Genomic DNA, 72089 nt, shown 5'->3' with positions numbered 1-72089 from the left:
TCTCAAACCATGAACTCCTCCCTCCTGTCTGGGTAAGATCATCTCCACTGAGACAGATGTGGTAAGTTCTGTTGTTGTTTTTAAAGGAAAGTCAAAGGCAGGCTATCACTGTTAGATCACAGACACGGTCTGCAGGCTCCCTGCTCCACCCCCCAACACGGTTTCCTGCTGCAGAGGAACTAGGGAGCCATGACAGAAAAACCTGAGCTTGTGGATGAGAGGGAGAGAGAACAAGGGAACAAGAGAGAGGGAAGGGAGTGATAGAAAGGTAGGAGACAGAAGGGAAAAGGAGGAAGTGGAAGGAGGGTAGGAGGAGAGAGAGAGAGAGAGAGAGAAGAAAAGGAAGGGAAGTGGGGAGGGAGAAGAGAGACAGAAGAATAGAAGAGAGAAGGAAGAAAAGACAGAGAAAGAGGGGAGAGAGAAGGAGGGAGGGAAGGAGAGGGAGACAGAAACAGATGGAGCAGGGAAGGGGAGAGAGAGAAAGAGGAGGGGAGAGAGAGACAGAGAAGGAGGAAGAGTCAGAGAAAGGGGAGAGAGAGGAGGGAAGGAAGGAGAAGAGGGAGAGAGAGACAGATGGAGAGGGGAGGGGGAGAGTGAAGGAGGAGGGGATAGAGGAGAGAAAGGGAGAGAGAAAAAGAGAGAGGAAGAGAGAGAGAAAGAGGAGAGATAAAGCAGGGGGGGAAAGTGAGAAAAAGAAGGAGAGAAGGAGGAAGGGAAGGAGAGGGAGACAGAAACAAATGGAGCAGGGAAGGGGAGAGAGAGGAGGAGGGGAAAGGGAAGATGGGATAGAGAGGGAGGAAGAGAGAAAAAGAGAAGGGGAGAGAGAGACAGAGAAGGAGGAAGAGTCAGAGAAAGGGGAGAGAGAGGAGAGAAGGAAGGAGAAGAGGGAGAGAGAGACAGATGGAGAGGGGAGGGGGAGAGAGAAGGAGGAGGGGAGAGAGGAGAGAGAGGGAGAGAGAAAAAGAGAGAGGAAGAGAGAGAGAAAGAGGAGAGACAAAGCAGGGGGGAAAGTGAGAAAAAGGAGAGAGAAGGAGGAAGGGAAGGAGAGGAGGGAGGGAGGGAGGGAGAGAGAGAGAGAGAGAGAGAGAGAGAGAGAGAGAGAGAGAGAGAGAGAGAGAGAGAGAGAGAGAGAGAGAGAGAGAAGGAGATCTTTAACCACCTCCCAGTCCCTCCTGCTTCCTGTGTTTTGAGCATCTCCTGGTTTGTTCTCTAGTGTGTCCCTTCTCTCCTTCCATGTATATAGCATGGATTGGGTGAGGCCGTGGAGGCCCAGTAACCAGATCACCTGCAGTCTTTCAGCTGAATCTTCAGGGCTTCAGTTTTTTCAGAGGGGAGGTTGACACGACAATGAAGTTTGAAATTTCTTGGTGGGTTTTAACCTTCCTGGTGGCCTAGTCAATAGTTCAGCCCCCTCCCTCCTAGCACAACCGCCCTGTCCCCTCTCCTCTCCAGCAGAAAAAAAAAGGACAGTAATTTCTTGGGTCACAGTTATCTCTCAGCCTGTTGAACAGAGTGGCCCCATGGAGCCCTGACCCACTTGTCTTACCTCAAATAGAGGTTTAAATTAGGAACTTTAATCTGTAAGAGGCTTATAGCCCGTTATGTGGCCAGCCGCTCCTGGGCTCCCACGTGGGAGGCATCATGGCCTCATCTGGGTCTTTCTCTACTGCTTTTGGGTTTGGGAGGATCTCGGGGGTGGGAGCAGGTGCCATCGCAGGCTAAGTGTCAGAGAATGGGGTTTATGGAAGCCGGGCCTGGGATAGTGGGGGGAAATCGCATCCTTGTGGGGTTTTGCTCCTTCAGTGTCGGGAGCTGCAGGAACAAGAGATGGATGACGAGCCACCTCCGGCATCTCTGTAGCTGGCTGGTGGCCAGGAGAGGTGGGCACGTTCCTGGGAGGAGGCTACAGTTGGGATAAGGACAGAATAGAGAGCTAACTCGGCTTTGGGGTCTTCCCACCGACCCCTGGGCTTCTCCCAAGGGGCATCTAACTTCTTTATTAGTCTTGCACAACCCCTGCTAATTCAACAGCAAAATTTTTGCCAACTCTACTCAAAATCCTGGATTTAGGATCAGGAATTCAGAGACAAAAACAAACTGTTCTGGGGGCAGCTGAGTGGCTCAGTGAATGGAGAGCCAGGCCCAGAGATGGGAGGTCCTGGGTTCAAATGTGGCCTAAGACCCTTCCTAACTGTGTGACCCTGGACAAGTCACTTAACCCCCCATTGCCCAGCCCTTACTGCTCTTCTGCCTTAGAATCAGTACACAGTATTGACTCTACGACAGAAGGTAAGAGTTAAAAAAACAACAGCAGTAGCCTGTTGTTTTTTTCTTATATTCTTATATTCTACTGAGAAACATAACAAAATAGAATAATAATGACTGGCACTTATGTAGACAGAAAACTACATACCTTATTTTATTAGACCTTTACAAAGGCTTTAGTCTATAGGTATCATCACCATGTTGCAGATAAACAAACAATCTCAGTGACTTATCCAGGGCCAAATAGTCTGAGGCAAATCTTCATGAGTACAAGATGATTTGATAGCCCTGGGCCTGGATTCTGGAAGACCTGAGTTTGAATCCTGCTGTAGAGACTTATTGGTGAGATGACCTTGGGCAAGTCATTTGAACTGCTCAGTCTCCATTTAGTCTTCTGTAAAGTAGGGATAACCATCATTTCTACCTCCCCCAAAAGGATTATTTTAAGGATAAAATGAAATTTTATTTGTTAAGCACTTTGCAAACTTTAAAGGACTATGTAAATATACTTTATTGTACATAACATAAATTATTGTTATTGTTGCTTCTGCTCTTGCATCAGCACTACTGAGGTTGTTGCTGCCTCCTGACAGGGAGGGATCAGGGAAGGCTTTCCCTAGGAGGTAGCAAGTAAGCTGAGCTTTGAAGGGAGAAAAAAGGTTTTGAGGCTAAGATGGGGAGGATGTTCCTCCCAAGCACGTGCTAGATGGCAGATTCAAACCCACGTCCCTCCCCGGACTCTAGCCTCCCCCTCTCTCTGCCCACCACACCTGCCTGCATGCCGAGCCCGGGGCCATGTGGACCCAAATTGAATCATGAACCTTTAGTTGGGGAATTCTCCTTCAATCAATCCAAAGGCATTTATTGGATCGATAGATACAACGTCTATTAAGCCCTTACTATGTGCCAGACACTACGCTAAGTGCTAGGAATACAAATATAAACGAGAATTCCAACCCATAAAAGGGCACGGAGAAGCCGGGGACAGTGGGGGGAGCGGTGGGGTGTGTTTGAAGGTAGAAGTCTTTCGTTTTATCTAATTTCAGCCGTTCATCAAGCCCCTCTCCTGGCTGCATCCTGTTCTGTACTAAGCACTAAGGAGGGGACAAAAGAGAAACAGAGAAGCACAGGGCGTCCCAAAAGTCTTAGGGTGGTTTTAAGCCATTAAAGCTTTGGGACACCTGGCCTCTCTCTGCCCTGGAGGACTTTGCAGCCCAGAGGGCAGAGAGGACAATCTCGTGCATTTCTGTTCACTAAGTTTAGCAAATATCTCCAACAACAACAATAAATGGAAGAGCTAACATTCTGGTATCATCTCATTATCAAGCATTTTTATTTTTTATTTTAATTCATTTATTAATAATATATTTATATACTCTCATTTTATATTATAGTTAACAGAATATAAATATCAGTATAACATATTTATATTATAATGTTACATAATAATATATTTCTTAATCATATAATATTATAACAATTTTTATTTATTTTGCCAAGGATTTGTTAACCCCCTTCTCTGGGCTAAGCAGTGTAGTCCTGAGGAGATAAGAACAAACAAATCTTTACACATAGGTGCTTTTTCTCCCCTCTTTAAGAATATCAGGCTCATGAGAACTAAAGCTGTTTTACTTTTATCTCTGCACCCCCAGAGAACAACACAGTGTTTGGCACACGTTGGGGCTTGAGCTGTCCGTGCTTTATTCCTGGTCTCCTCTCATTGGATCCTCACAGCAGTCCTGTGAGGTGAGAACCCCACGGGTGGGATTATCCCATTTTGCAGGCTAGGAAATCGAGAGTTAAACGATTCATTCATTGATTGTGTCATTGGCAAGTGATGTAGGCAGGATTCATATAAGTTATTATAGACATTTTTATACAGCACCTACTATGTGCCAAGCACTGTGGTGTATTTTTTCACTTTCTTTTTGTATATTAACCTCCTGTATTATTCCCATTTTTACTCACACTGAAGCAGAATAAGATGCTAGCATTACCAGCCCTCCTTCCCCTCCTTCACTTCATTTTTAACATTTCTTTCATTCATGCCTCTTTTATAGGAAATAATTATTCCATTTTATTCCTCCCCATCCAATTTTATTTTATTTTTTGACTCATTCCATTATTTTCAACTCAATTTTGAAGCTTCTAGCTATATATACTCCTTCAAATTACCCAATTAATGATAGTGCATTATAATTATGATCTCATTTCATCCTCACAACAGACCTGGAAGGTAGGTGCTATTATACCAACATATAGTATTGATTTTAAGATGGAAGGTAAGGATTATTTTTAAAAATTAAAAATAATGATCTAGAACATTTAAAAATATAGTTATATATAGTTCTGATTTTTTCTTTTGATCCAAAAATTATCTGTTTTATCTTTTGACCATTTCTCAATTGGGGAGTGGCTCATTCTTTTTTTTAAATTCTTATCTTCTGTCTTAAAATCAATGCTATATGTTGGCTGCAAGGCAAAAAAGCTATAAAGGCTAGGTAATAGGACTTAAGTGATTTGTGAAGGGTCATGCAGCTAGGAAATGTCTGAGGCCAGATTTGGACCCCAAACCTCTATCTGTAGGCCTGGCTCTCAATCCAGTGAACCACTAACTACCCCCAATGGCTCATATCCTTGTATATTTTATAAAGGTCTCAATATATTCTAGATATGAGACTTCTAGCCAAGAAACTGCCTTTGAAAATTTTTATCCAGATTTATGGATAGGAAAAGAATTTATGAATAAGCAAGAGATAGAAAGCATTGTGAGATACAAAATGAATAATTTTGAATACATTAAAAAAGTTTTCAATAAATAATTTTGACTACATCAAACTAAAAAGCTTTTGTACAAACAAAACCAATATAACTAAAATCAGAAGGGAAACAACAAATTGGGAAAAAATCTTCATAGAAACCTCTGACAAAGGTTTAATTACTCATATTTATAATGAGCTAAATCAATTGTACAAAAAATCAAGCCATTCTCCAATTGATAAATGGGCAAGGGAAATGGATAGGCAGTTCTCAGATAAAGAAATCAAAACTATTAACAAGCACATGAAGAAGTGCTCCACATCTCTTATAATCAGAGAGATGCAAATCAAAACAACTCTGAGGTATCACCTCACACCTAGCAGATTGGCTAACATAACAGCAAAGGAAAGTAATGAATGCTGGAGGGGATGTGGCAAAGTAGGGACATTAATTCATTGCTGGTGGAGTTGTGAACTGATCCAACCATTCTGGAGGGCAATTTGGAACTATGCCCAAAGGGCGACAAAAGAATATCTACCCTTTGACCCAGCCATAGCACTGCTGGGTCTGTACCCCAAAGAGATAATGGACACAAAGACTTGTACAAAAATATTCATAGCTGCGCTCTTTGTGGTGGCCCAAAACTGGAAAACGAGGGGATGCCCATCAATTGGGGAATGGCTGAACAAACTGTGGTATATGTTGGTGATGGAATACTATTGTGCTCAAAGGAATAATAAAGTGGAGAAGTTCCATGGAGACTGGAACAACCTCCAGGAAGTGATGCAGAGCGAGAGGAGCAGAACCAGGAGAACATTGTACACAGAGACTAATACACTGTGGTATCATCGAACGTAATGGACTTCTCCATTAGTGGCGGTGTAATGTCCCTGAACAACTTGCAGGGATCCAGGAGAAAAAAACACCATTCATAAGCAAAGGATAAACTATGGGAGTGGAAACACCGAGAAAAAGCAACTGCCTGAATACAGAGGTTGAGGGGACATGACAGAGAAGAGACTCTAAATGAACACTAATGCAAATACTATCAACAAAGCAATGGGTTCAAATCAAGAAAACATCTAATGCCCAGTGGACTTACGCGTCGGCTATGGGGGGTGGGGGGGAGGAAAAGAAAATGATCTATGTCTTTAACGAATAATGCTTGGAAATGATCAAATAAAATATATTAAAAAAAAAAAGTTTTCATACAAATAAAACTAATATGGCCCAGAATAGAAGGAAGGCAGAATATTGGAAGGGGGGAACTTACAGATTTATTTTTAAAATTATTTTTGATAACTGCATTTTTATAGAAAACCTATGTATTTCACTTTATGCATTTAAAAACATCATTCAGAAAAGGCTTCACCAGACTCCTGAAGGCATCCATGATCCACAAAAGGGTTAAGAATCTCTCCTATATAGAGGCCGCTGTCAAGCCCAGAGTCACTGCCATGCTGTGATAAGGCATAGGGATGCCTATCTGTATCTAGAATTATATAATTCCATCAGTTCACAGATTATCGCAGCCCGTTGTCCCCACGCATCTTCTGTTTCCTTGACTATTATTCTTTAGTTTCTCACAGTGGATTTTTGAGAACAGACTGAGCCTTTAAGAAGGAGCCGTGCCCTCTCTCTCATCATCCCCTACAGGAGGATTCCAGCCTCTGCTCGAGTGGTCCAGGGGGAGAGGGGCAGAGGGAAGCAAGGTGAGACCAGTGCCTTGGGATGGTAAAGCCAAGAAGGGGAAGGTCTCCTCCGTTCCACCATCTCCACCAACCTTGACCACTCGGTGCCCCCGTGCTACGATGGGGGCGCTGCCCCTTCCCAGGGCTCCATCACACCCTGACCTTGGCTCCTCTTCATCTTGGCCACCTTCCTTCCTGGTCCTCCCTCCCTTTCCTCGCCTTCCATCCTCGGCCTTGGTGGGAGAGGGAGAAGGTCACGTGGGGTTGTCCTGGTTCTTGTCGAGCACCACCGCTCAAAGGCCTGTCCTCAGGTGAACTTGAAATGGACACGAAAAGCTCAACTGTTTGGGTGACTGGGAGCAGCACTAAATTTAGCAAATATGTAGCCAGTGGGGGGACCGGTCTGAGTGAGCCAAACCCGGCCCGGGTGGATGAGATTTATAGCCAGAGAGTGGGTCAGCGCTGCCTCTGCCTGGGCAAGTGTTCAGTGGCTCGGGACCTTGGGGGGTCCCAGGCACCAGAAATCTTTCAGCCCAAGACCCTTTCATTCCCAAATGCATCCCTACCAGGAGGGATCTGGGATGCACTTGCTTCTTTGTCGTAAAATTGAAGTCCATATTTTTTATGTGTTTGTCCAAATCTGTGTTGGGATCAAAGAACAGGGTACTGGGTGTGCTTGTGATTCCCTTTATGGAAACTCCAGCTTGGGAGAGAACCTTTGAGGAGGGGGGAAATGAATGGAAGAAAGGGAAAAGTGGGGCTGATTATTAGATACAGGGGTGTATGCTTAGAAGGAAGGGGCCTTAAAGACGGGTTGGTAAGTCAACATGCATTTAAAAAATTATTTTTAAATTTAATTTCTTTTAAACCCTTAACTTTCATCTTAGAATCAATATTGTGTATTGGTTCTAAGGCAGAAGAGCAATAAGGCAGTGGGGTTTAAGGGACTTTCTAGATTTGAACCCAGGACCTCCTATCTCTAGGCCTAGTTTTCAATCCACTGATACTTCTAGCAGCCACCACACTAAATTTTTATTTTATTTTTTCTTAATTACATATAAACAAAAAAAATTTTAACATTAAAAAAATTGGGGTTTCATATCCTCTTCCTTCTCCCTCCTTATGAAGACAAGGAATTTGATGTAGATTATATATGTGCAGTCATGAAAAACATTTCTATATTGGCCATATATTTATTAAGTGCTTAATTTCATTATAATTTTATGTGCCAGGAACTTTGCTTTTTGAAAAAAAGACAAGTTTTTCTCTTTGCCCTCAAGGACCTCATATTCTGTAAACAGCTGTAAGCAAACAGGATGTAATCAGGGAAAATTGGAGTTATCTCAGAAGGAAGGCAGTTGAGTCTAACTTATTTTACACTTGAGGCAACTGAGGCTCAGAGATATTCAGTGACTTTCCCAAGTGACCTGCAACCCATCAGTTTACAGAGCAGGATTCAAATTCCTCTCTCATTCCGTCCCTCACCACTCCTAATAAGACCTGAAAGAGAGAAATGGGAGGTCCTAATTCAAATTTGGCCTCAAACATTTCCTAGCTGGATGACCCTGGGCAAGTCATTAATCCCAATTGCCTAGCCTTTACTGCTCTTCTGCCTTGGAACCAAATGAATTCTAAGATGGAAGGTAAGGATTTTTTAAAAATCATTTGCTTGTCAGTCTTTCTTGCTCTGTTAGATTGTGAAGTCCTTGGGGGAATCTTTGTGAATTTCCATCCCTACCTTAGTGCATCATACAGTTAGGTAACTCCTACATGTTTATGCAGCTGAACTGGATCCAGGGTCTGGGGGAACATGGCACCAGTCCCCAGAAAACAGAGGACCCCTTAGTTCTAAAAGAATTCCCCCGCCCCTCGTGCCCAGATCCCACTGTTGTTCCACATCCACTGTTGTCTTCCTGTTGCTCACATGAAATGAGAAGTCTCCCAAGGAAGGGACTTGAAATTTTCATAGATATGGGAGGAATGTTAATTTGTAGGATTCAATTCTATAATCAGCTATTTCAGCACCTGCTAGATGGAAGCCATTGTTTTAGGTGAAAATCAAAAAAGAAAATCAGGAGATAACATTGGGTGATAATTCCGAGTAGATGAATTTGATTTGAGGTTGGGTGGGAGCACTCAGACCCAAGGCTTCCCGTAGGAGGAAGCTCCTAAGATGAAACTTGATGGAAATTTTAAATTAAGAATACTATTCTTGGCAAAGGGTACAACCTTTGTTGCGGTGGGAGATGAAACAAACTGGTTTGGCTGAAATTTAAATTTAAAACAAAGAAAGGAATGTTCTTTATAAATCTGGAATGGTCGTCTAAAACCAGATTGTGAAGGACTTCAAAGGACAAGCCAAGAAGTTTGAGTTTTAGTTAATCAGTAAACATTTATTGTCTGCTATTATTTGCATTTATTAATTAAACTTAGAGCAGTAAGCTCTAAGAATATAAAGACAAAATCCCTGTCCTTTAGGAGTTTACAGTCTATCTGGACTAGGCAACATGTACATATATACGAGTATATTCAAAATGTATACAGGGGAATTTGTGAAGAAGGCACTTGCATCTTGGGAAATCTGTAAAGATATTCTATAGGTAATAGGGAGCCACCAAAGATGTTTAAACAGATATCAGAGTAGTGCTTGAGGAAAATTTTTTTGCTAGCTGTGCATCAGAGAGAGGAGAGGGGCTAGAAGCCATGAGGATGAGGGAATGATTGTAACAATCCAGGTGAGAGGTGAAGAGGGTCTGAACCAGGGTGGTGAGGTAGAGAAAGGGGGATGTTTGCAAGAGCTTCCCTAGATGACAGACTTTTAAGTTTCAAAGGCTGCTTCAGGTTTCTTCCCATTTTCTAATTAGATTTTGTTCTGTCTAGGAGTTTCAAAGGTACATCTAAGAGGAGCTTCATGATAAGAGAGGGGAGCCAGCATAGACAGATGACCAAGAGGAGGGAAAGCATGTGGGGGTGGAAACAAGCATTGATTAGCCAGATAACATGTGGCACATTTTAATTATAGCATCATAGATTTAAAACTGGAAGGACCCTCAAAGTCCCCCTAGTCTAACACCCTCATTTTGCAAATGTGGAGACCGGGTTGTAGAGAGGGAACATGACCTAGCCCAATTGTGGCAGGGATGCCATTGGAGCCCAGGGTCCTCCAATTCCAAATATGATATTCTTCTTGTCTCCTAAGCTTGGTCTTCTCTTCACCACCCAGCTCTGTCCCTGTCTGCCTCTCTTCCAGAGCAGTTGGTGTGGGTCTACAGGGGCAAACATATTTTAAGGTGAGTCTAAATGAAAGATTTATGAACTGAAACCAAATGTAATTAGGAAAATAAATGTGCTACCAAATAAAGTATATACCATATTGATTTGACTATAGGCTGCCTCTGAGTAGAGACCCTATTTCTGAAATGATTTTTTTTTTTGAAAAAAAAGGGAGGATGGAAGAAAGGAATAAAGAAGAGAATGAAGGAGAAAGAGGAAGGAAGGAAGGAAGGAAGAAAGGAAGAAAGGAAGGAAGGAAGGAAGGAAGGAAGGAAGGAAGGAAGGAAGGAAGGAAGGGGGACAAAAGGGAGAGAGGGAGGGAGGAAGGAAGAACGAAAAAGAAAGGGAGAGAGGGAGGAAAGAAGAAAGGAGGGAGAGAGAAAGGGAAGAAGGAAAGAAGGGAGAAAAAAGAGGGAGGAAAGAAGGAAAAAGGGAGAGAAGGAAGAAAGGAAAGGAGGGAGAGAATAAGAAAGGACGAAAAGAAGGAAGGAAACAAGCATCTATTAAGCACCCACTATGTGGAAGACAGGATACTAAATGCATTACAAATGCTGTCTCATTTGATCCTCACAGCTGCCCTGGGAGGTAGTTGCTATTTAATCTCCTTTTTACAGAGGAGGAAATTGACTGAACAACAACAACAACATTTGACCATTAGCTGTGTTTATGTTTCTTGTCCCTCTTAGAGTTGACTGTGACCTTGAGGAAAGCAGGGACCGTGTAGTTTAGTGAAAAAGGTGCTGGATTTGGAGTTGGAAGTCCTAAGGGTCCAAATCGAGTCTCAGACACATACCAGCTTTGACTCCAGACAAGTCACTTCTCCGTTTCTTTGTAAAGTGGAAATAATAGTACTCATGGTGCTTTCCTTGCAAGTTGTTTTGAGGAAAGTGCTTTGTAAATCTTAAAACACTATAGATAAAAGTTGATATTTTTATCTAAAATTTATAATTCCCCCAGCAACTGGCACCCATTTGGTGCTGTCTTTGTGGGTTTTGAATGGTCTTGGTAATTGAGAGTTGATTGTACAGTAAAGCCTCTATATTTTTAGGGCTTACATTCACAGTTTCTCTTATCTTTAAGATGCCTTCCAACTCTAAGATCCCATGGTTCTATTTGCGTAAAAAACGATTATAGCAATTTCCACTGTTTGTGGCTCAGGGACCCGGGTTCCAAGCTGTTCCGGGTTTGCAACCAGAGTTGTAGAGTTCCCGAGCTTTCTCTGAGGTATGGTAAATATTTAAATGAATCCATCTGTGTAAATATAATCATCCCATTCGGAAAATCACACATAGTGTAAGAGCCTCCCTGTAATCCCATCTGCCCTCCTCCTTGTCCCAGCCAGGATCAAAGCTTGCCTGCAGACCCGGTCAGCTGCCAGTCATTTCCCTGTGTGAACCTACAGATCCACACCCAGGCATGAGTTTCTGCCCTGGCAGGAAGAATAAAAAGAGCTTGTAGGGAAGACAGCTCTTGCCCCAGAGATGAGCTTACTTTTGCTTCCAGTATCTGATTATTAAGATCTTTTAAAAAATTATTATTATTCAGATCTTGACCAACCCAACTCATCCGTTTTGGGGTTCTTTTCTTTCCTTAGCCAAGACCTGATTATTCTTTCCCACCTTGGCCAGCTCCTTTAGTTTTCAAACACTTGCTCCAGTTCATCCTTCAGCAGGCTGTCCTCAAATTTGGAACGTCTTCCCAAATAGAACGAGACAGAACACTTAAAAATGAATGTGATATTTGGGAAATGATCCCTTTGGTGTTTATGACAAAGGTGCTGGCTTGGTAACGACAGATTCGACTGCTTTCTAGTTTCCAAAATATGTCAGGATAGAGATTACACATGCAATGATGCCATTCAGATCTCAAGAGCAGAGATAACGAAATTACCACATCCTATTGGCGTTGGCTGTTGGACTGTACTTAGCAATGAGACGGAACAACATGTTCGTTTTTCTTGTGTTTTTCTAAGCTCGTTTTCATTATAAGCTTTAAATATCTGAATCTGTGTTGTTAAGTAGAAATCTAACCTTCAGCGGGCATGGAAGGATTAGAGCATCTTCTCCAGATGCCCTCAGGAAGGCTCCGCCGTGTGTCTTGGCATCGTGACCTTGAGAAGTCACTTGCTCACTCTGGTCTCCGGTTCCTCCGGGGGAGTCCTCGAAGGGTTCGAGGACGGGAAGGACGGCGACCCCCCAGGATGGAGATGAGGGCGACGGCGATGCCGTGGGTTCTGGACGTGTTGAGTTGGAGATGCCTGTGGCACGTCCAGTTTGAACTATCCGATAAGCATTTGGAGATCTACAATTGGAGCTCGGGCAAGAGACTAGGGCCGCCTATATAGGTGGAAGTCTCCTTCTTAGAGAGGATATGAAACCCATAGAGATGGATGAGGTCCCCGAGTGAGAGACGATAGAAGGAAGATGGAAGAGGCCCAAGGGCAGAGCCTTGGGGGACACTCGTGCTTTGGGAGAGGGAAGGACTATGATGATGAACCAGCAAATGGGGATGGAAAGGAGTAGTCAGATAGGTACGAGGAGAACCAGACAATCGAAACTCCTTTTTGTTTATTTTGTATTTATTCTATGTGTGAAGAATATTCTAATATGGAGAATATTCTAATATAGTATGTGCCATATATCTGCTTATTTGCCATATGTGCTTAAATATATGTATGTTTATTATCCATGTATGTAGGTATGTATGTATCTCTATTGAGGCAACTAGGGAATACTGTGGATTGAGTTCTATACTTGGAGTCAGAAGATCTGAGTTCAAATTCTGCTCCCAAGCCACTAGCTTGTGACCCTGGGCAAGTCACTTAATCGCTACCTGCCTTGGTTTTCTCATCTGTAAAATGGGGATAATCATAGCACTTAGCATCCAGGATTGTTGTGAGAATCAGATGAAATACTAAGGGTAAGGGGCAGCTGGGTAGCTCAGGGGATTGAGAGCCAGGCCTAGATATGGGAGGTCCTGGGTTTAAATTTGTCCTCAGACACTTCCCAGCTGGATGACCCTGGGCAAGTCACTTGACCCCCATTGCCTAGCCCTTACCACTCTTCTGCCTTGGAATCCTCAGTGGATTGAGAGTCAGGCCTAGAGATGGGAGGTCCTAGGTTCAGACACTTCCCAGCTGTGTGACCCTGGGCAAGTCACTTGACCCCCATTGCCTAGCCCTTACCACTCTTCTGCCTTGGAACCAATCCATAGTATTGACTCCAAGACAGAAGGTAAGGGGTTAAAATAAAAAAAATACTAAGGGTAAAGTGCTTAGCCTAGTGCCTGGCCTATAGTAAATGCTATATAAACGTTATTAATGATAATAGTTTTTTAAAATTATATCCTCGTTGCTTAGTTGCTTAATAGGTACAAGGCATAAAGACAAATCCAAACGGTTCTTGCCTTCCACGAGTTGACTTGCATTCTACTGAGCAGGGACGCTGTGCCTATAGGGTAGGCACACACCAAAGGGGCGGTCAGCAGGGGAGGAGCGCTAAGGACAAACTCCCCTGAGCCGGATCTTGAAGGAATCTTGGGCTTCTCAGGGAGCGAGGTCCAGGACCGCAGAGGCTGGGAGGGAGGACCCAGGGTCCTGGAGGAGGCTGGCTCGGCTGGCACCAGAGCCCCGGAAGGAGAGGAAAGGAGAGGATTCTGGGAGGGCAGGCTGACATTTGAGGGGCGTTCACACAGACAGAGTTGGCCTTTCATCCTACAGGGAGGAGGGGGCTGGAGACACGTGTCGAGGGAGGGGAATTGTTCTGTCCCTTTGTGGAGGATGAGGAGGCTGTGAGGAGGCCCTCCGCCCCAACCACGCCCACTTAGCACGATGAAGTGCCCGCTCCATGCCAGGCGCGCCCGGGCTTCCCTGTGACCTTAGCTAAGGGGGGGCCAGGTGGGGAAGCTGCCTCTTTTGATCGTTTGGGGGCCTTGATTCCACTCCCCGCATGACTCAACAGAAGAGGAGAGGCAGGCGGACGCTCCATGTCCAGTTTGCTGGGGCCGGGCCGTGGTGCCTGCCCTTCGGCAGGCCGTGGCTCACGTCCATCCTGCTGATTAATGCTCGCTCTGGAGCTGTCTCCGTTCAGGCTCCATGTCTGATCTCCTGCCTCGTGCTGTCTGCCCAGGCTCCTGCAGGGGCGGGGCGGGCTCTGATTGGATCAGCTCCCCTGGCGCAGGGTCCTGCCCGTCTACAGGATCCTTCATTTACATTCCGCCTGGGATTGTGCTTGGGCACTTTCCTGGAGATAAACAGCAGCGAGGCACCCTGGGATGGAGTTAGCCAAAAAGTAATTTAAAGTCTCTTTCCAGCGCTTCCTAGAGATCAGGGTTTCTTTAAGCGGCGAACCTCTCAATCGGCTTGAAAACCTACCTAGCTCTGTATCTCTGTCATCCGCCCGTCCGTCCGTCCTCATCTCTCATGGATCTCTCCCAGCATCTTTCTGAACATGTCTATCCACCCATGTATGTGGGTCCTCACCCATCCACACGTGTGCATATCTATCCATGTAGGTGTATCAGTCCGTTTATGGGTACATGTATGTAGTTGTCCATGCATGCATGTTTCCATCTGTATCCAGCCATCTATATCTGTATATACATATATATCTGTATCTCTCCATGTATCTGTTGATCCATCCATGTATAGATTTACATAAATATGTGCCTGATTACCCTTGTGTGTATATATGTGTGTGTGTATAAATATGCATATATATCCATCTATGTCCATCTGTCCATGCAGGTATATGTCATCTGTCCATCCATGTATATATGTGCCCAACTGCCCATGCATGTATATTTCCATCTACCCATTTGTCTGCCTATTCATGTTTGTATATATCACCTGTACATCTATGTCCATCCATCCATGTATATATTTATATAAACATGTTCCTGACTGTCCTTGTATGTATATATCAACTGTCAACATGTCTGTATATGTGTCTGTGTGTTCATCTGTCTGTCCATATATATGTATATATCACCTGTACACCTGTCTGTCCATATAGGTATGTCATTTGTCCATCCATGCATATATGTAAATATGTTCCTGACTGTCCTTGTATGTGTGTATCCATTCATGTCAATCTGTCCATATATGTGCATACACACATTAACATGACCATCTGTCAGTCTGTCCATATATGTATATATCACCTGTCCATCTATCCATGTATATATGTGCCTGTCTGTATATGTATATATCCACCTAGCCATCTGTCTGCCTATCCATGTACGTATATATCACCTGTCCATCCATGTATATATTTATGCAAATGTTCCAGACTATCCTTGTATGTCTATATCCATCTGTGCCAATTGGTCCACATATGTGTTGGTGTATATATGTGTGTATATGTCCATCTGTGTCTGTCCATGTATATAGATAACTATCATCGGCCCACCTGGCCATGTGTATATTTATGTCAATATGTATCTGTCCATATACATATGTCTATCCATATATCTATCTGTCTGTCCATGCATGCCTGTATGTATATGTCTCTCCAGTGTGTGAATATGTGTATGTATGTATGTGTGTATGTGTGTATGTATGTATGTATGTATGTATGTATTTATGTATGATCTGCTTTTCCATGGATGTATCTGTTCATGTATTATGTATCCATCCATCCTTCTCTGTGGGTCCATGCCTATGGATTCCTGTATATGTATGTCCATCCCTGTCTGTCTGTCTGTCTCTGAGACAGAGAGAGGAAACGTAGGCAGCGCCATGGCTGTGGCGGGTCCAGGTTTTCCTTCTCTTAGCCTGCTCGTGGGAGCGGGCAGAGAGGAAGCCATGGTGGCGGAAGCGGGCGTGGCAGCCGGCCACGCGTCCTGTCCTAGGCGAGGACCCTCCCCGGCGCTCCAGGGAGAGAGCCTGTGGAACCCTCACACAGCCCCGAGGACAGTCAGTGCTCCATTTTCCAGGAAACGATTGTGATTGGCCGATGCAGTGTCGCTGGTCCTCAGTGGCTGCCTCCGGCCATGCGCGTCTCTTCCCATCCGGTTCAGCTTGGCCGCTGTAGGGAGGCGAGCCCTTGGCTGGCCTCTCCCCTCTGAGACTGGTCAGACCCTGTCATTTGTCCATCTGCGGAATGGGGACATAATGGGGCTGGGGGCGGGCCCTGTCGGCCGTGGGCGGGGATCAGGAAAGGCGGGAGGCCAGGGACCTTAGAGGTGCGGAGGGGCCGAAGTGAGGAAGGGCTGCTGGCTTCCGGAGAGTTCTGCAGTTCTCTGCATTTCCACCATGCCCTCTGACTTTCCCGACCCGGGAGCATTTCTGCTCTCCCTTCCCACAAGGTGGGAGAGCTACTTGGGCTGCCATCTTGCTCGGACCCTACCCCAAGAACGTGTTCTCAGATAGAAAGGAGGAATGGTCTTCTGTGGCCCCATCTCTCCCCACACACTGTGTCTCCTCCCCGTGAGTAGGAATGGTCTCTGGGAGGTGATGAGGAACAAAATGGTGCTCCCCGAAGAGGCCACAGGATGTCATAGAAGGAGCACTGATTTGGGAATCAGAAGTCCTGGATTCAAATCCTGGCTCTGTGACTGTGTGACCTTGAGTATGTCCTTTCTGTTTGCCCCAGTTTCTTCTGCCATAAAATGGTAGAAGTAATAAAATTAGGTTGGGCAAGTCCCTTCTCTGGCTCTCGGTGCTATAGTCCTGTGCAGGCTCTTGCATGAATGAGCATTACCTTGGAATTAGGATAGGTGGGTCATGGCAAAAAGAAGGCTTGGGAGAAGGGCGTCCGATGAGCAGAGGGTTGGAGACAGGAACCTGTGGGGCCTGTGCAAGGCGGTAGAGGCATTTGGGGGGCTGGAAATGCACGTTGGGGCCAGAAAGAGCACGGATCTGACCTCCGGAGACCACACCCCACTGGGGAAGCGCATCCAGTCTACTCCATCTTGGAGCCCTGCCCCAGGCCGAGCATCCCTCCTTGGAGAAGGAGCCCAGGCTCACCTAACCCACGATTTTGGGCCCGTTCCAGGCCTTGCTCCGTCCATCCACCCGGAGGTCGGGGCCTCCCTTGGCATCCTGCCCCGTGCCCTCCTGCGGCTCAAATACCCCTTCCCATCCCCCACCCTCACCTCTTTTTCTGGGAACAGTAATTAAATCAATATCACCACGGCTCCCGGAAAGGGCGTCACCAGCCCAGTGTGTGGCTGGGCTCCTAGTCTGGAGCAGACCCCCCTTCCCTGGTCTCCATTTCTCTCTCTCCGTGGCCTCCCTCCATGAGAAGGGGAGCTACTTGAGGTCAGAGGAGCCGCCCCATAGGAGAGGCTTATTAAATGGTGTTGTTTGATTAATAAGTGCCTTTTCATTCATTAACTTCATCCATTTAGCCTGTGGATGGTGGGAGCCATGAATGGATTTTTTTTTTTTTGATCAGGAGAGTGATAGAGACTCTGGCCCGGCTTTCAGAAGGGGTGCAGTGGGGAGAGGGCAGGAGCCAGCTCTGGGAGCCGAGAGCCTGGGGGCACCCTGGAGGCTCTGCCTCCTCCCTCCCTCCCTTCCGCCCCTCCAGGAGCCCGCTGTGCGGGTCTTGACCTTCCCCTGGTCCAGCCCTGACTGTTCTCCACCCTGGCACTCTCATCTTTGCCATCCTACTCACTGCGACACACCTTCCTGGGTTGCCAGGTAACCAGAGCCCTGGGCTGCGCAGCACAGCGTCCATGCCACTTATTTTCTTTCCATCCTGGTTTTCTTTCTTTCTTTACCCGCCTCCCACCCTACCCCCCACCCCCAAAGTGAGAAACAGTAAAAGCTGCTGGAAATAGGCCATGTGCATTTATTTGTTCTCCTCACCAAGGACAAGTGCGTTCCCAAGGCAAGAGAGCAGGGACTCGAGGCTGGGGGAGGGAAGCAGGAGGCAGCAGGGGTGTGGGTGCCAGGACCACCCCCATCCTGCCATGTGTGCTCAGGCTAGCACGTGCTGCCAGCCGCCAGGGGCCCGTTAGCCCTGGCCCCCCCACTCCCAGAATGGGCGCCTGGGCAGGGCAAGAGCCCCCTGGACATCCCACCCCAGCCTAGCCACTGAGAGCATACAGCCTGGGGAAGCTGGGGCTGGCTGCTGATCGTTGGCCTAATAACAGTGCTGCGTTTGACTGCAGGAAGACCTAGATTCAAGTCCTGCTTCGGGTTTATTTAGTAGCTATGACACCCTGGGCAATAAAAAATGATAATGGGAATCAACTATTATTTCTGATGATATAATATTGTAGTTTATAATAAACTATCATTTATGAGTAGAATTTATGGCAAAAATTATAATTAGTGATAATTACATACATTCATGTTATAATTGATTATCATGCCAATTATTAATCTTATTTAATTCTATATTAGATCTAATTATGTGTTACATCTGTTATATGTAATAGCATCTTAATTATTCACTTATTGTCATAACTATCATTTATAATTATAATTTATGACAATAAGTTATAGTTAATGATATATAAATTTATAACTGATAATGCTAATAACCATGTTATACATTATATCTAATTGTAGATAGTATGTATCTTATATTATTTCTATACATATATTGTACATATATGTATAATTGTATGTTCTATATAACATGTTAGTTGTTATGAATAACTATGATTATCTTAACTCTCCTTTATATAGCCCTCTAAGGTTTGCTTTACATAAGCTATTTCATTTAATCACATAACAACCTTATGAAAAAGTGCTATTATGATACTCATTTTTTTTCCAACCTTTACCTTCCATCTTGGAGTCAATATTGGTTCTAAGGCAGAAGAATGGTAAGGGCTAGGCAATGGGGGTTAAGTGACTTGCCCAGGGTCACAAAGCTAGGCAGTGGCTTATACCAGATTTGAACCTAGGACCTCCCCTCTCTAGGCCTGGCTCTCCATCCACTGAGCTACCCAGCTTCCCCCATATGATACTCATTTTACAGGTGAAGAAATAAGTTAAATAACTAACCCAGTCACCTAGCTAAGTATCTCAGGCAGGATTTGAACTCTGGTCTTCCTGACCTCAATCCCAGCACACTTAACTGCCCTAGGGGACCCTAGGAAAGTGATTTAATGCCCTTAAGCCTCTGCTTCCTCATCTGTAAAATGGAACTGGACTCATGACCCCTAAAGGTGGAATATTGCAAACGTCCTCTCCTGGCTATCTCCTGAGCTCTGAGGTCTGCCCTGCAGGCAGATGCAGAGTCCCCACCCTGGGGAGCCTTCTGCTTCCTTTTGTTGCCCCAGGGCTTAGCACAGTATGTGGATAGACTGTGGAGGAGAAAGGGCAAACACCTGGGAAAAAGCAGAAACGTGTTTGTAGTGAGGAAGTGTGTAAAAACATCTTTACACGCACATACTTAGTCCAGATTTCATGTATCCTCGTGTGCTTAGGAAAGTTGGAATCCAAGCTGGAAAGGGTTAATTAGAGACAGCCTTCTGGAGGCAGAGTTTTGAAAAGGAGCAGAGATGGTTTGCCAGAGAAGAGGGTAAGGGCATGCTCGTTTGGCAGATTGTCGTGGAGGGATGGATGGAGGCAGAGAAGGATTTTGTAAAAGCGCAGAGAGAGAGAGAGAGTAATCGGCCAAGCTTGCTGGGGCAGGATGGGGTAAGGGATGGGAGGCAGGTATGCCCATCTGGAACCCAGGTTCTATGGCAGCTCCACTTCCATGAGCGGTGAACCTCCCACCAACCAGAGACCTTTCCCCTCCCGTCCCCCCCCCCTCGGTGACCCCCCCCCCAGCTCCTCATTAGCCAGAACCACTGGGGGGCCTACAGGACCCTGACATCCCTCTGCCAGGAGCCCTACTGAGGAGCAGGCGCTGTAGAAGGCACCTACCAGGCTCCAGGGAAATGGCTCCATCCGAGGAGCCAGCTGGCTAAGATCCAGGCCCGGCTATGAATCAGCAGAAGGGATTTCTGTGCAGGATTTAGAGTCAAGAGAAATTGGGTTTAAATCTTGGCTCTGATGCCTGCAAGCCGTGGGATCCTAGAGAATCTCAGTTTCTTCCTCTGTGAAGAGGGGGTAACGTGCTCCCTTATCTCACTAGATTTATATGAGCAAAGCATTTGGAAATCTGAAACACTATAGAAACATAAAATTATTGTTATCCTTTCAGGGCAAGATTGACTTTGCCCTCTCAACCAAAGAACAAATTTTATTTATTCTCTACCTGTATTTAGAGGCAGCTCCGTGGTACAATGGACAGAGTACTGGTCCTGAGTTCAAATCTGGCCTCAGAAACTTCTTAGCTGGGTGACCCTGGGCAAGTCATTTAAACTCTATTGGTCTTAATCTACTGGAGAAAGAAATGACAAACACTCCAGTACCTTTGCCAAGAAAACCCAAGGCCCACGGGGTCATAAAGAGTTGGCCTTGATGGAAAAAACATCAACAATCACTTCTTTTTTTAAAAAATAGTCTTAGGGAAGGAGAGAATTTGGAACTCAAAAACATAAAATGAATATTAAAATGGTTTCTACATGCAATTGAGAAAAAATAAAAAACAATCTTTTAAAAAGTAAATAAAACAAAAAAAATCTCTCCTCCCCCAGAGAAAGAAATTAATTTTTCAATCAAGTGAATTCACTAATATCTTTGTTTTATAGCTGGGAATCTGGAAGTGATCCATCTCCCTCCCTTGAGTATTTTATAACAGGAAGAACAAACAAACAGACCTAAAAACCAAAAACCCGAGAGCCCCAGGAAATAGGTGCCCTGTTCTGTCTTATACATGTTGAAAGGTTGCTCTGTAATTCCTCCCATATCATTTCAGCCAGATGTGGGTGTTTAGTGCCTCCATAGCTCAGAACTCCTCTCTTAGATGGTCAACTGCTTGATCAGAAGAACTATTTCTTTAAAAACAAAACAAAACACTTTAAATCTGGTCCCTCAGACAAGACAGTCTCTTTAGGCCTTAGTTATGCCACTTGTAAAATGAAGAGTTTGGACTGTATGTTATTTCATAGATCTCTTCAACAACAACAAAATTTAAACCTTGTGATGCTATAAAAAAAATTTAAACCCTTATCTTCTGTCTTAGAATAAATACTGTATTATTTCTAAAGCAGAAGAGTGGTAAGGGCTAGGCAATTGGGCTGGGAGGGAGGGTTAAGTGACTTGCTCAGGGTCACACAGCTAAGAAGTGTCTGAGGCCAGGTTTAAATCACTTCCCATCTCTAGGCCTGGTTTTCAATTCACTGAGCTACCTAACTATCCCCCCATAAGGACTTTTTCTAAAAAATTCTTTTTTCTCTAAGAGCCCAGCACCGTGTGCAGGGTATAGGAGCCCCCCACCCCCACCCCCCGGGTGTTGAGTTCAGAGGACCTGAGATTGAATCCCAGCTCTGAAATGTGTTACCTACACGCGTGTAGGCAAGTCTTGGGGCCTTTCTGGGTCTCATTTCCTCATCAGCAAGTCCAGACCGTTTAGCCCTCCAGTTCTACCATGCTGCCCTGTGGAGAAGGTCTGTCCATCTCCCTCTCGTCCCCCCATCCTCTGCCTTTCTTCCTATCCCTTGGTCCTCCTCCTACATCCAGACCCCCCCGCCGGGTCATGGGCCGGCAGTTCTAGAGAGCCTACGGTGGGCTGAGCCTCTCGGTAAGGCCTTGTTCCTTAACCACATCAGAGCCCTGGAACAGACGACTAAGGACTTGGGTCCAGGCCGCCAAATGATGACCCATCCTTCCCGTTCACAGTTGCAATTTCCTGTTTCTCAGTGCTCCCAGGAGCACAGGGTGGACCAAATCCATAGAGAAAAACTCCAGAGAGTTAGGCAACAGGCTGCAGTTGGGCGTTGCTCTTTCGTGTGTGTGTGTGTGTGTGTGTGTGTGTGTGTGTGTGTTTTAATTGACATTCAGAGTAGCCAAGAGAATTATGGTCCTGATGAAAGTTTGGTGGATGACTTTCTCTCTCTCTGGCCACCTCTGTTGGGCTGACTGTGAGTAGGCAGCAGAGTCCCATCCCAATGGCTCTTCTTAGCTCAAATCCAGATGTCTAACAGGCAGTAAAGAACCCACGACTAGAACATGTTTATTTGTGTGTGTATGTGTGTGTGTGTGGGGGGGGTCTAGGGGTCTTGGACTCTTGAGTGGGAACAGGGTCAGGTCAGTGTCCAAGAGTGCCTTGGAGGGAGCAGGGGACATGCCTTTTGTAGGGGAGTCATTGTTGTTACTGTTCAGTCTTTTCCATCGTGTCCAGTTCTTCGTGACCTCATTTGGAATTTTCTTGGCAGAGATGCTGAAGTGATTTGTCATTTCCTTCTCCGGCTCACTTCACAAATAAGGAAACAGAGGCAGACGGGGTTAAGTGACTTGCCCAAGGTCCTACAGCTGGGAAGTGAAAGAGGCCAAAGTTGAACTCAGAAAAATAGTCTTCCTGACTCCAGGCCCAGCCTGCTATCCTGGCTCTGATATTTACTAGCTTTGTAACCTCAAGCCACTCGCTTCTCTCAGCCTCAGTTTCTTCATCTGTAAAATTAGGAAGGATATACTAGATTACCTAGTGTATTATTATTATTAGCCTCTGCCTAGTTCCAACATTCTATGACTCTGGGCTTCTTTGAACAAATTCCAGGTATAGGGAAGAATCCGGGACTAGAATGAAATAAGACCGTTACAATCTAGTTACCTACAATCTGGTTGGAGAGATGAGTCTCCTAACATGTAAGCTATTAAAGAACGCTCCATGGCAATATATAATCAAGTGCCCAGCTGAATAATATGGATAATAAGTACCATAAGGCGAGACCAGCTTTGGCAGAGGCCCAGCTCGCTGTCAGCACTGCCTGGGAAAGATCAGATCCTTAGGACGGTTTATCTGCGACCACAGGATTCAGGTTTCAATCAGGCTCTGCCATGAATTAAACCGACTCCCTCCCCCTGGTTAGGCCACAGTTTCCCCGTCGAAACAACAGCAAGGATGCTTCCAGCATTTTCTTTCAAGAGCCACGAGCCTGCAGGAGATACCACAGGAAGCTATTTTAAGCTCCGACCAAAGGATGGGACGTTCTCCGTGGGTGAAGACAGCGGCGAGGAAGTGGGGAGTGAACTTCATAGCAGGTAGATTCTGGGGAGGTAAAGACACTAGGCTTCAAGGGAGATGATGGTGCCAGCATCCTTCACATTCGTCAGCTCCTTCTTGGAGTGTTGGGTTCTGTTCTGGGTATCCCCTTCTACAAAAGGCCTCGCTTAGCTCGTGTCCACAGGACAGTGTCCAGACTGATGGAAGGTTTAGAAACTTTTTATATGGAAAAAAAAATCAAAGGAACTGAGGACGTTGAATGAGAATATGAGGTGGCTTGGGGAAAAGGCAAGGAGTCATGCCATCTATCTTCCCATGCTTGAAGGGCTATCATGTGAAAGGTTAAATTTACCCACTGTAGCTCCAGAGGGTACAAGGAGGCATTGTACGTAGAAGTTATGAGATGGCATATTTCAAATTATTCTCATAATACTGTCTAACAGCAGAAGGGAATGCCTTGTTAGGTAGCGAGTCCCCTGTCATTAGAAACCATAATAAATGAGAATCATAAAATTTTTTAGAGCTGGAAGGGACCCAAAAAGTCATCATCTAGCCTAGCCTCCTATGTGTTATGTTATTTTTGGGTAGACAACAGACTTTATTTCAACCTACCAAAAAATACAGGTCACGGAGGATCGTAATCAAATACAGGACATATTAAACACAGTGGTCCATAAGCCCCCCTTGGGAAAAACCAGAGCTTGGATTCGTCAATAAGCCGCTCGCTGACATGCCAGTGAAATATTGCTCTCCCACAGGGTCCAGTACAGTTCTTCCAAGACTCATACTGCTATAGCATGTTTTGGACTCATCCCCAGAAAGCAGATACATTTTGGAATTGCTCAATAGCCAGTTTTTTTCCTTTGGACCTGCTCTGTCTTCATAACTCATGGTAATGGAGGGAACAAATAGAGGTTTTGGGATATCCTCTATGTTGTGACTTTAAAGCCCCTTACTGCACCTCTCGCTCTCCATGGGATCAAGCTTCTTCCGTCTCTGGAACTCAGGGCTCACAGAACTCTGGAATTCTCTTCTAAGAGGTTAGTTGTCCTACCTCTTGAATTTGGGGTTATTCTCGAGCTACCCCCCAAACTGGTGTTCCCAAGGAACCTTTCTCTTTTACTAGAAGCCTAGATTCTGAAATCACACAGCCTAGGAAATTAAGCTTCCACCTTCATCCCCACCTACATGGGAAGTTAGGGTTCAGTAGCATTATCCATGCTACATTATCCATTATCCTTGAATGTAGGGCTGGTTTCATTTTAAAATTTGAAGTCTGACACATAGTGGATATTTAATAAATCTTTTTTGAATGAACAAATATGCTCCCCTCACTGGGTTTAATGTTGGCTAGCCTCTTCCTTATCTTCCATTAAGAATTGTTGATGCTGGGGGAAGCTAGGTGGTTCAGTGGGTAGAGATGGGAGGCCTTGAGTTCAAGTGTGGCCTCAAGATACTTCTGAACTGTGTGACCTGGGCAAGTCACTTAACCCCCAATTGTCTAGCCCTTACTGCTCTTCTGTCTTGGAGCTGATACTATCAATTCTAAGATAGAATTTAAAATTAAATACATAAAGAATTTTGATGCCCCAAATTTTAAGAGAAACAAAGTATCTTTAAAAAAAATAGGCAGCTAGGTGCCTCAGAGATGCTGCCATCTTTTAGACTAGGAATATCCATTCCCAAGTGTCTTGCCCTGTGTTCAAAAAGCCATGGGTCAGCAGATCTGATTTTGGTGTACTTCTGTTCCCAAAGGGACCATGAACAAATCCTAGAATAAGGAAGAGAGAGAGGGACTCCCTGCTCTCTAGTGCTCTTATGAAGGAAGTTCCAAGGGAGAAGGTGAAAAAAAGCCCAGGCAGGTGAGGCCCAGAGTTTAGAAGTGGCTTGGCCCAGATAATATTAGCCAATGACAAGATGGGGAATAGATCACACGGTCTCTGGGTTTGAAGGGACTTTATAGGCCATTTGGTCCAACCAAATCTGAACAGGAACGTCTGCTATAATGTCTGTGACAGGTGGTTGGTTATTCAGCCTTCCCTTGAAGACTTCAAATAGTGGTAAAGTTACTATTTCCCTCATATCCAATCAGTTGCCAAGTTTCATTCCACCTCCTCAACGTCTCTTATATTTCTTCCCCTTTCCCCCTTTAAAAAAAATCCCTTACTTTCTGTCTTAGAATCAATGATATGAATTGATTTCAAGATAGAAGAGTGATAGGCAATGGGGCTTAAGTGACTTGCTCAGGATCACACAGCTAGGAAGTGTCAGAGGCCAGATTTGAACCCAAGATCTCCTAACTCTCAATCCACTGAGCCACCTAGCTGCCCCTCTCCCTTTTTTTAAACCCTTACCTTCTGTCTTGGAATCAATACTGGGTATTGGTTCCAAGGCAGAAGAGTGGCAAGGGCTAGGCAATGGGGGTTAAGTGACTTGCCCAGGGTCACACAGCTAGGAAGTGTCTGACACCACATTTGAACCCAGGACCTCCCGTCTCTGAGCCTGACTCTCTGGGCCACCCAGCTTCCCCCTCTCCCTTTGTTTTTATTCACATGACCACCACCCTCACCTCTCTCCTGGATTATTGCAATAGTCTTTAAATTGGTCTGCCTGTATCCCACCCTCCTCGTCCTCTCCAATCCATCCTCCACATTGCTGCCAAATTGATATTTCTGAATCACACATCTGACTCTTTCCCTTTTCAAAAAGCTGCATGGGCTCCCCATTATCTCTGGGAAAAAATACACATTCTTTTGTTTGGTATTTAAAGTCCTTCACAATCCAAAATTTCAGTACATCGACCAAGTGTGTGATTGCTGTTTCAGGCACTGTTAGAGGCTCTGGGCACAAAATTTTTATATACTCTGAAATCTTCTAGTCTTTTGGGAAGGCAACATGGCTCTGTATGAGAATGTACAAAGTAAAGACAAAGGAAATGGAGTCATTGGGGAGGGAAGGACAGAATGAGAGAGAAGGATCAGAAAAGATTGATGGAGAAGGTGGTGCTTGGGCTGAATCTTCAACAAAGAGAGATTCCTTGGATGGAAGTGTACCCTGGGCATAGGGCAGGACCAGCACAAAGACACACAATGGAATTCCATGTGTGAGGAAGAGCAGCGGGGCCCACTGGCTAACCTGCAGAGTCTGGAAAAGGGGGTAATGCATCATGAAACTGGAAAGATGGATTGGGGCCAGATGGCAGAGGGCTTTAGAAGCCAAACATAGGAGTTCCAATTTTCTCCTATAGGCAATGGAAGCCATTGGAATGTATTGAGTAGGGGAGTGTCATGGTCTGTAACTTAGGAACATCACTTTGGCAGCCTGGAGAGAAAGGACTAGGAGGGAATTGAGGTAGAGAGACCAATTAGAGGCTGTTACAAGGCACTAATCCAGGGAAGAGATGATGGTCCCAGCCAAGATGGCAGCCGTGTGAATAGAGAGCCCTGCCTTTGCAAGGCGAGCACACTTACTCCTTTCTAGGCTCTCAGTGCCCATTTGCTCCTTCCCCATAAGCAACAATCCTTAGTTAAAAGACTCTCTCTTCCCCCTAATTCTCTTCAAGACCTAATGGAAGAGCCAATTCTTTCAAGAGTTTTTTTTTCTGATTCTTTTCATTATTTAGTGCCTTCCCCATCCTGTATATTTTTGTGTGTATACCCTCTGCATTTTTTCATCTTCATGAGGTCAAATCCAGCCTGATACTTACTTAGTTGCATGACCTTGGGTAAATCACTGAACCTGTTTGCCTCAGTTTCCTCATCTGTAAAACCAGCTGGAGAAGGAAATGGCAAACTGCTGCAGTATTTTTGCCAAGAAAACCCCAATGGAAATCCAGAAAAGTGAGACATTTGTGATAATGACAACAGTAACAAAAATGTTGTATCCCTTCTAAAGGAATGTAAACTCTTTTAGGTCAAGGACCATACCAGTTTTGTAGCAATACTTGTCAGTGTATCGTACGAACGTCTGGTACTTGCTTGCTAAATGCTCGGTGATTGTGTCGCGGTGCTACCCTTTCTCCTTTGGAAAAACTCAGCCTAATGGTTCACATTATTTAAGAGTACAGAGAAGTCATGTGGGTTAAGGAAAAACAAATTAGAAATAAAAACAAACCACCTTGAAGTTTACCGTGCACTCCCGTTGTGTATCTTTCCTCCCATTTATTACCAAATGCTTGGGAAGACTCGCCCACAGTTGCTACTTCTGCCTATTCCCAGAGCTCCTCTTGGTTTCCTCATCTTTCAAATGGGGATAATGATATTTGTGAGACACAGGGCTGTTTATTTTTTTCTATAAAGCCTTACTTCCCATCTTAGTAATGACTGAGACAGAAGGGAAAGGGCCCGGCGAATCTTGTCAGTTATGATCTGTGCAAGCCCATTTAAACTTTCTGGGTCTTAGTTTTCTCAACTTTTTTCAAAGGGATTGGTTGGACTAGATGACCTCTGAGGTCCCTTTCCAACTCTAGGGCTATGATCTTCGGCATGAGCCTTCTTTCTTTTAACCCTTACCTTCTGTCATGTTGATATGAAGTATTGTTTCCAAGGCAGAAGAGCAACAAAGACTAGGCAAGTGGGGGGTTAAGTGACTCGCCCAGGGTCACAGAGCGAGGAAGTCTTGAGGTCACATTTGAATCCAGGTCTTCCTTTCTTCAGGCTTGGCACTCTATCCTCTCTGCCACTTAGATGCCCCTGTTTATTGACCTTCTGTCTTAGAATCAATACTGAGTCTTGGTTCCAAGGCAGAAGAGCGGTAAGGGCTAGGCAGTGGGGGTCAAGTGACTTGCCTGGGAAGTGTCTGAGGCCAGATTTGACCTCAGGTCCTCCTATCTCTAGGCCTGGCTCTCCATCTACTGAGCCAATTGGCTGCCCCCCAATTTTGTTTTCAAAAGATACCTTTTTTTCCCCTTAAAGTATCTGAAATCTGGCTTCTGACCCCACCATTCTTTGTACACGTTTCCTCCAGTTTACCAGTGATTCCTTAAGGCTTCATCCCCTCTGATGTCTCTGCAGCTTTAAACACTGTGGCCCACCCTCTCCTCTTAGATCCCTTCGCTTTCCTCGCACAGCTGAGCCCCTGGCTCTTCTCCTACCTGTCTGACCAAGTCTTCTTGGGCTGCTCTGCTGAGTCATCCTGTTTCTCCAGCTCCCTAATAAGGAGTGTACCCACAGGCTCTGTTCTGGGCCTTTTGCTGACTTCATTATTTCCCCTGGGCTCAATTATCATTACTTCAGAAATGATTCTCAAATCTATATATCTAATTTGTCTCCTAGATTTAAGTCCTAAATTGTCAATTACCTTTTAGACATCTCCTCCTTGATGGCCTTCTCATTTTCTTTACTCCTAAATAACAAACATAATAACACAACAGTAACAATAATGTTATGTTTATATAACTTTAAGAGGGACAAAATACCTTAAAAAATGGGGAGGAGGGGAGCCGGCTGGGTAGCTCAGTGAATTGAGAGCCAGGCCTAGAGATGGGAGGTCCTGGGTTCAAATCTAGCCTCAGACCCTACCTAGCTGTGTGACCCTGGGCAAGTCACTTAACTCCCATTGCCAAGCCTTTACCACTCTTCTGCCTTAGAACCAATACATGGTATTGATTCTAAGATGGAAGGTAAGGATATTTTAAACATTGAAATAAAAATAAATAAATAGGTACAGATAGGTGGCACAGACTTGAAGTCAGGAGAATTCAGGGTTTCAAATCTGACCTCAAACATTGCCTAATGGTGTGACCCTGAGCAAGTCCCTTAACCATATTTGTCTAGTTTGTGTCCTTGTGTCTTAAAGTTGTTACTAAGGCATGAAGGAAAAATTATGAGAAAAAAGTAAAATTAAACAGCCCTGTGAGGTGGGAGCAGATATCATTATCCCCATTTGAAAGAGATACTAAGGTTCTGTGGGATGATCACTGAGATAGTAACTGTCTAAGTCAATAATTGAACCCAGTGTTCAGACTTCAGTTGTAGTGCTCTACTTTAAATGTTGTGCCCTTAAACTTTCCCCATCTCCCAAATGCCCTGTTTCTACCATCTTCTCGGGCACCCAATTTCATAACTTTGGAGTTGCCCTTGACTCTTCTCTCATCTTCGTCCCCATAATCTCCAGACATTTGCTGGATGATCAGTTCTACCACACCAGCTCTCATTCATCTCCTTCCTTCCATCCACGTAGCCTCTAGTAGGTTCTTCCACTTCTTGTCGGCCAGTGGGTCCCATAGCTAATTGGTCTCCCTATTTCTCTAGTGGTATCAAAGTCAAATAGAAATGCCAGCCCCTGATCCATACATATGGACCCCTGTGGGCCACATATTGACTTAATTTTAAAATGTAATATTGTCTTTGTTTTCTTATATTTTCATTTATTTTCTTAAAGATTTCCCAATCACATTTTATTTCTCTTTAGATTCACTTTAGAGGCAGCCAGTGGGCTCTGTTCTGGAACCTGCATTCTGAGTCTTCTTCCCATCTGTCACCATCTTCTTCCTAAGATCTATATCTCTGTTATTTCTTCCTCAGAAACCTTCGGGGATTTCCAATGGTATATCAGAAAAATAGAAACTCCTCAGTCTGGCATTCAAGGCCCTCCATCCTTTGGGCCTGCCCTTGTTTCCTTAGTTCTCCTTTCACGTTCTCCATATTTAGTTAAACCCATCTAGAAGCTCTTCTCTGAAACCTGTCTCTTTCTCCTCCCCAGGGCTGTGTGTTCACACAGGCTGTCCCAATATGGCTGGAAAGCATTCTCTCCTCATCTCTGCCCTATACTGTAAAGGGTTGGCATGAAGATCAGATGAGAATGTAATGCATCGCTCAATAAAGGTTAGATATTATTTGTATAGCTGTATCCGTGTTGTATCTTTGATAGAATCAAAGGTTCTTGAGGTCAGAAACTGCTTTATTTTGGTCATCGTATCTCCAGAGCTTAGCGCCGTACTTTCGATATGGTAGGAGCTTAATAAATGTTTCACTTGTTTGCTTGACTCTGTGCCACAGTTTTAGTTTTTTCCCACCCAATATTCAGCTGAAATCTCTCTCTGAAGCTTCCACGCTTTGCTCTGTGTTCTTCCCTCTAAGGATGGATAAAGTCAGCTTAATCCTCTTCAGTTGAGCAATTCAACATTTATTAAATGCTTACTGTGTTGACCATGGGGAACAGATGCAAAGTTTATGTAAGACCTGAGCCCCTTCTTCGTAAAGGAATCATAGCTGGATCGTACATGTACATTAGCTTTCTCGATATCTCTTCCATCTGTGTCCATCCCTAACCCTCCATGCTGTGTCATTCTGTGTCAGCATTATCTCTGGTTTTCCATAAATCTTTCATCGAGGAGCTAGCCAGCATCTTTGAGTCCTTCCTTTGGGGCTCCTAATTGTTCTTGGATACCAGGGCAGCACTCAGACTGTCCTGCTGTTGTTCTTCCACTCTTCCATCACGACTCGCCCCTCTTTGACACATGCCCTCCATGATGCCCTTTATGTTTCCAGGCAGGCAGGTGGTCCAGTGCCTAGAATATTGGACATCGCGTCAGGAAGACCCAGACCTTGCCAGACCCCTTGTTCTGAGCTTGTTCCCCTTGATAGGATCTGGTAGGCTTTGACCTTACTTTCTGTCTTAGAATTGATAGTAAGCACTGTTAAGATTAAAATTTTGGGAAACTGAGGCAGGTAGAAATTAGTTTCTCTCTGCAAAGTGTATTATATTTTTAGAGGTTTATTAAAGGTTGAGGATTAAAGAAAATACAGAATAAGAAAACACGTGTCTAGGCCCAGAGAAGCCTAGACACAACCTCACCTACATTATTAAAAGAGCCGTGTCTGCTTGCAAGCGGAAACAGGAAAGGGCCCGCAAAAGCCTTTCCAATCAGGTTCAATACCCCTTCTCGATCTCGGCTCAGGTGAGAATTCAGTGATATTACAAAGCATTCTGGGGAAGTGGAGCAAGGAATTCTGGGGATTGAAGTCCTGGATTCAAGTCCATTTTTACAGCACTGGTTCCAAGGCAGAAGAGTGGTAAGGGCTAGGCAATGGGAGTGAAGTGACTTGCCCAGGGTCACCCAGCTGGGAAGTGTCTGAGGCCACATTTGAACTCAGGACCTCCTGGCTCTCAACCCACTGAGCCACCTAGCTGCCCCCTGCCCCCTTTCAGCATTCAACAACAGTGATCCTCTTGGCCCATTTCATCCACCAGATTGGAACCCAGATTTCATGAGTTGGATCTGTGATGCTCCTTGTTATATCCCAATGCAAGTATTCAGGCAGAGATTGATGAGGCTGGAAGATGGTGGGCTGGCTGGCGTTTTTCCACTGGATAGAGAGATTGGATGAGGTGGCCTCCAAGGTTCCTTCTCATTTTAAAACTTGTAAGATCTCCCATTTGGTGGATCATTTCAGGCTGTCGGACTGGGGTCTCTTGGTGTGAGCATCAGGGCTGGGAGGGGGAGAGGAAGAGGCAGTGACTGTAGTCAGAAGGAAGTCCCTCTAGGGATGGGGATGGGAGAGGCAGGTCCAAAGGGGGGGACCATTCTGCGGCCTCTCGTGTCTCTGAGCACCCCATCTCCTGCTCTTCCACTCTTTTCTCTCTGTGGTGACTCACAGTGACGGGAAGCACCGTGTGGCAGGAGGCTATTTCTGGGCTCTCAGGCTCCCAGGAAGCACTGCGGCCCCGACTACCTCCAACTGTGCTGTCAGTGCACCTCAGCCTGCCCGTGCTCCCCCACACGCTCTATTCTTAGCACTGACGCTCCGGGAGACAGTCGATCTGGGTGTCTTGGACTTCAGGAGAGCGAGCTGTCAGATTTGGGGAGCTGGCTGCCTGAGCGCTGTCCCTTCCGTTTTCCTCTTCCCACGACCCCCCTTCATTCTCAAAGGCATCAAACTGTAGGAGGAGGCGTTTGTGTTTGGGAGCAGGGAAGGTGCTCTAGCCAGGGGACAGGAAGTGGCGGTGTCCATCTCCATCTGTTGGGCACATCCTGCTATCTCGGAGAGACTCGCTGCAGTATCCAAACGCTCTTGTTAGAGGGTCAGTGGTTAGGAAATCTAAGCCAAGTGTCTCATTTTTACAATGTTGGGAGCAAACTGTTCTCAAAATGATTTTCAGGGCACACGGGAGCTCTGTTCCTTAAAGAGGACACTTTGAACAAGAGGCCTGGACCCACCTCTTAACCAGAGAGGGGGATTTCTTAGACCCTTGGAAATCCTTGGCAAATGACCCTCCAGGGGTTACTATATTCAGTTTCCTGCTCTAGGTAAAAGTAGCCTTCCTCTATGACCTAGATGGGGTCAGGAAGGGACTGGGGAGACAAGAGTGGGAACATAAGATCATGGATTTTGGAGCTGGAAGAGAGACCTTTGAAGTTCTTGATCCCAAATTCTTTATTTTGTACAACTGAGAAAACTGAAGAGATTAATTTCCTTCAGGTCACACTGACAGTAAGAGCCCACATATCTAAGAAGTCTCCTGAAATCTAAGTGGAAATTGTGCCTCTTTAGAGCATTTCATTTGATTTAATTAAAAAATAAGTAAGCCAGAGCAGCTAGGTAGCACAGAGGATAGAGCACCAGGCCTGAAGATGAGAGGTCCAGGGTTCAAATTTGGCCTCAGACACTTCCCAGCTGGGTGACCCTGGGCAAGTCACTTAACCCTAATTGTCTGTCTTACCTCTCTTTTACCTTAGAATTGATACTTGAAAGAGCAGCTAAGTGACTCAGTAGATTGAGAACTAGGCTTAGACATGGAAGGACTTGGGTTCAAATGTGATCTTGGGTAATTCCTAGCTCTGTGACCCTGGGCAAGTCATTTAAGCCTACCATTGCCTAACCCTTACTACTCTTCTGCCTTGGAACCCATACTCAGTATTGATTTTAAGACAGAAGATAAGAGTTTAAAAAAGAAAAGAATCAATATTTATTATCAATTCCAAGACAAAAGGTAAGGGCTTTTAAAAATATCTATGTAAGCCTCTTAGTATGAACAAGGGGCTGAAATAGGAACATGAATACAAAGATGAAAAACAGCACAGCCCCCTCCTATTAAAAGGGGTAGATACAGGGGTACCAAGTTAGATGCCATATTAAGATGTCTAAATGAGAGCATCATGATGTTCATAATGGCCTGATACATTCCAGGAGAGACTTGTCACTTTTAGCCAAGGAAATCAGGGAAGGTAGCATGGAGGAGACGGCCCCAAAGCAGGGTCTTGGAAGAGGGAGAAAACTTCAGAACTGGGGGCAGGGGGAGGGTCCATTCAATTCCTGGGGAGACAGTGCCTGCCAAGATCCTGAGTGGGAGAAGGCAGGACAAGAAGAGAGCTACAGTGAGGGGTCTATCTGATGTGAAAAGAGGATAGAAAGTTAAGTTGGAGTCAGAGTTTGGATAGCTTTGAATGCCACACCAAGAGGTTATTTTATGCAGCATTGTCCTGGTGGAGTAGGTAGAGAGCTGCCCTTGGAATGGGAAAGGCCTGGGTTCTAGCCTCGTGCCAAACTGTCTCTGGGACCCGGGGAATTTCTCAGCTGTTCTCTAGGACTGTACAGTACAGAGCTGGTTGAGAGAGTTCTTCTTTTGGAGCTCCCTTTTCTGATGAAATCACATACCTAGTTTAAAAAATATGTCCTATAGAGCCACAGAGGGATGTTCATTGTGGGGTGTGATGTGTTCAGACCTGTTTTTGTGGGTCCCAGGGGTCAAAAAAAATTCCTCATTGTCGCTTTGTGATATCTAGCCTTTTTCTACTTGTCCAATCTTTTTACATCTTACTCCCTGACAAGTACCAGCCTCCTCGATATTCCATGAACACAACATCTCTTGGCTCTGGAGTTATCTCTAACTAGAACACTCTCCATCCTCCTCTGTGCCCATTGGCTTCCCAGGCTTCCTTTCCATCCCAGTTAAAATCTACTGTCTACTCGAGCCTTCCCCAGCCCATCTTTATTCCAGCATCTTCCCTCTCTTAATTATTTCCTCTTTATCCTGTCTGCTTTGTGTCTGTAGATTGTAAGCTCCTCGAAGGCTGGGGCGGCCCTTTTGTCTTCCCGGCACTTGGTGTAGCACATAGTAGGTGCTTGTTAAGTACTGATTGAAGGGCTAAGCTTGCCTCTCTTCACCTAGGCTGAGGATCCTGGAAAGGCAGAATCTGGTACCAGGATTGCATTAGCAGCTTTTCCAGCTTGCCAGAGCTCTGCTCTATGAGGGCAGCCTTTGATCAGGCTTGTGCACAGATTAGGAGAATCACGCAGGCAATTTTGTGGAGAACAGCTTGGAAAAGGGCAAAAGGAGAAGCAGGAAGGCCAGTGAGGAGGGAATTGTAGGCCAGGAATGAGGGTGTGAGCTGTGAGAATGGAAAGAAGTATTTCTTTGTATTTCTTTCATCCTTTTCTGTCTGTATCTTTGCCCAGGCTGTGATTGCGCACATTTGTGGAGGAGACAGGGTGGATTTGAAAAATAAAGTCTATGAGATAATCCATGAAGAAATGTCAGTCAGTAAACATTTATTAGGCACCTACCACGTGCCAGGCCCTGCACTAAGGGCTGGGAATCCAAAGAAAGGCAAAGGACAAGAGGTTCCTCTCCTTCCTGGCAGGTTGATTTCTGAGTAAACATTAAGGGCTTTTTTTTTGTTTAATGCCTTTGACTTGTCTAAGCGAATGCCACATTGTTTGTTCCAGGCCCTATAATAAGCCTGGTATATAGTAGACTGAATAAATGCCCATTAAATTTAAGAAGAACTATTTGTGCATCTACCTAGGTACCACTGTAATTATATGCATATATAATACAATAATATAGAATATATAACAACATAGAATATATAACAATACAATAATATATAACAATATAACAATGTAATGTATAACCATATATAATAACAATATAACAATGTAATATATAACCATATGTAATAACAATATAGCAACATAATATATAATATACAACACTATAATAATATATAACATTGTATATTATAATACAATACTATATAATAACAATATAGAAACATAATACATAGTACACAAAGCTATAATAATATATAACTATAATAATACATAATATAATAATATATAATATAACAATATACTATATAATAATATAGCAACAGAATATATAATATATAACACTAATAATATATAATATAATACAATAATATATAACAATATACTATGTAATAACAATATAGCAACATAATATATAATATACAACACTAATAATATATAATATAATACAATAATATATAACAATATACTATGTAATAACAATATAGCAACATAATATATAATATACAACACTAATAATATATAATATATTATAATACAATAATATATAACAACATACTATGTAATAACAATATAGCAACATAATATATAATATACAACACTAATGACATATATTATATGACAATATACTATATAACAATATAGCAACATAATATATAATATACAACACTAATAATATATAATATATTATAATACAATAATATATAACAACATACTATGTAATAACAATATAGCAACATAATATATAATATACAACACTAATGACATATATAACAACATACTATGTAATAACAATATAGCAACATAATATATAATATGACATATTATATGACAATATACTATATAACAATATAGCAACATAATATATAATATACAACACTAATAATATATAATATATTATAATACAATAACATATAACAACATACTATGTAATAACAATATAGCAACATAATATATAATATACAACACTAATGACATATATTATATGACAATATACTATATAACAATATAGCAACATAATATATAATATACAACACTAATAATATAACATATCATAATACAATTATATATAACAATATACTACATAATAATAATATAGCAACATAATATATAATATACAACACTAATGACATATATTATATGACAATATACTATATAACAATATAGCAACATAATATATAATATACAACACTAATAATATATCATAATATAATAATATACAACAATATACTACATAATAACAATATAGCAACATAATATATAATATACACTAATGACATTATATGACAATATACTATATAACAATATAGCAACATAATATATAATATATAACAATAGAATAAACATAATACATAACAACAACAATAACATTTAATATAGCATTTACTCTAGCCAGATATTGTGCTAAGCTTTCTACAATTCTCTCATTTCATCCTTACAACTTCTTTGGGAGACAGGTGTTGGATCATCCCCATTTTGCAGATAAGGACCATGAGGTAAACAGAGGCTAAGTGACTTGCCAGGGTCATCCAGCCAGTGTGGATCTGAGCCCAGAGGGAGGCTCAGGTCTCTGGGACCCCCAGCCCAAGCCACCACACCACTTAGCTGCCCCTTATAAGCCCTCATGCCTAGGCTCTCTGGCAGCAGTGCAGGGGAACCCTTCTTGTTGAAGACAGGAAGAAGAGTGGGCACAAGTAGGAGAGCCCTTGGGAAATTACAGACTGGTGATGCAGTGAACAGTTCTATATCCTTAAATTACCAGTGGGTCCCTCTCCAGGATGCCACTGCCACACCTGGCTGGCGTTCCTTCTCTCGCCTGGCTGCGGGTCGTGGGTGTCTGTGCTCGGGGAGGGGGTGGCCCTTCCCTTCTGATCCAGCTGACGTGGCACAGCAATCCCCTGATCCCTCCGGAAATTATTCTGGTTGGGGTGGATGGGACACAGAATTGCTGTCCCCAGGAGTACTAGTGCCTCTGGGCCGGGCAGCCCTGGAAAGAAGCTTCTCCCAGGAGCAGGGCAGCAGGTGCTGGACCCAGAGCCAGCCAGGGTTTTGCTGGAGGCTGAGCAGTAAGCCATCTGGGGTGGGAGCGCACATGGAATGATCCTGATACTTTGGCCTCTGCTGCGTTCCCAGGGAGGGGATGCGATCCAGTTGGAAGCCTTGATTTCTGACACCAGAGAGCCTTCCTTCCTCTCCTCTCTCCTCTTACTAACCTGAGGCAACAGATGGGACTCCTGAGACACTGCCAGCTCGGTACCGTAACCGGGGAAACTTCTGTTCGTGAAGAGGGAGATGGAGGAGAGGTCATTCCGCCAAGGGGTCCTCGTAGGGGGGAGAGAGTCAGATTTAAAGCCACAAAACCCTGCACATGTCCTTGCTTCATTCACCGTGAGATCTCGGAGGCCATTCAGTCCAACTTGGACCAGACCCAGAATCTCCTGGCCAGCCCCTGCAGTAAGGGGCTGGCCAGTCTTTGCAGCAAGTAGACTAGGCACCTGTTATTTCTTTGGGAAGCCCAATGAGGATTTCTTTTTCAGTCTGTTCCTTTCTGCTGCCCTTCAAGACCAGGCCCTCTCTGGATCCTTCTGCCCTAGGTCTTCCCTTCTCCATCCTTCACATCCTCAGTTCCCAGAGCATCCTGTCAAGGACCTTTGCCATCTGTCCTGGTCATCCTTCTCAAGATGTTCATTAGCTTATTAGATTATATGATGTTTCTCTCTCTCTGGGCTTCAGTTTCCCCTCCAGAAACTGAAAAGGGAGTAGATTAGATGTCAAGTATCAGACTCAAAGCTTGTCTCCTCAGCCTGACCAGATTAAAATGTAATTGAAGTCAGGGAGCTGGGTGGCTCAGAGGATTGAAAGCTAGGCCTAAAAATGGGAAGTCCTGGAATCAGATCTAGCCTCAAACACTTCCTAGTTGTGTGACCCTGGGCAAGTCACTTGACCCCCATTGCCTAGCCCTTACTGCTCTTCTGCCTTGGAGCCAATACACAGTATTGATTTTAAGGCAGAAGGTTTGGGTTTTTAAAAAATGTAATTGGGGAATGTTTAACAAAATAAATGTAAAATATATATGTAATTTAGATGATGTTAATTTGTGGTTTTCTAAATCAGTATGATTCCCACAGAGAGCTCTTTGTATTTGAGTTTGATTGGATCATAGGCTCAGATTTAGAGCTTGTCTCCATGAATTTTTCTCCAGTGTAAGCGATATGTGTCTTCTTTTACAACATGACCAACATGGAAATATATAGTGTATGAGAATGCATGTACAACCTATATCATATTACCTGCCGTCTTGGGGATGGGGGAGAGAACATAGATCACAAAATGCTGGAAAATTATTATTAAAAATTATACCTCTATGGAAAAATTTTTTTTAATTAAGAAAATATGTTGGGGGCAGCTGGGTGGCTCAGTGGATTGAGAGCCAGGCCTAGAGACAGGAGGTCCTAGGTTCAAATCTAGCCTCAGACACTTCCTGTCTGTGTGACCCTGGGCAAGTCACTTGACCCCCATTGCCTAGCCCTTACCACTCTTCTGCCTTGGAACCAATACACAGTATTGACTCCAAGACGGAAGGTAAGGGTTTAAAAAAAAAAAAGAAAATATGTTTAGAGTTTGAAGGTTCCTCAAAGTTCACAGAGTCATAAGGTTCTGAATTTGAATCAGACATTTACTAATTATGAAATTTTAACTCTTTGGACCCCAGTTTTGAAGTCCAGCTCTCTATCCACTTGCTTTTCAGTTCAGCTAAAGATGATATAATTCCCTTCAACAAATAGATATTTATCATATTTCTATTAATCAAATGAGATCATTTTAAAGAACATAGTAAACGTTCTATAAATGTTAGCTATTATTAAATACAAAATAGCAGTGTCTCTGTCCTCATAGAGCTCCCTGACTGGGAAGAAACAACATTTACATAGATAAATATAAAATAAAATAATTTGAGGAGCGAGAGTCTATCAGCTGGGGAGATCAGGAAAGGCTAGAAGGTGATAAATACCCTTATTGAGTTTTGACTGGCGCTAGGGGTTCTGTGAAGCAGGTAAGGAGAAAGTGCATTCCAGACATGCAAAGGCATGAAGACAATATGTTGAGTTTGGGGGAACAGCTAGTCTGATCATTTGACTGGAACCTGGAATGTAGGAGCATAGAACAATGTGAAATAAACCCCCCAAAGTAGGCTGCACACGGATTGTGGAAGGCTTTAAATACGAGGCTGAGGAGTTTGTATTTTATCCTTAAAAGCAGTAGGGAACCAGTGAAGACTTGTGATCAGGGAAGTGCCATTTGGTCAGATTTATTCCTTAGGAGAATAATATGACATCTTTTGGAAAGATGAGAGCCTACAACTGAGCGCTCAGTTAGGTAGTGGAATAGTCTAGCTGAGAGGTAATTATGGCATAAACAATGGTTCGTGAATAGAGAAAAGGGAATAATGCAAGAAATATCATTGGGGTGGCTAAATGGTGCAATAGCTAGAGCACCAGGCCTGGATTCAGGGGGACCTGGGTTCAAATGTGGCCTCAGACATTTCCTAGCTGTGTAACTCTCTGCAAGTCACTTAACCCTGTTTGCCTCAGTTTTCTCATCTATCAAATGAGCTGGAGAAGGAAATGACAAACCACTGCAGTATTTTTGCCAAGAAAACCCCAAACGGGGATCAAAAAGTGCTGGACTCACCTGAAAAACGACTGGACTGACCTTTATGCCTCAGGTTCCAAGGTTATGAAGGCAAAAATAGAACAGTCCCGTTCTCAGGGAGCTTGCATCTTCTCCAGGGACAACACGTACACCTTGAAGTAGATATGATTTGTTGTTGTTTTCGAAAGAGACCTGTGAGTTCACTGGTGTAGGGAGCTCCAGGTGGGGAAATTCCTCAAGCATTACAGATCAGCCCCTTCTCTGCAATTTAGAGCCTTGGAGAATTGCCCAAGGCAGTGTCGTCAAACTCAAATAGAAAACTGGGGGCCCTAATCAGTACGTAAGGATCCCTGCTGGCCTCCTCTTGACTTAATTTAAAATATCATTTATGTTTTATTTTATATTTTATTTCCTTAGTTTGTTAACTATTTCCAAGTTAGTTTTCCCTTTAATTCAATGGTGAGCAAACTTCAGAATTAAAGGCTAATCTCAGGAAGTCTTCTTCCCTCTGGAGCCGGGTGTTGGACTCCTCTGGCCTAAGGCCCTGGGAGGTTAAGTGATTTATGGGAGTCACACAGCCAGAAGCAGACCCAGAACACAGGACTTCTGGATGAGGAAGCCAGTTCTATCCATTATGCCGGCCTATCTCTAACGTTACAGAATCTGCGCAGGATAATTTAGCAAGGGAAGGCCGGAGAGCAGGAAAGGCCTCATGGAGGACCTGCTAGTTAATCTGAGCTTCCAAGACCCTGGGGATCCAAGAGGCCAGAGGCGAAGAAAAAATATATTCTAGGCATGGGGAGAACAGCCTGTGCGGAGATAGAGACAGGAGACGGAATGTCCTTTTCTCAGTGACAACAAGGCGTTCGTTTTTCAGTTTGGCTGGACCATAGACTGACTGCCTGAAGGGGCAACCAACGAGTTGTTTGATTGTTTGTTTTTAGGGGAACAGTAGTGAAGAGATAAAGGCCAGAATTCTAGATGGCTTTAACTGATAGTTTGGCTGTGAAAGAAAAAGGAACCCTAGCATCGATGGCTTGAGAGATGATCGTTCCTAGGATAGCAGGGTAGCCTGGACAGATTCATAGGCATCGGGAAGGAGCCAGTAGATAAGAGATTAAAAATGAGAGAAAGACGGCGACGACTGAGGGGGTGAGTTCCCTTAGAAGGCCATTCCAGTTCTGATAGTGAGTCATTGGGTTTAAAAAATAAATGCATCCATTTGTTATTACATATAATTGGTAAAATAAATAAATAAGCAAATGCCTCAGGGCACTAGGTAGCTCAGTGGATAGAGCACCAGACCTGGAATTGGGATAACTTGGGTCCAAATCTGGTCTCAGACACTTCCTAGCTGGGTGACCCTGGACAAGTAACTTATATAACCCCAATTGCATAGTCTTTGCCACTGTTCTATCTTAGAATTTACTAAGTAAGGGTTTAAATAAATAAATGACTCCCACCACATGTACTCCTCTCATTTATTCTATGTAGAGATCTTTGCTATTATCTTTTAGTTTATGTTGTTGCTGTTCAGTTGTTTTTCAGTCCTTCCAACTCTCAGTGACCCCATTTGGGGTTTTCTTGGCAGACCCTAAAGTAGTTTCCTTTTTTCTTCTCCAGCTTATTTTCCAGATGAGGAAACTGAGGCAAACAGGTTTGAGAGACTTGCCCAGGGCCCCAGAGCTAGTAAGTGTCTAAGCCCAGATTTGAACTCAGGAAAGAGGAGTCTTCTCTCTATCCACTGCACCACCTAGCAGTTCCATTATTTATGTATTATTTTTAAATTAACCACTTCCTCTTTCTCTGTAGCTGTTTCCCAGTCTATACTCCTCATGTTCCATGGATGCCTGGGTTCCTTCTGCTTTGCCCTGAAAGACAACCCTACCAATAGTGCCAACTTCCCCCGTCTAAGCTCAGTGTGTGCCCTCCCTCTGCTCCCCATTAAAGAGGCCTGGGTACGTTCTGGGCCATACAGCCCACTGGCCTCAGCTGTCTGGTCTCTGTCGCAGTCAGAGTCTTTCTTTGCCAGGCACTCTCTGCCAGCACAGGCTGTCCTCAGCTCTCTTCCCTCCATTCTTCACAGGGCTCCAGGGCCACAGCTTGTCCTTGGAACCCATGTTCTCCCAGAAATCCTCTTTATCCTGGTGTTTGGAGGAGGAGAAATGTCTCTTCATCCTCAACCAGCTGTGAGAGAAGAAAGAACCAGAGTGTGAATGGCTCAGGAGATGGTAGAGTCAAGTAGAGGTTTTCTCAGGATAGTGACATGACCTGGGCAGATTCAGAGGCATCTGGGAGGGAGCCAGCAGCAAGGAGAGATTTAAACTGGGAGAAAGATGTTCAAAAAATCAACAAAAACTGAGACTACCAAGGGGATATCAGTGACTACCAATCTCAGTGCCTATTTTCCCATCAACATAAATTTTTAATGAAAAAAAATCTACTCGTGTATTAAGTGTATCTTTGTTGAAGGTACAAAAAGGAAATAGGCAGGCTTCTGCAAACAATATTCTTTAGTAGACCACATCTTTGCAATTATATAGTTGATTGAAAGATGGAAGAATACAAGATCCCTCTGTGTTTATTGTTTGAGGACAATAAAAAAGCCTTTGATTAACTAGAGGAAAATGGCATCTAAAAGGGTTATCTTCCAACAAGTGCGTTTGTCAGTGTTATACTAGACTCTTTAGAAGATAGAACAACAAAGGTGATTTTGTTCCATTTTTTGATTTTTAATATTAATCAGGACGTGAAACCTAGAAATATGTATTTCCCAAAAGTGTTCACCACTGCCATGTGTAAGATGTCTAGCACTGACTTCAAATCGAAAAGGGATTCCCTATAGATGATGAGATCTTCCAGATGAATATGGCTGCATCAAAACTATGAAAATGATATAGCCTCCCAAATGTACCTAAGATCACTAAAGAATTTGGCCTACAGTACCCCTTTTCCTAGCTCCCACTTTTCTACGTGGGTTGCATCCTCCATTAAAATGTAAGATCCTTGAAAGGAAGAACAGTATAGACATTTCACTTTGGTATTTGTATTCCTCTTTCTTTTATCCCCCCTAAAACTCAACACATAGTAGGTATTTAGTAAATGATTTTTCATGAAAAAAAAAGTGTGTCCACATAGGAAAAAAAAGCGAATGAAATAGTGCCATTTGTCCCAAACTGTCAGTTCTCAGAGTGTAGTCCATGGACCCTGAGGTTAACCAAGACACTTTCAGGGTTCCCAGGAGGCCAAAACTATTTTCATAATAATACTAAAATGATTTAATTTTTAATATAGTAAATAACATCAAATAAACATCAAATAACAAAATAAATATGAACTACATAAAACAAAAACACAGTAATTTTTAAGAGTATGAAGGGTCCTGAGATCAAAAAAGCTTGAAAACCACTCTTCCAGATTATAATCAGATGTACAACTCAGAGAACTATCCCATCAGGACACATATCTTAGGACACATACTACTGATAGACTATGAGCTGGGCCCAGACTTGAACAGGAAGAGGACAATAGGCTGAATTACCATTGCGAAATTGCATAGTTCTTTTAATGACCCCAAATTTCTCCCTGAAACAAAAGCCCATTTTTGTATTTATTTTCAATTAAGGAGCACTTATTCCACACTCCATTTTTAGAAAAGAGAAAAAGACAAACAAAACCCTTGTAAAAGATAGGCATAGTAAAGCAAAATAAATTCCCACGTAAGCCATATTAAAAAATATGTCTTTCTGCAGCATCATATGTAGTCCCTCAGAATCTGGGTGGTCATTGCATTGATCAGAGCTCTTAAATCTTTCACAATTGTTTGTCTTTTTTCATTTTTTCATTTTTATTTAATTCATCACTTTAGAATATTTTTCCATGGTTACATGATTCATGTTCTTTCTCTTCCCCCTCCCAGAGCTGATGAGCAATTCCACTGATTTTTAGATGTATCATTGTTCAAAACCTATTTTCATATTATTAATATTTGCAATAGTGATCATTTAAATCATATGCCCATTGAGCCATGTGATCAATCATATGTCTTTCTTCTGTGTTTCTACTCCTACAGTTCTTCCTCTGGATGGGAATAGCGTTCTTTCTCATAGATCCCTCAGGATGGTGATGGATCATTGCATTGCTGCTAGTAGAGAAGTCCATTACATTAGATGGTGCCACAGTGTATCTGTCTCTGTGTATAAGGTTCTCTGGTTCTTCTCCTTTCACTCTTCATCAATTCCCAGAGGTCCTTCCAGTTCACATGGAATTCCTCCAGTTCATTATTCTTTACACAATTGTTTGTTTTCACAGTGTTATTATTGATGTTGTATTTCTCCTGGTTCTGGTCACTTAACTCTGCATCAGTTTATTACCAGTCTTACCAGCCTCCTCCAAAAACCCATCTTTTTCAAAACTACTAATCATATGTGGATCAAGTCATGGAACATTACAGTCTCCAGAAGACTGGAGTTGAGGATCCCCCAAAGGGCAAAGGAGAAGGAATGTATGGTGGAAGTGAGCAGACTGCAGCTCATTCCAACCAAAGAATTTGAAGATGTATAAAATTGTCATTAATGTATGACTGGAAATAAGAAAGTCTTGGTCCCTTAGAAATAGAGAAAGCATAACCTGTAGATAAGATGGCATCCAGCACATTGGGTGACACCTCATCTTTTCCTTGGTCAATATCCAGCATAGTGAGCAGGAATCTTCCACATGCTGGTCCCACTTTACCTCCCTATTTTACTTACCATTTCCCCCAACATGAGCCCTCTACTCCATTGAGATTGTCAACTACATATATCTTGCCCATTTTTACCTCCAAGCCTCCTTGCTCACGTTGCCTCACCTGGGATTCAGTTCCCTGCCCAGCCTCATGCTTAATCATGCCCTTTTCCATTCACCCAATCCCAGTTCAATCCTGTTTCCTCCATGAAGTTTTTTATACTATTCCAACCCACACCACACCCTAAGCACTTTATTGTATTCTTGTCATTTAATTAATTACAAGCATTCCTTAAGTTTCAAATACCTAACTGAACATTCCATTCTTACATACGGCAAGTAGTTCACTGCTTTTTCCTCCTCTCCACTCCTTATCCCAACTTCCCTAAACAATAACCAGACTTTTTTGGATTAATGGCCAGCTTGGAGACTTCCCTTACCCAGCCTTCCTGACCCAGCTTGTCCCTTCTCCATTCTTAGTTCTCTAGAAAATTATGCATATGCTGTATCACTATTGGCATATTATCTCCTCCATTAGAGTGGGAGCTCTTCAGGAGCTGGTACTTTTACTTTTTGTTGTATACCTAGTGGTTAGCACAGGTCACACGGTAGGCAATTAATAAATATTTATTGTCTATCTCCTTCATCTTTCATCACACAGATCAATTAATGTTCCCTTGGGCTACCTCTGACTCCCATAACATCCTAAATCCCCTTTACCTGTCCCTTACCTACCAATTTTTAACCACAGCAAAGTCTTTTCCCTTTTTCCTGTCAGTCTGGGTCAAATGCCCTGTTACAAATCCTTTGACGTCTTAAGGGGATGAATCAGAGAATCTCAAGAACACTTAGGCCCAGTAAAAGCTCAGAGTCAGTAAACAGGCATTAATTAAGTGCTTACCAGGCACTTTGCCAACCTCTGGTGAAAGGCAAAAACAGTCCCTGTCCTCAAGGAGCTCACATTTTAGTGGGGGGAGAAAATATGTAAATATTTAAATATAAATGAGATATATAGTCCAGTAGATGGAAGGTCGTCTCAAAAGGGGAAAGCCTCCCATGGGAGGTAGGATTTAGCCTGAGTCTTGAAGAAAGCCAGTGGAGGTGCTGAGGGAAAGCATCTGAGATATGGGAGACAGCCAGGATATCAACCTTGGGATGGAGATGGAGCGTCATGTTCAAGGACAAGTGAGTAGACCAATGTGTCTTATGGTAGAATCCTTGGGTGGGGTCTAAAGTGTAAGAAGACTGACTGGACAGATTGGAAGGTCCCACGTTATGAAGAACTTTATATTTGATCCTGAATGTAATAGGGAGCCACTTGGATTCTGTGAGGAGTGACATATGCAGACCTACATTTTAGGAAATTCACTGCTAGCTGAGAGGCAAATGGAAGGAACTGGGGATAGTCTTGAGACAGGAGGTCCAACTAGAAATCTCTTGCTATAGTCTAGGCAAGTAATGAGGACCTGAGTAAGAGCTGTGGATGTATGAATGGAGAGAATGAGTTAGATGTGGGAAATGTTAGGGAGGTAGAAACAGCAAGACTTGGCAACAGATTAGTTATGTGGTGTGGGTGAGAGTAAAGAGTTGAGGATGACACAGATTTTGAGCTTGAGTGACTGAGAGGATGGTGGTCCTCTGGACAGTAATAGGGTAGTCTTCCTGAGAACATAATACTCTATCCCAATCTCTGAGGATTCCTGTACCGAGGAGTCCATTGCTTTAGCAAAGCCAAGATGCCCAATTCCCATCCTCATCCTTTTTAGTATCTTTTATTTTTTATTTTATTTTTCATCATCTATACTTCTTCCTGTGTTCTTCCTCCTCCAGAGAGCTATGCATTATAATCAAATAATGAGAAGGAAAGAGAGAGAGAGAGAAAGAGAGAGAGAGAGAGAGCACAAAAGCAATTAGTAGACATTTTATTTTAAATATGGCTTGAAATTCAGTGATCCACACCCAGGGATCCCCATCTCTGCAAAGGAACAGAGCAGAATGTGGAGGAGGGAGGTTATCTTCTTTCTTATAACTTTTCTTTGGGGCCAGATTTGGTCCTTGTGTTTTTGTTGTTGTTGTTTGTTTGGATATTCAGTTCCCATTTTTTGTCGTCATTTTCATTTTCATTATTTTATTTTTTAAATTTACTTGGAGTATTTTTCCATGGTTACATGATTCATGATTTTTCCCTTCCTTCTTCCCTCCACCCTCCCAGAGCTGATAAGCAGTTCCACTGGTTTATACATGTATCATTGTTTAAAACCTATTTCCATGGTATTCATATTTGCAATAGACATTTACGTTATTTTAATCATTTCATATATCATTTACCTGGCTCTGATTATTTTTATTTTACATCAGTTCATGTAAGTCTTTCCACCCTTCTCTGTTGTTTCTTAACAACACAGTAATATTCCATTGCATTTGCATACCACAATTTGTTTAGTCATTCCCCAATCAATGGGCATCTGCTTTGTTTCTCATTCTCTGATATCACAAAAAGTGCTGCCATAAATATTTTGGTGTACATGGAGGTTTTTGTGTGTATATGTGTTTTGTTTTGTTTTTGTCATTGATATCCATGAGGTATTTGCCTAGCAATGGGATTTCTGAGTCAAAAGATTTGGTCTCTTTAGTCCATTTTATTAGCATAATCCTAGCTTGCTTTGTAGTTTGGTTACAGCAATTCACAGTTCCACCAATAATGCATTTGTGTGCCTTTCTTTCACATCTCTCCCCAGCATTGACTATTCTTGTCATCTGTAATCTTTGCCTAAGCCTATATCAAGGAAAAGTGTTAGATTTTGAAGTGAAATTAGATATAACCGAAATCAGTATCATTGACCACTAAAGTCCTTTGAAGTGCTTAGAAGTCTTCAGAAATTATATTCAAAAGACTTACTCTATTGTATACTGGTCATTCTCTTTTTTAAAAAAATCACAGTAGCATATGCAAAATATTCTGCAGACCTTAAAGTGCTATATAAATGTTCGCAATTTTTGTTGTATGATTTCTAAGCATGTCCCTCTCCCCAGTGACTCTTCTCATGTGAAAAAGTAAAAATTGAGCAAAACTAAAATAGCAACCTCATTTGACAATGTATGCAGTATTCCATACCAGTAGTCTCTCAATCTTAAATGCAAGGTGGGAGGTGATGCTTTTTTCATGTCTTATCTAGGACTCTGATTGATCTTTATATTTGCACAGTGTTTGGTATTATTTCATTGGAATCTTGAGTTAACATTATTATGGACATTTTAAATTTTATTTTCCTAGTGCTACTTACTTCAACACAAGTCTTATCATTTTTTAAAATTTCTTATATGTCAATATTTCATTGTTCAGCCATTCTCAAATTCATGGGCACTCATTTTATTTCTGGTTTTAGCCTGGGTTTTTTACTGTCACAGAAAGATCAGTTGTTAATATTTTAACATACAAAGGAATTTTCCTTGATCCCCTTGAGTTATATGTAAAATTGTGGGAAGGAACTCCTGGGCCAAAGGGCATGAATAGTTTAGCCACTTTTCAAACATAATTCCAAATTGGTATTCCAGAATGATTGGACCAGACCATAGCTCCACAGTGTTTTAATTAAGAAAAACAAGCTTCCCAATAGTCCCAACAATATCGACGGTTTCCATCGTTGGTCAGCTTTGCCAATTTTTCTGAGTATGTCATGAAAACTCAGTGTTAAAAGTTTTAACATGGTTTTCTCTTGTTGTTCAAAGCATTTTTTCATGTAGTCATTAATATTTTGAGAACTTTTTGCTCATATCCTTTGCTTATCTGTTGGTGAATAATATTCATTTTCTAACCTATTTGATAGATGAATTTTTAGTGGTTCAATTTTTTTTCTCCTTTACTTAATGACAAGCTTTCAATGAACTTTTTTCTCCACTGTTTGGCCAGTTGACATGTACCCTTGCTTCAGCCAAGCTACAGGTTAAATGTGCTTTGGGGACTAGCCAGGGACCTAGCCTTCATTTGTAACATTGTTTCTTTGGGAAAATATGTCCTAAATTCCAAATAACTGCCTCAGAATAGAACTTTTGGACTATTCATTCGTAAATTGGAAAATGCTTACATTTTATAGGGCTTTTATGATGGAGCCACGCACATGAATTAAAGCATAAATATATCAAAATATCAACATCATCTCATCTTTGCAGCTAGAATATGTTCTTTGTGGGATAGGCATAGGCCATATCAGATACTTTCCCTGTATCTTCTGCAAATACTAGGCTTGTATTAGGCAATAATAACAATAACAATAATAATAAATCATATTTTTTTGTTGTTCTTGTGACTCAGTGGATCATACATAGCATGCCAATACTGTCCATGGGGTTTTCTCGGCAAAGTTCCTGAAGAGGTTTGCCATTTCCTTTCCCAGCTCATTTTACAGACGAGGAAGTTGAGGCAAACAGGGTTCAGAGATTTTCCTAGTGTCACACAGCTTTTAAGTGCCTAATGTGGGGTTTGAACTCAGATCTTCCTGACTCCAGGTCCAGAACTCTATCCACGGGGCTACCTAGCTTCCATAATAAATAATAGCTAGCATTTATATATAGCGCTTTAGGTTTTGCAAAGAGTGCTTAATATAGATTACCTTACTTGATCTCTTTCCCAAGGTGTTCAGAAATGATTGATGATTGTAGTAATGAGATATAATGGTTTAGTGGAGGGAGTGAGGAGTCAGGAAGCCCTGGGCTGGAACCCCATTTCAGACTCCTGGCTGACTGTGTGACTCTGGAGAAGCCATTTTTAACATCTCTGAATCTCCGTTTCTCCATCTGTAAAATAAATTGAATGATCACTCGGATTCCTTCCATCTCTAAATCTGTGAGCCTGCGATCCAAGGCTGTTCATCGAATGAGTTTATTTCATGCTTATGGCCTCCCTCCTTCCCACAGAGGATCACCACCAGTGATTTTTAACCTGGCCCTCCAAAGGATTGATTTCAGAAAAGGCCCATAAACTTGCATAGGAAAAAAAAATTTTTTTTACTTTCACTAACTTCTTTCATTATATTTTTAAACTCTTTCCTTCTGCCTAGAATTATCCACTGAACCACCTAGCTACCCCCTTTCACTAACTTCTTTCATTATGTTTTTAAACTCTTCCCTTCTGCCTAGAATTATCCACTGAACCACCTAGCTACCCCCTTTCACTAACTTCTTTCATTATGTTTTTAAACTCTTCCCTTCTGCCTAGAATTATCCACTGAACCACCTAGCTACCCCCTTTCACTAACTTCCTTCGTTATGTTTTGAAACTCTTCCCTTCTGTCTTAGAATTATCCTAGCTGCCCCCTTTCTTTCACTGACTTCTAACTGAATCGAGCATTTCCTTAAGTTGCTAGAAATCCTACTTCGCAAAGGTATGCACAGACTTCCAGACCCCACAGTAGTGGGTACCTCCCCGCTCCTTTGGCCACACTGGCTTGCCAGCCACCATTACTTAGCATTTTGTCCATATTCTCCACCATCGCCTTAGCTTTGGGGAAACAACCTCAGCCCCCCATTTAAAGATTCTCGAACAAGAAGGCATTGAAGTGGTGACAACTTTTGTTTTCCAAACCCAATGGCTGCCGTAGCTGGAGTTACAATTACATGGAGGAGCCTGCAATCCAAACCCAGGGTGGGGGTGGGTAAAAGTTCAGCTAATACCCTTAAAAATATCCCTTGTCTTTGGCACTTCCAAGTTTTGACCCAGATCAGTCAGAGGCCATTGAGTGCTTGCAATGTCTGAAAAGTTTGTTTAGTTCCCCGGGCCTCTCGATGCGGAGAAGCCGAGAGGAGCCAGTGACCTCATCAACTTGAGCTCCAGCCCAGCCTTTTCAAGTTAGCTTGACCCCGGGCTTACCAGCCCTCCTAGGACGAATGCAAGGAGCCAAGGACCTTCCCTTTCACACTGTGGTTATCACTACCCCCCCTGAAATCAAACAGTGTACACAGCACCCTGTAAAACTGCTTCCTTGTGGGCTTGAGTGTGCTTGCTAAGTAAACATCCTCCCCGTGTTTTTGGAACGAAATTCATTTCTGTTTCCTGGTCATCCCATTCGTTGCCCCCCCCCCCCAACTCAATGTCAGCTCTAAGCAACAAAATGAGATTAATGGAGGAGAAACCCAAATTTGGGAAATAATACATGACACAAATATTCTTATCTTACCAAATGTTGCCAGAGAAAGACAGGAAAGGGCATGGGAAAAGCACCGTACGTGTTTGTATCTATTTTTGATGGGAATCTGTGGTTTCATTGGTATAAGTAACTTCCAGCATGGAAACTTCCTTCCTCCCCCAATCAACCCGTATTTATTAAGCCTAGGCACTCGGGATGGAAAGACAGAAATGAAACCATCCGGAGCCAAGAGGCAAGTCTTTCAAGGCTGAAGAGCCTTAAAGAGTAGTCTGGGAGTACTGGGAAGTTAAGTGATTTGCCTGGAGTGACACTGAGAGCCTCAGTTTCCTCATCTATAAAACGATGTCTCTCAAAGGCCCCCTTCCAGGTTTTTTTTTTTTAAATGTTTGTGAAGAATTTATTTTTCTTTTTTTCTTTTCTTTTTTTTCTTTTTGATTTGAAAAATGTTATCCAGTTTAAAATATAAGGTAGAATAGGTCTTTCTGATGCTAGCATCAGCCCTCTGCCTGCTCTACCTCAGTGTATATTTAGATAAGAAAAAAAAAAGAAGAAACCAAATCTTTCAATATTATTATTACAATGCCCTGAAAGTTATAGCATCAGCCCTCTGGCTACTCTAACTCTGTACCTATTTTAGATGTAAAAAGAAAAAAAAATCTCTTTCAATACTATTATTACAACACCCCCAAGGTAACAGCGCATGTGCTGTAGTCTTGGGGACCGGAGTCAATGACCGTAGCCATTTTTCTTTTTGCCTATTCATAAATGTCTCACACGGTACTTTTGGGCATCCTGAAATGTGCCTAAGTCTGTGTGCCTGTGTCTACCTTGGCCTCCTCCATCCTTGTCTCTTGTGACTTATTTGCCTTTTCTCTCTTGGTCTTTTCTGTTCCTTCCTCCCACCTATGACATCCCCATCACTATGGCAATAAGGCCTCCCCGTCCCTGAGGTTGGGGAGGGGGATGATGGCTATAGTTTGATACTTGGCCCTTTCTCTCCCTAGGACAAGCTCCCCCCCCCCCAATCCCTCTTCTGGTTTTCCCTCCTAAAACAGGAGGCTCCCTGGCAGAGCTGAAAGTCTTTTGTTTATTTGATCCTAGGCTCTTGGATAAATCAGGAATGTCCTGATGTGAACTCAGGCATGTTTTTCTTCCATGGAGGAGGAAGCCGGAGCATATGGGATTTAAATGGGCAGGCGACCACTCAGGGGGGAACCAGTTTTGCTGCCATCAAGGCCTTACTCATTTTGGTAGTCAGACCAGTAGGTGACTCCTTTATTGGCCACCTCTACCCTGGAGCCCAGAAGGTGCTAATTTGGAGCATTTCCCCCCCACTGAGGACCTGGCACAGAGTACCTGGGCTTCTCCGGGAGCCCTGTGGGGCTGAGATTAGTTTCCATGTGGTCCTTGTTTCTGCTAGAGTGAGATTCCCCGTGCTCCTCAAAACCGAGCGCCCCCCTCCCCAACGGAATGGTTTGAGGATGATTGCTTAGGCCGGAGGGGTTGCCAGGAGAAGATTCTGACTGGAGTCGGGCATGAGGTGCACCGGGGGCAACAGCTGGTCTTTCTATTCCTTTGGCTCAAAAATAGCGACAGTTTAGGAAACCGTCCCTAGGAACAGCATGGCTCCCTGTTCCCCCCTGCAAACCCTACTCTACACACATCCCCCCATTTCACACAGGGTCCCCAAAGCTATTTTTCAGTCGTGAGTTAAGCAGGGTGCCCAGGTGGGGTTGTCTGTTGGTCCACAGAAGATTCTCGTGACTTCCAGTTAGCACTTGGCCTTTGGGGCAAGAAAAAAGCCCATCTAGAAGGGGTTCCTTTCATGCATCTTAAATGGTGGTCAGGAGGATAGAAAAAAGTACCCCGAGACCGTGCCGTCATCCCTTTGGGCCGGCGGGGGTTAATGTGTTTGATGAAGCCCGTTCATCAAGGGGATGCTATTTTTTATTGGGATGGGGTGGGGGAAATGCCAGAGGGAAGTCCTGGAGCGAGGCACTCGGTTTCTGCTCATTTTTCTTCGCTGCTTGCTCATAGAGAGAACCCAACAGAAGCCTGCTTCTAACTTGAACCTGCTTGTTCTTATGCTTTGCTGCCCCTCAGGCCTTCTGAAGAACTTTTCTCGGGAACATATGACTCAGCAGTTGAATTCCCTGAGGGACGGAGGCCCCTGAAGTCCTCCCAGCTATGGTTGGAGTCCACACCTCTGGAACTTGGCACCTGATCCTGGAAGGGCAGAAGGGTGAGTCCGCCTCATTTTGGATTCCTCAGGCCACGGTTCAACCTGGCTGCCTGGATCTCTGGCAGAAGCCCCCACAGGAGGAGGGGTGATCTCAGACATCAGATAATCAGGTGGGGTTCTCGGTTTTCATGATGCCAGGCCCAACCCTGAGAAATCCGGAGTGGGGTGAAGGGTGGAGGGGAGAGGAAGCTAGGCTAGGGGAGAAGCCAGCCCTCGATGTCCCCCCTGACCCCTCCGTGGCACAAATGGTTAATGCGATGGTGGTCATAGGGTGGTGACTCCTTGGGTTTTAGGGACTCCCGAAGATGAGATGATACGACATTTGGCCGAGCTGTGGAGACTATCATTCAGAATGAAGCAAGGGAGAGGCCTCAGGGGAAGGAGTGAGCCTGCTGAGACGAGGGTCTCCAAACCCTGAAGCATCCAAGGTGGGGATGGGCCACCCAAAAAGTGTGCCCAAGGAGGCAAAGTGTAGGCCCAACTTTTTTTTTTTTAGTCTTGTTTGACCAGCCTTGGCACTGCCCCCCCGGCTCTCCAGGGGAAAACTGCAATTCTGCTATTGCAACACAGGGAGCAGACTGGAGAATTTAGATCTGCGTCACAGAGCTCAGAGAGAGAGAGAGAGGGAGAGAGAGAGAGGGAGAGAGCAAGGGAGAGAGAGAGCTCCGTCGATAGGTCTGTTAGCAACAGCCTTGCTGCAGCAGAGAGAGAGAGAGAGAGAGAGAGAGAGAGAGAGAGAGAGAGAGAGAGAGAGAGAGCGAGCAAGGAACAAGTAATATCAACATTGGGTACTGGGTTCTGCCAGCCCACTTGCGAAGCTTTCAGAGATGTATTGGGGACATCGCAGCCCATGGGAGCTCAGGCAGAGAAGATGACACGCAAGGTGGCACGGGTGTCTCTGTGGGGAAGGAGACTTGGGGGGGGCAGAGGTTGCGGGGCGATGGTGGCAGGCTTCACTGGGGACAAAATTCTGGAACATTCTGTCCTGCGACACCATACGGCAGGTTGGATGGAGAGCTGGGACTGCGCAGGAGGCGACAGGCAGTTCTGACGGGTTCCCAGACTTGGTGGTGTGTACCCTCTTCTTCCCCCACGTACGTATATTCTGGGATCGGGGGCGATTCCTATGCAGTTGGGGGTGCTCTCCCTCCTAGACTTTCTTTCTCTTGCTTTTGGCTGTTTTATTCTCCCGGTGGGGGGAATTTTTCCACTCTAATTGTCATTCTCCCTCAGTGTTAGTTGGTCCAGGATGACATGGGTCATGAGGAAGAGATCAGACCTGATCCCTCTGGCTCCTACCTCCACGCACAACTTTAGCCCAGAAGGGAGGACCCCCTACTTTAGGATGGGCAGAAGACCCTGGCTGTTTTGGCATCTGTCTGTCTGTCTGTCAGTCAGCAGAGCTGGGATGTAGACATGTTGGGGGGTGGGTGGGGGTCAGGGAAAGAGAAAGGAAGGGACGCATTAGCGAGGGCCCCCCCTCCCTCGAGGTCTGGCCATGGTGGGGGTTGGCAGGCTTTGGGTGGAGTTGGGAGGTGGGGTGGTCCCCTGGGTGCCCCGGGTGGGGGCTGAGTCTGTGGCAGGTTTGTTGCTGCGTAGTTGGGGGAAGAAAAGTGGTGGCTGGTGACGCAGTCATGGGCACATCCGAGGGGGCAGGGGACCGAGGCTCCCCGAAGCTGCTGAGCCCGGCTGAGAGGGTTAAGGATGAGCCGAGGAGGGGAAGCCAACATTTAGAGATTAAATGTCATCCTTCTGGCGTTGCAAAGTTGTTTACCTTGCGTTCTCTGTGTCTCCATGTTGGCATCTCTCCAGTTCCCATGTGATGGCCTTCCCTGTACTGCTGCATCATTAACCGAGTGGCAGGGCTGGCCCTTCATTGGCCAGGGGAGGGCTCAGGCTCCAGACGTTTCTTCCCATTGGTGAGAAGGGTGATGGCAGGTGAAAAGCTCTTTTGGATTGGCTGAGGACTGGGTATCAAATCTGAATTTCCATTTCACTGGAGAAAAAAGGGGGGTAGGTTGGTGATGATGGTTGGAGTGTGGGGGTGGGGGGGAGCTGAGCAGTTCTGATCTCTCAAAGCTCTTCAGGGGTGCGTGTGTGTGTGCGTGCACGCAACAGTGCCCAGGGGTGCTCTGGGGCTAAAGCTTCTGGGCATTCGAGGGACTGATTTACTCCGTGGATGTGAGACAAGCTCCCAGCTGTACAAACTTTTTTTTAAAATGGGTTTTGTTTTTTGTTTGGAGGGGGTGAAGAGTTGGATTTTAGGCATGAGGGGTGGCAGAAGAGTTGACAGCCTCAGAAGAAAAGCTTCCTGAGCTTATTTGATTTCAAAAGAGGGAGTTTCCAGCTGTCACCGGCCGCACCTTGGTGTTGTGGCAAGATCATTCCCAACTCCCCTGGAAATGCGTGGGCAAGGTAGGGCTGCGGCTGCTGACTCCCGACGGCTCCCCGGGGACCAGAGATTTGCATTGACGTCCAGAGATAGCCCTAGTCCTCAGGGGCCAGAGGGGGGTCAGGCTATGGGCTGAGAGGACCTGATTTCCTCAGACCAATCTTTGGGTGGGAAAGGAAGGATGGGAGGATTGATCCCAGGAGGTGAGCCCACTTGGGTGGGCTTTCTAAAAGAGTTGATAGAAGAAAGAGCTTTCTGACCTGCATCTTCCCATCTAAAGGAAGGAGGATTGTGAGAGAGAAACTAGGGCAGCAGCTGTTGGCTTTGGGGGGAAGATGGAGGTTGGGAGGGGGGAAGAACTGAAAAAGAAATGTTTATAGGAATCTCCATCTTTCACTCAAATGGAGGTCCCAAGTTTGCAGTAGCTGTTCAGGTAAGGAATAGGGTACTGGAGACCAAGCCTCCTCCCCCCACCATACCAGCCGAGGATGTCATGAAATCTCAGCCCGGTGGCCCAGCCGGTCCCTCCTTGTCCACCTTCGCCCCGCACAGGCCCCTCGTTCTTTAGTCAGGGCTTGGGCCACCCCAGTTCTTACGTAACTGTGTTCTACACCTTCTCCTGTCCTTTGGCATGTCTAGCACCCCCCCTGGGGTCCAGACATCGCAGAAGAAAAGTCCTGGCTGGGGAGAAATTAATGAACGATGTCGCTAACCAGCCCCCAAAGGGTGGCGCAGTCAGCGACGCAGGATGAATGGGAGGGCATCCTCTGCTTGGTCCTTGTTACCAGTGGTTTCCTGGGAGCATCTGCCCTGGAGATAGAGTGGTCTCAGCATCCTTCTGCAACGCCACTCATTTGGGGGGATCTTTCCAAAGGAAAAGGTAGGATGGCTACCGGATGCAGAATTTTCTTTTTTTAAGAGATGGGGGCCACTTGGGATGGCGCAGAGTTGTTTGGCCCTCTCGGTCCATTGCCCTGGTCCTTCCTCGGCCCCTTTTTGTTGTTTTGGTTCTCTGACTCTGGATTCTTTACCATGACTCCCTTTGGGGGTTTCCTCCCTCCGTGGAGTGGGCTTCTTGGGTCCTGCTGTGCCAATTGCGCAGAACGGGTGGGGGCCGGGGGGAGGGGAGGAGGTAGAGGACCTGGGGAGCTGCGGAAACAGCAGCAGCAGAGGACGTGGTGCAGATTGCGGCAGTGATGGGAGCTTCTCGGAGGCAGAGCCTAGAAGGTTTTGTTGTGCCCACCCTTACCCCAAAGTCTTAGCCAGACGTGGAGAAATACGTTTATTGCTCTTGGTCCTGGGGCCCTGCCTGGGACTTCTGGCATCGCTGGTTGGGGCCTCACTGAATCAGAAGCATTTGGGCCCCCCCTTCTCCAGACAGGGGCCTAAAGCCCTTTGGGGGGCTGGGGGTGAAGATCTTCGAGGTGAGTGACGTAGCACATAACTTGAGAAGGATCAGACCCGTGGGCTGGTATTCCCAGCATCACCAGTAGGGATGGGATGGAAATGGGTGTTTGCTGGTGGCCATGATGTTTTTGGAATGTCAGAAATCACTGAATCATGGATCTGAGCTGGAAGGAATGTTGAAGGTCACCCCTTCTTTGGCCAGATGGGGAAATTGAGGCCCAAGGAGGTTAAGATACTTCTAAATACCAGAGCCAGGAATCAAAGCAGGGTCCTCTAACCCTAAATACAGCCATGCGTTATGGCTAGAATTCTGGATACCCTTTGATTCTTTTCTTTGCACCTTCTTTATTCCCACATATACCAGCCCGGAATGGAAAACTAAGAGGTTCATTTGGGGGTGGAGAAAAAGAAGCTAGAATAAAGGGGAATCTGTAATGTGAGCACTGATGGGCTAATGCACCCCATTGAGATCACCCCTCTTTCTTCTACGTATATCCTTCCATCATCCCTAAAGTTTATCATCCTTTTTCCTGAAGAGCCTCCAGGGGGCCATCTCTCTCCTTGCACCTTGGCTCACAGCTTTGAGGGCTGGCCCCCAGGTGGTCTCTTTTGGTATTGTGGTCGCACATCTGCTCCTCCTCTTCTTCCTCCTCCCCCCCCCCCCAGCTTCCCAGACTCCTCCAGGAGTGGGAGAGATATCCTGGGTCCTCAGACCTAGCCCTGAAGAGCCAAGGTCTGGCAGGGTCTTCAGGGCTGGGGTGGCTTCAGGGATGAGCTCTTCACTGGATTGTGTATCTGCCCATCTTCATTCAGAGATGCCCATCACCAGGGGATGCTGAGCCCCAGGAAATGTGTGAGGGCATCTCCTAAGAGTTGACGTCTGTGTCAGTGGATGGAGGGAGTAGGACCCGGATGAAAGGGCAGCTTCTTGGTTGTGTTATCAGCTAAGGGGCGGTGATCAAGGGGGCTTCAGTTTCCCTGGAGGCTCTCTCCAGAGTGAACATCAGAGCCTCAAAATTCTCCAAGTCTTCACTCACTCTCTTCTGCTTTATTTATTCATTTAACAGACATTTATCAAACAATCTGCCATGTGCACAGCCCCAAGGGAGGGTAATACACACTGCCTTTGACTGTGAGAAGTTTATAGTCTAGTGAGTAAAGGATGGGAGCGGATGGGATGGGATGGGGCCATGGTTTCCTTGGTACCTCCCTTTACCCATGAATGCAAATCAGCACCTGCCTGGAACCCCGAGAAGTTCAGTAACCTGTCCCAGATCATGTAGCTGATCTATGTCAGGCAAAACTTGAATCTGGTTCCTTTTTGGACTCTGAGGCCAGCTCTTTGCCCTGGACTGCCTTAACTGTAATATAAAACATGTAGACAGATAATTCTACAAATTAGAGAAGGCATGCAAATTACCATGAGATCTGATGAGAGAAGGATCACTTCTGGGAGTGGGTCATGGGAACTGAACCCTTTTAGCAGCTCGGTGATACAGCAGATGGAGCCCTGGACTCTTCCTGCCTCAGATACCATTAGCTCTGGGAACCCTGAGCAATTCATTGAATAGCTCTGTGCCTTAGTTTCCTCATCTGGAAAATGGGGCAGTGGTAACCACCTACCTCCCAGAGTTATCATGAGGATCCAATGAGCTGATATTTGTAAAACCCAATGCAAACCTTAATGTGCTGCTGGGACCCAGAATATAGGAGCAGCAGAAAGGGGAGATGAGGCTGGAAAAAGATAGGTTGAGGGCTTTTTCCTTCCTTGCTCAGAGGAAAAACTGCCCCCCCCTCCCTCCTGCATTCTTGATAATGCAGTTATTCTGCCGGGAGGAGAGGGAGCAAGCACTTGACCCTCCTTGTTTCATTTGCTCCTGCCCTGAGAGGTAGACAGGGCAGAGTATTGTCATCCATGTTGTGCAGATGAGGAAACTAAGGCTCAAAAAAGATTAATTAGTTTACTGAAGTCACAGAGATTGCAAATGGCAGAACTAGGACTTCAATTTCCGGTCTTCTGATTCAGAGTTCTATTTTCTCTCCACTGTTTTATGAAGCTGCCCATTCCCTTCCATATCTTACTCTATCCATGATTTCCTTCCTCTCTTACAGCTTCTTTTTCTGTGTCCGATGAGTCTTAATCTGTTTCTTCTGCTTACACACATTTTCAGGTTGCCTCTATTTTTTGAAAAAATCCTTACCTTTTATGTTAGTATCATTTCTAAGACAGAAGAGAAACAAGGGCTAGGTAATCAGGGTTAAGTGACTTGCCCAGCATCACATAGCTAGGAAATGTCTGAGAAGCCAGGTCCTCCATACTCAAGGACTGGTGCTCTATCATCCATAGATGGAGCCACTTAGTTGCCCCAGGTTGTCTCTATCCTTTAGAAATAAAACAAAACAAAAAACTTTCCTCCACCCAGCAGCTCTCTTTGGCCATGGGCCTATCTTTTTCCTTTTTTTTGATGTCAAGTTTCTAAAAAGATCTGTCCACAATAGCTGGTCCATTTCACCACCCACTCATACCTTAATACCCTTGCCGTCTAGATTTTAGTTCTACCCCTCGACTTAAAATTCTCTCAAAGGTCACCAGGGACTTACGAAATCCAATGGCCTTTCTCAGTCCTTATCCTACTTAAGCTTCCTGTGACATTTGATGCTTTGCCAACCCCTCCCTCCTGAAATTCTCTCCTCCTTTGGCTAACGTGGCACGGTCATCTCCTGGTTCTCCTCCTACCTCTCTGTGCCCGGGCACACTGCCTTACTTGGTGGCTCCTGCTCCCTCTCTGGAACCTCTAAATCTAGGTATTTCCTAAGATTCTCTGTCTTCTATCATTGCACTCTCCCCCTCAGACCATCTGTCTCCTTTGGATTCACCACATCACTTCCATAAAGAGAGCTAAAATCTTTATCTCCAAACCCAGCATCTTATGGATATTCTTCCAGATTCGTTATCTATTGGTAAATACCTGCTGGAGACAGTATGATGTAGTCAATAGAGGATCATGAAGACCTGGACTCAGGACCTGGCTGGGGGACCCTAGGAAAGTCAGTACCCTGAGCAATTTTCTAAGATATAAATGGTGAAGAAAATAGAAGTTTCCTCATCAGGCGTTCCTTATACCAATGTAATTAGAAGTCTCATTAAAAAAAATAGGTAGCTGGTGGATATGTCCACTTTGATGTCCTGTTGCCACCACGAATTCAACTTAGCCCAAATTGAACTCATCTTCTCTCCCTTCCCTTAATCTTACATCACACTTTTATCCCTGTCAATGGCACCATTGCCCTTCTCATGACCTAGGCTTGAAATGTTGGCTTCCTTCAAGCCTTCTTTGTCTCTATAGACAATCCTGTCTAGTCCTCCTTTGTGATATCTCTTCCATCCCCATCTTGTATCATGAAATCATAAATTTAGCATTGCAAGACACCTTAAAAGACATCCAATATAGTTCCCTCATTTTACAAATAGAGAAGTTGAGGCAGAGAGAAAGGGTGCAAGTTCACACAGTCCCTAAGCATGGAAGAAGTTGGTATTCTAGAAGGCAGAAGTTAGGTCTCCACCCTGCTCAGAAATTTATAATTATTCCCTATCATTTATAAAATCAAATCTTTGAAATTTGAGTTTTTTCATGATTCCAATGACTTTTGCCACCTTATATCCGACAGGGCATATAGGATTCTAGGCCACAGGGGTCACTGGTTTTGAGCTCAACCTCTCAGATGATCTGTTAAGAAACTTAAGAATCTATAGAAAATTTGGGTGAAAGAAAATAGCTCAATAAATAATTGTTGACCCTTTAGTTTTAAGATTTACAAAGTACTTTGCATACATCATCTCGCTCAATCCTCTTAATACCCCTGTGAGGTAGATGCTATTATTAATTCCCATTTTATAGACACGGAAACTGAAGCTTTTAAGATATGTCTTTTTCCACAGTTACGCAACTAATAAGTGTTTGAGTCTGAGACTTGCCTATGAAGCCATGTTGCTTCTTGTTGCCCTCATGCCCGATTCCATGTAGTAGACCTTTGGGGGCTAGGAATTGGACTTGTACAAGCCTACTTTGTAGAAAAAAAGGAGATGAGAGTGTGTGCATGGTACTCAGACCTGCAGATGAGAAAGAGTTCTAGGAAGGCACCCATTTGCTTTGAACCCCTTTGAAGCTGAAGAAGGTGCATGATTGGAGCTGGTCCCATCTGTCTTTATCTCTGGGTGCAATGGAGAAAACATTAGCTGCTGTCAGAAGACCAGTTCTTGAGTCCTGACTCTGATACTAGCTGCCTTGATGGGGTTCACTCTTCAGTTTCCTCATCTGTAAAATGGGCATGAGCCTCATTGCCCTACTTGCCTCACAGGGTTCTTGTGAGGAAGGCTTGGTAAACCCATGAGGCATGTGACAGGTGGCTGAATCAGCACAAGGGTACAGATGAGCTGAGGGGAATTCACAAAGGCAGGGTGGAGAGGATTAGGGAGGGCTGGTCAGTTCTGTGGAAGTCCCATTGGAGGCCAGATTGGTTTTTTCTCTAAAATCTCCCCTCCCAAAATGTCAATAGTGTCTGTCTGGTTCCTGAAGACGTTGAACCCTGTTGAACCCTAAACCTTCCATTTCTGGGGCTTTGGGAGCAGAAGTTGACAAACAGCTGTTGGCAATTGTGGGAAAGGCGAGAGGAATGAATTCTGGTGATGGCTTCTGGGTGGTTGGGTTTTTTTTTTTCCCTTTTGGAAGATGACTCAGTGTGTCATGAGCCCTGAGAGGGAGCTTTCAGGCTCACATCTGATGCTCCATGGACATGAAAATTAGCTCATCTGGGGTCAGATTGAAGAAGGGCTGGGGAGTCTTGGGATCACACAACACAATAGCCTAGTTTATACCTCAGAGGAGAAAATGCCAGCTTTTGGGGTTTAGAAATGAAACCTGCCAAGCAATATTTTTTTCCCATAGATCTTCACGTTCCCTCCACCAAATGTCAGGAGTGTTTCTGGGGCTAAGAATCCTCTGAGGAATTTTCCCATAGTCCTGTTGGCCGGTACTTGAGCAGGGGGTATCTTGTAGAACTTTCTAGGAGTCTCCTGTGTCCCCTTCTGCCTGAGTGAGGGTGGAAAAAAATCAGCAGTGGCCGTGTTCCCGAGTCTGTCTGCTTCATTGAGACACTGGGATGTAGCCTCTGAGTCTGTCAGGGCCTGAGTCACTGACTTTTGTTGGAGGGGAGACCAGGGCTAGGCTAAAGGTCAGTTTACTGGGAAACCAGCCTTGGACTCCCATTTTCTTCCTTCTTTGGCCAGATTTGTAGCAAGATTCCACTGGTCCTTCCCCTACTACTTCAACACATTGTTGTTTTTTTCTGTCTGTTGTCAATCAATAAACATTTATTAAACACCTTATTTTTGTAGACATTGTGCTAGGTACTCGAGCCCCAGGATTCTAGGTCTTTCTAGAGCTGACTGTGCTGGACAGAATTTTATTTCTCGTCCCTTTTATCCATCAGCCCAGTCATCCCAGGGGCATGGGAGGGTATGGGCTATTCACTGCTCCTGTCGCTTAGCCAAACCAATTACCCAGGCAGCTGGGACCCTCCATTTCTTTCCATTGTTTGCCAGTCATCAGGTGGGGAAGGTTTATTTGTGGCATGAGCAGACATTTTTGGGAACTGAGGAAGAATGCCAGGCCAGGTTTTGTTTACCATTAGAGTGCCATTCTCTGCATATTCCCCTTCCCCTTCCCCATGTACAGTTTTTTGCCATGTCCTAATCAAAATTAGGATCACGTTTCTCACCTCCTTGCCCCATGGAGTATCCTGAAGGGTTAATTCAAAATTTCATCTAGAATTTGGGAAGCCCTGGAAGGAGGAAGCATTTGTGCAGATAATGAACTGTGAAATCTTACCAAAATGACATTTACTACAAGAAATTAGGGATGATTCAGTTTAATTGAACAAGCTTTGTTCAAAGCACCATGCTAGGCACCGAGGGTACAAAGGAAAGAGCGATTGGTCCCTGTCCTTAGGAAACTCACAGGTATAGTCACTCATCCCTGGATTCTCTCATATTTCTTCACTGACCTTTAAATAAAGCAAGCCTACCATGGTACATATACCAGTCCTCAACTGTTGATTTAAAACCAAACCAAATAAGAAAGGTAACAAGAATCATTTGCCAGATTGGGACATCTTTAGCAGAGCAGGATATGCCCTCTGATCTTTGCTGAGGATTCCCCTGATCATTCCATTCCTTCTCTACAAAAGTATTTACCAGGGATGCTTTTAATCCTATCGCTCACATTTATCTAGCATGATAGGAGTTATCTTTACATTTCAGAAAGCTCTGTTCTAACAGACCAGTTCTAAAAAGAAAGAAATGGGCCTTCTCCAACTTAGATGTTGCATCCCCTGTCACTGGTGTCCCTCTCTCTAAAGGATGGACACTAGCCACCATTGTGTTTGGCTCTCTGCCCTTCTACCATCTACTTTCGATGGGGGAACAGGAACCATTCACAGAGGAGCCAAGGCTATGAGCATTATATTTCCAATCCCCTTCTCTGCTCTTAGTTACTTGTCCTAAATCGGGTCCTAAATGGTTGGGAATTGTTAATCCATCCTCAGTCATATAAACCTGAACTCCCTTCTCTCCTTTTCTCTCCTTGCAGGAACTCAGGACTTAGTCATCAGCAGAATCTCCCATGTTAAAGCAGTCCAGGGCAAAGAGCTGGCCTCAGAGTCCAAAAAGGAACCAGATTCAAGTTTTGCCTGACATAGATCAGCTACATGATCTGGGACAGGTCACTGAACTTCTCGGGGTTCCAGCAGAGTCTCGCCATGATGGAAGCTCATTGACATGTTGTTGGAGAACTTTGATGGTAAGTAAGGTAAAAGCCATCATGGCCTAAGTGGGAATGGTTTGATCTCTTTTGACTCTTAACAGTAGCAACACCACCAAAACCACAACCACCACAATAATAATAACTAGCATTTGTAAAGTCCTTTCAAATAAATCAAAACAACCTTCTCTTCCATTTTAGAATCAATACTGTGGATTAGTTCCAAGGCAGAAGAGTGGTAAGGGCTAGGCAATGGGGGTTCCAGTGAGACATTCTACAGGCCTTCTATGGTTCTGGCTGTGTGTGGTCCATGTATCTGCCAACTTCTTTTAGCCCTTCAAATATCCATACCAGTGCGATACCCACTTTAGGAGATTCTAACCAGCTTGGAAACCTTCATTATTCTTTTCATACTCTGCAGCCCTTGTGTGGGCTAGACTCGCTGTCATGCTAGTGTAAGGGTTAAGTACATGGAAGAAGTCTTGACTTCTTTGCCAGGTCTATTTTTTCAGCTTTCAGAAGTTTCTTTCTTTTCTTGTTTTAGAGCAGAATAGACCCCCTTCCCCCAGATTGGAGGAGAAGTCTTGACTTCTTTGCCAGGTCTATTTTTTCAGCTTTCAGAAGTTTCTTTCTTTTCTTGTTTTAGAGCAGAATAGACCCCCTTCCCCCAGATTGGAAGAGAGGGAGGAGGCAGGATACAGTGCTGAATTTTTTCATATCTGTCATCATCTTTAAGATCCTGACAATCCTTACTTCTTCAGGCCTGGAGCTGATAGAATTTGTCAGTTCCAGGCTAATTGGTCTTGTTGTTGTTCAGTTATTTAGTTGTATCCAATTCTTGACTCCATTTGGGGTTTTCTTGGCAGAGATACTAGAGTGGTTTGCCATTTCCTTCTCCAGTTAATTTTATAGATGAGGAAACTGGGGCGAACAGGGTTAAGTGGCCGAGGCTGGATTTGAACTCAGAAGTGTTTTTCCTGACCTGCCTAGTGCTCTATTCATGGTGCCACTTAGCTGTGTCCTGACTGTGTTCTTGCTGGGAGCCTTCCCTCTCTGTGTCCTTGTGCTAAATGCTCTTATCCAATGTAGCTATCCTTCCCTCCATCCCATGGACTGGACCTCCATACCTGTTCCTGTCAGAAAACTGGTACCTGGAGAGCACCTCACCTTTATCTTGGCTGGATGTCCATGGCAAAGAGACTGCCCTTCCCACTGCCTCCCTCACGGCAGGCGTTGATGTAGGCAGGGGAATCCGTGTTCCCCTTGGGCAGGGAGCAGGTTCGCCTCTTTTGGCTCTCACAGGAGAGAAAGTGCCCTGCAGGCCTGCTGCGACGTTGGCTGTGTGTGATCAGTGTTCCCCTCCTGAGCCAGTTAGGTGGCATCTCTCCGAGGCGCTGATCTTGGGGGCTCGGGGCATTGTGGAGTGTGCCGAGGGTCAGGAGACAGCTAGAGAGAGAGCTTGAGAACCCACGTTGGGAACAAAGACCCAGCTGTATTCCACGAGGGATCTGGCTTCCAGTTTCCTGTTTGCCAGAGTCCTATTTTGATCCACTGGGTCCCCCCCTGCTCTCCTTCTTCCTCTTCTTTTTATTTTTCATTTCGTGCCTACGTGTTGTAGGAGAAGCGCAGAGGAGTAGGAACAGAGGTCAGAACAGTCTCCCTCTATTCATCTCTGAATTTTTGACACTAATTTTTGTGGAACAGAACGCAGAAAGCCGGCCACAGAAGGAAGTTGGATGCTCGGAGGAGCGTACCCCGCTCTGATTTTAGATGGGGTGGGCCGTGTGCTGTCCCCTCCCCAGCCCCCATCTCTGGAACAGAGGATGCTTTTTAATGCGGCATGAGCGGGCCAGGGGATGGCTGGGCTCGCCCTAAATGGGGCTTCACATCTCTCATTCCTTCTGGTTGAGTGAAGCTGGTCTCCTGCTCAGAGGTCTTGACTGGTGTGCTCATTTGGTGGGGATCCCCAAATGATATTCAGTAGAGGATATTCCAAGTAGGGAGGACAGAACGGTAGAAACGATGACAACTCTGAGAGATCCCTCTTCAGAGATGAAGGTGAAAGAAAAACAAGAGAGAACCATTTTAAAAAAGAAAAGGGGGGTGGCAGGGACAGCTGGGTAGCTCGGTGGATGTGGGAGGTCCTGGGTTCAAATTTGGCCTCAGACACATCCTAGCTGTGTGACTCTGGGCAAGTCACTTCACCCCCATTGCCTAGCTCTTACCTCTCTTCTGCCTTGGAACCAATACCCAATATTAAATCCAAGATGGAAGGTAAGGGTTTAAAAAAATGAAAGGAAAAATGAAAAATGAGTCTTCATTCTAATGTCAGATGTACAACTTAGGTTTAAATTCTGCCCCTGATGTGTCTGATCTTGGGAGAGACCCTGCTGGGACTCTGTCATCTCCTCTGAAATGAGAGGGTTGAGCCAGCCGGCCTGGAGGGGGTGGGCGCCTTCCATTTCTAGAGCTGTGGTCCTAGGGTGTCACGATAAATTGTTGTCCTTCTTTCACCCATTCTTTTGTGGAAATGGGTCCGAAGGGCTGGCTAGGCAGGTGGCGGGGTATCCTGGAGAGGGCTGAGGGTGAGTCTCCTACCATCTCTCCCGGGAATAGGCTGGGTGGGGAGATCTAAGAGTCGTTGCTGGGTGTGTCCACTTGTAGCTGTGACTATAATGGGAAGAGGGTGGTTGGAGAAGGGAGGAGGAAGGTAGCTGGAGGACGCTGAATTCTCCCGAGTAACAGAATGGAAACTTTGCTCCACCCCAACCCTTTCCCCCAAAAGTTTAGTCTCATTTGAAGGGATTGGAGTCCTTAGAGCCCAGTTGAGGCGATGGGCATGGAGGGATGGGATGCCAGGAGCCATTCTCCTTTAATGCTTCTTGTTGGGGTTTCTGGGAGAGAGAGAGACAGAGACAGACAGAGACAGAGAGGGGAAGGAAAGGAAAGGAAAAAGAGAAGAAGAGAGGAAATGAAAAAGGGAAGGGAAAAAAAAGAGAAGAGAGGAGAGGAGAGAAAGACCTTTGCCCTGACCCACAGCTTAGCGGGGAGGGATGGAGGGGGGGCGCGCTGTGGTCTGTAGGTTACACTGTGGCCCTGGGTGGCCGGGTGCTGGGTTTCCATCCCTAAATTGCTGGGTTTCTGTCTGAGTCACCCTGACTCTCCAGGCCCCGATTGCCCTCCCTTTTAAAAAGATCTGAACCTTGTCCAGCAGGCCGATTACAAAACATTTCCGAGCAGTTGACACAGAAGTCCTATTTTGCATGTGGTTCACTTAATACCAGTAACAATAATAGCAACAATAATAAAAATAATGACAATTGGCAGAGCTGGGGTGGTGGTAGGCTTCATCGGTCACGTTATGGGGACCGTTGGAGAAAGCAGCCCTTTTGAGGCCTGGCTGTGTCACCAGGAAACCTCTCCCCCACTCGTAAATCACGGGCATGGACTCGGCCAATAGGACCTGTTTTAATTAGCCACGCCAAAGCCATCTGCGTCAAGAAAATAATCATGCCTTGTATTTTGATCGTGCTTTTGGATAATGTGGGAAGATGCCCCTGCGAGGACCGAGCCCTCGGTCTGATCGCTCTCCCCCTTTTGGCCTGGCTGATCCGGCCCAGCTTTGTCTCTGCCCCTCGGAGACCTCTGTCGTGGCTTTGAGATCCTCCCAGAACAAGGGTAGGAAGAAGGTTCGGGATTCCTGGTTTTTAGGGTCCGTCTTCAGCCCTCCACACGGCCCCTACCTTCCTCTCCCCCTCTCCTCCCAGCACACACACACACACACACACACACACACACACACACACACACACACACACACACACACACACAGAACTTGGCAGAGACGAGTTCCTCCTAGATCAAGGCGGTTGGGGCTTTCTGGAATGAAATTCTCTCTGTGAACAAGTGAGCCGTAGCCAGGAACACGCCGACCAGGCCCCAAAGATGTCTCCGGTGGGGTAGAGGCCAGATGCGGCCGCAGCTCCTGATGGGAACGGAGCTTTTTGGTTTTGGACGTCCGGCTCAGCCCGGTGGGTAACTAGGACCCTCGGCAGAGCCAGGCTGTGGGGAGGGGGATGCCGTGGTCTCTGCCAGAGTTTCTGAGATCACCCCACTGTCTTCTACTTCATTTCCTCTAGGGGCCCCCCGTCTCTCCCCCCTTTCTTTATTCCCCCCAACTTGCTGACGTCCCCTTTTCCCCCGCCCCAGCGTCCTGGACTTCCTTCCATCGGGGTCTTCTTGGAGCAGGCCAATAAGAGGAGAGTCGGCCTTCGCTAGGGGAGGCACAAGGAAAGCTGGCATTTTCTGTTTGCCCTTTTTGAGGCCTGGAAGACATTGCCTGGGTTCCCTCCGGACTCTGGCTGAGGACTTGAGATCCAGAAGTCACTGGTTTGTTGGGGGAGGGAGGAGAATGGTGTGTGACCCAGGGGCTCGGCTCAGAGGCTCCTATTGGGGAGGCAATTGGCCGGCCGCGTCTTGAGGGTTAGTCACAGCTCTGGGCGGCCGCAGGCCCGGATGGGATTGTGAAATGCTCCTTGAAGATCTTGGCCAGGGCAAAGGCCACCGTGGCAAAGATGGAGCCTCGGTTTGGTGGCTTCCGCAGGGGATGCCCTCTCGGCGTGGGACTGGTCACTTCCTCCCTCCCGCTGGGTTTCAGAGAGACGCAGAGGCCACCGGAGCACTGACAGGGGACCCAGAGGTCCCTTAATTTCGAGAGCATGGTGTTTAGACCCTCCTCCTCTAGAAGTCGTGCAGGGGAAGTCAGTGGGGTCAAGAGAAAGGATGTGGTCTCTAGCCCGAGGCAACGTGGAAGGGACCCAAAGCAAATATACCTAGGAGGGAGATAGAGCAGTCTGTCTGGGGGATGAGGCTGCCTACCCGCTGACCCAACACAGTAGAGGGGAGGGCAGAGGGAGGGCCGAGGGAGAGCGTGCCCAGCATTCAGTGTGGCCATCGCTGCTAGAAAGTGACGGAGGAAAGGAAGGAAGGAAGGGAGGGAGGGAGGGAGGGAGGAAGGAAGGAAGGAAGGAAGGAAGGAAGGAAGGAAGGAAGGAAGGAAGGAAGGGAGGAAGGGAGGGAGGGAGGGAGGGAGGAAGGAAGGGAGGAAGGAAGGAAGGAAGGAAGGAGACAGGGAGATGGAGGGGGAGAAGAGAGAAGAGGGAAGGAAAGAGGGAGATAGGGTGACTGACAGGAGAAAGAGAAGGGGAAAGGAGAAGAGGGAAGATGGGGAGAGAAGAGAGGACAAGAGGGAGAGAGGAAGAAAGAAGAGAAAAAAAAGAGGGCAGGGAGAGTGAGGCAGAATTTGCTGTCCTGAAGCAGTACCGATGGGTCTATAGGGTCCATGAAGGAGTGTGGAACCCTGAAATGGGGGTGGAGATTTCAAGGCTTGGAGAGGAACAGAGGCCAATAAACCTCAAAATAAGGACATCTAGAACTGGCATGGGCTGAAGAAAAGGATCTCTTGGGCCAGATTGCAATCTGGGGAAAACTTTCCAACTTCTAAAGGCTGAGACATTGCCTGGGGGAAGAGAGCGGTCACCGTCACCGGAAGGACATTCAGCCTTGAGTGAGCTCCCCACAGACAGTACCCCAACCAACCACGGAGAAGCAGACGACGTCTGGAAACCAGAACGAGCCCGGGTGGTTGCCGGCACGCAGAGGGCCAAAGGGATGGGACCTTGTGGGCCTGGGCTCGCCGGGGCTGCTGTCCCCCTCGTCTCTGTTCCCAGATCCTCAGAGCAGCATCCTAGAGGTTGCCCTGACTGGGCCTCGGGGCCCCTTTAGTCACAAGATCCAGGATGACACCTTCAGCTTCGAAATGGCGGCCATCCGCTCCCTCCTTCTCCTTTTCATGTGAGGAAACTGAGGCTGCCCGAAGTCTGTCCCCCTGCCCAAGAGGGCGCCGGGCTGCAGTGGGTCCCAAAGCCCTGGGGTCGGGCTCGTTCTCTGTGGGACCCCACATGGCACACGTGGGACTTATTTGAGATCGGAAGGGCACGGATGATTCTTCTTGTCCCCTGGCAGGAGGATCAGGGCCTAGAGTGGTGAAAAGAGCGCTCCAAGGCTGTGTGCTGAGTCACTGGTGAAGAATGTCCCGGCCGCCTGTGAGCTGGCTGAGGGAGAGGACACGGGCTCCGAGGGAGGCTCGCTCGGGCAGGCCCGTGGCAGCCCAGGAGGCTTGTGCCCATTACCTGCACCTTGGGGGGGAAAGGGCCCAGGAAGGGGGATGGCAGAGTTCTGGGACCACGTGTCACTAATCATCGCCCTCTCCCATTTTACAGGTGAGGAAACCGAGGCCTGGGGAGATTAAAGTGACCACCGAGAGGTAGGAGTTAGAGGCTGGGATCCCAATCCCAGTTTTCCATTTACCTTCACTAGCCCCCATTTTTACCCATTTTACCAACTGATCATGAAGCTTCTCATAGAACAGGATGATTGCATTGGTTCAGGGAACTCTTGTGAGAGGTGGGGAAAATTCTCCTATTTTCTGTCCAAAGGGTCAAGCATGTGACCCACCACAATGGTCTCAAGTGTGGGGGAACCTGACTAACATGTAATGGGGGGTGGATAGCCAGGGTGGCTCAGTGGGATGAGAGCCAGGCCTAGGGACAGGAGGTCCTGGGTTCAAATGTGACTTCAGCCATTTCTTAGCTGTGGGACCCTGGACAAGTCACTTAACCCCCATTGCCTAGCCCTTACTGCTCTTCTGCCTTATAACCAAGGTACAGTATCAATTCTAAGACAGAAAGTAAGTGGTTTATTTTTTTCTAATGCAATTGGGGAGTATTCAACAAAACAACAAATGCAATTAAACATAAATAATATTACATTTTAAAACTAATTCAACATATGGCCTGCAGGGAGCCTTCTTTTTTTTTTTTAAACCCTTACCTTCTATCGTAGAATCAATACTGTGTATTGGTTCCAAGGCAGAAAAGCCGTAAGGGCTAGGCAATAGAAGTCAAGTGACTTGCCCAGGGTTACACAGCTGGGAAGTGTCTGAAGCCAGATTGGAACCCAGGACCTCCTGTCTCTAGGTCTGACTCTCCATCCACTGAGCCACCCAGCTGCCACCTAGAGGTCTCTAAAGAGGTTAGTGGCCCTTGTTTCTCTTGGAGAGCTTGACAGCACTGACCTAGAACCCTAAACTTGCCCCATATCCCAGAGCCAGTATGTGTACAAGGAGGTAGGATTTGAACCTGGGTTCAGGGCTGGCTCTGCCTGCGTTCTGCCTCATTTCCCTCCTATCACTCCCTAATTGCCTCCTGTATTAGGAGGCTCATCTCTCAGAAGCTCCTCATGAGGAAGACCTTCTTTTAGGCTTCTTGTGTATAACTCAGGATGCCCACAACTAATAATAATAACGACCAGCCTTGGTGTGGTGTTTCAGGGTCTGCAGAGAGCTTTTCACTTGAGTTCTCTCACTGGATCCTAACAAAAGCCCTGGGAGGGAGGCGCTATCTAGATAAGGGAACAGGCTGAAAAAAGATTGGCCCAGGGATACACCGTGAGTAAGTGTCCCAGCTAGGACTGGAACAAGAGTCCTCTTGAAATGGTAGCATCTCCGGGTCTCCACATTGAAAAATGCTTGCTTAATTAAATTAATAATGGCCACACTCCATGACTCCCCCTTGGGGGTGGGGGTGGGGTGAGTTTAGGAAGAGAAAGGACTAGAGTGGAATGGTCTTCTGGGAAGATGGGGGTTGGGGGGAGTCCTTGATCCAAGATGCCAAAGAAGAGAAAACTGGGTGGTTGAGTGGAGGTTCCTTCCTGCGGATGCTGGATAGCTTTCAGAGGCTTCACAGCCTATCAGAGTCACCCTCTTCTTCTGAGACTGCCCTACGCAGCAAGTTTATCTTTTAGTCCAGCCTCAGTGCCTCCTGCAGTATCATGAGCCCATCTATGGCAAAACCAACCAACAGCTGCCATAGATACTTCTTATTACTTTTTTAAACCATTCTTTGACTGTGGGGGTGGGGCAGGGATGGGGGGAAGGAAGGGGCCATTGGTAAGTCTTCTTCCTCCATGGCGTCTTGGAAGGCAGGAGAGGGTGGCCCCCTGGTGGTGGCCCTCTGCCACTGCCCTGATGGACTCAAAGATCTTCAGTGTTTTAAAAATAATGTCTCTGGGTGCTTTATTCTGATGATAATCACTCCGATTTCTGTAATTGTGGTGGTGGTTTGGTCCAGTCCGACTCTTTGTGTTCCCATTTGGGATTTTCTTGGCAAAGATTCTGGTGGGGTTTGCCATTTTCTTCTCATTTCTTTCTATTCTAATAGTAATAGCTAACCCCTTTGTGCCTCTGTATATAGATGTATATGAGATTATATACACATGAGATATAGATACTTATATGATAGTAAAATTCTTTGAAAACCAAATATATTTATATAAATATATATGATGGTGAGGAGGAGGAGGAGGGTGATGATGATGATGATGATGGATTTGGGTGCTGGGGAGGGGGCAGATGAGGTGGATCATCGTTTTTTTCACTCCAAATCTTCTTTTCTCCAGGGCCAACACAGTTCTTTGCACATACTAGGCAGTATGGATGGATGCATGCTTTTTGGATCGGATTCAGCCTATTAAATCATTGATCTTTTGAATTCCTGAAGTAAATTTCTCCAGAAACCATCCATCAGCCTGCATTGGAGACATTTACCGGGTACTCGTTCTAACCTGTGAATTCTCTTCTAAGCACCGTGTATGTAATCAAAGGGGTTGCATTGGATTGGGTGGGCACCAGGAGAAGTTTTCCAGTTACCATTTTGGCCACTCACTTTTTTTTTTTTGCATGACTTTGGACAAGACCCTTTCTGTCCCCTAGACTTCATTTTTCTCATTCACAGGGCAAGAGATTAGACTAACCGTTCTCCAAGGCCCCTTCCAGCTCAGACATTGTGTGCTTCTCTGACCATCTGGGCAGG

The 72089-nt window shown here is 45.1% G+C and overlaps 1 long non-coding RNA gene across 6 annotated transcripts; it reads left to right on the top strand.

Moving 5' to 3' along the window:
* Positions 1 to 19745: 19745 nt before the first annotated feature.
* On the top strand, positions 19746 to 71798 carry LOC103096207 (uncharacterized). 6 transcript variants are annotated; one of them, XR_008916191.1, is made up of 7 exons: positions 19746 to 29829; positions 52404 to 52542; positions 52836 to 52970; positions 53547 to 53636; positions 54355 to 63198; positions 69441 to 69484; positions 71677 to 71798. It is a non-coding gene; the product is annotated as an uncharacterized LOC103096207 (long non-coding RNA). The 6 variants fall into 6 exon arrangements; XR_008916192.1 differs by having other exon boundaries at positions 19748 to 29829; positions 62989 to 63198; XR_008916188.1 differs by having other exon boundaries at positions 53547 to 63198.
* Positions 71799 to 72089: the final 291 nt, after the last annotated feature.

The sequence above is a fragment of the Monodelphis domestica genome, chromosome 2 (assembly GCF_027887165.1).
Source record: "Monodelphis domestica isolate mMonDom1 chromosome 2, mMonDom1.pri, whole genome shotgun sequence".
Lineage (NCBI taxonomy): Eukaryota > Metazoa > Chordata > Mammalia > Didelphimorphia > Didelphidae > Monodelphis > Monodelphis domestica.
The sequence above is the reverse complement of the archived record's forward strand: the minus strand, read 5'-3'. Positions and strand labels throughout refer to the sequence as shown.